The sequence below is a fragment of the Xyrauchen texanus genome, chromosome 6 (assembly GCF_025860055.1).
Source record: "Xyrauchen texanus isolate HMW12.3.18 chromosome 6, RBS_HiC_50CHRs, whole genome shotgun sequence".
Taxonomy (NCBI): Eukaryota; Metazoa; Chordata; class Actinopteri; order Cypriniformes; family Catostomidae; genus Xyrauchen; species Xyrauchen texanus.
Window position 1 is genome coordinate 5380510 of NC_068281.1, and position 60742 is coordinate 5441251.

Genomic DNA, 60742 nt, shown 5'->3' on the forward strand with positions numbered 1-60742 from the left:
ACTTTCACTGACAAATTGTTTTTAACAAATATCAGTCCTGATCATAACTTCCAAATATTCATTCATTTTCAGGATTTTAACCCTTTACTTGCCAGTTTGTTTACAAAATGCTACTGTTGTTTTTTCACACACACACACATTTCTCAATACATGCATACCAACACGCCCACACAATTATAGCTGCAACATGTATTCAATTGGCCTTCAGTGCTCTATAATACAGCAAACAGAAAATAGGAAAAAAGCATGTATTTGCTCCATAGGCTAAAAAAATGGCGCCATTTGGTGGAAAAATATATATTTTTTTAATTATGAAGCCAGGGCTCCAGAGTAAAGGATAATATGATAGAATGCATGATTTTATGCTTTAATGGCAATGGGATCAAATATTGCAGTTTTAATGGGTTTCAATGTGAACATTTTTGTCCTGAAGGTCCTGAGTGTAACTATTTTGTGTACAAAGTGTATTATTGATGTATTTTAGGAACTGAGGTTGAAATCCCCTAAAAATACACACCTTTGGCTAAATATATGCCGTTGGCATTAACACAGCCACAATGATCGAAAAACAAAATGCAAAAGACAAAAATGTCCCGATGGTCGCACAAAGGTTAAACGCAAGAACGCGTCTAATCTGAAGTCCACCTCTCCACACGGGATGTGCGTGAGAGCTCGCGTGACGCTGCGCGTTCAGTGATCCGCCATATGAAGCGCACGCGCCACCCAGAGCGGCTATAAAACATCAGCGCGCTCGTGATCTCGCGCTCATGCAATACGTTTATTCTTATTCACTTTCGGGATGTTTTAGGTATAAAAACTCTTCAAAGAGTCAATGTTAATCGGTTCAAGGAATCTGTTCTCGACACATAAAGGTTTGCAGACGCTGCATGTGGATTTGGGTGAGTTTTTGCCTCTTATATCTTCAGAGTTTGGTTTCAGGCTGACATTTGTCAATGGTTATTCTCTATGGAGTGATATTGTAAAATGTTTATTGTGTGTCCCTGTCTGTTTCCCCGCTCCTCAAAATTTTTTTTATGTGTTCCTCTGATGTTTCAAAGCTGAAAGTTTGCCTGCAACTAAAGAGGCCCTTTGGAGAGGTGAAAGATGATTCCACCTGGAGATAGTTTGTATGCTGGTCGAAAAAGAAAAAAACCGATTCAAAAACAGTTAAGTATTTCTTTTAATTTCTTTCTTTCTTTCTTTTTTATTTTCTTTATTAATGACATTTTAATATTATTGTAGGCTATATAATAATAATAATAGCAATATAAAATAACAACATTATTATTAGTATTATTATTTACATCAACAAAGCAAATATTTAACATATATATTAACAATACCGGCACTTTTTCTGTCATTGTTTTGCAGTTTTATTATTATAATTATTAAAACACAAAAATTTAAATATTTCCCTTTTTTTTTTTTTTTTTTAACACTGCTGGCAAAGTTTCGGTCTTATTTGTGTTTTTATTTATTTTTATTTTTTTTAGGTTTTATTATTATTATTATTATCATCATCATTATTAATGTTAATATGTGTAAAGTAAAAAAAACATGTGTGAAGATATTAGTGACAGAGAACTGGTAAACATCAAAACATTGATTGGAATTTATGTGGTTTTAATTTATGACACTGAATTAACCCTTTGTGTGATCAGGAAACCAGAGAAAGCAGGCTGGAAGTCGAACCCGTCCAAGCGACATCGTGACCGTTTGAATGCAGAACTGGACCGGCTGGCGAATCTGCTGCCCTTCAGTGCGGATGTCATATCCAAACTCGACAAACTGTCAGTGCTGAGACTCAGCGTCAGTTACCTTCGGGTGAAGAGTTTCTTTCAAGGTACAGTAAATGTTTTGTCTGCACATTCCCTTAAACAAAGGACCTTCCAAAATTACACACTTCAGTCGTGCCAAAAAGTATTTGGACACACAAGTCATGCTTCAAATTTAGGGAAGTCATTGCATTCAGTAATACAATATCAAACCAAATTGCATTTAATAAAAAAAATCTCAAACACACTTTTAAAAAAGTGAAATTTCAATACGATAGATTTGTCTATCTGTATAAAATTAGACAAAGAATTTGGACTTTTTGGTTGTTTAGCCTGCTTGATAGTCATGTGATGACTTTAATACTTTGAGTTAACATCATAGAACATATATTGGGTCCGGTCAGTGATTTTTAAGGCACCTGTGTGGTGTTTTGTTTGAGTTTTACTGAACCCCTACTACAATTGAAGATCCAGCATAGCGCCTCCAAAATGTGCCATTTTTACACCATTTGTGTATTGTTGTCATGGTTAGTCAAAATGTAATATTTTGTTGTTATTTGCAATTTGTTCTACAAATATTTAGTTTTTAATAGTATGTTTTTGTCATATTTACATTTTTATATAGTGAACATAGCAATTTAAATAGAAATGTGGGGTGATCAATCCCCCACTCGGTTTAGTTCCTTAATATTTGGAGGGTTTACATGCATGATTTATAAAACTTGGAATACAATTTTAGAAATAACAGATGCCACACTGAAAATGTGTAATTATTTAATTTTGTGGCAAAACTGACCAAACACGCTGGTAAATACAAATGCTGTCATCCCTTCAGGATAGTGTGTGTTCCGGAGGGGCTATATAAGGATATAGTATGTCCATCCATGTGTAGCATTGTAGGGATTGCCCTCTTGCTCTCGCATGCTGTTTGTTGTGACAGTGTTTTATGGTCAGAGTGTCAAAACGGATCAGTTCTGAGCTGTTTTTGTGGAGAGCTGGCAGTTGTTGAGCTGTGTGCTTGCAGGTGGGCATCTGGTGGGCATGTACAAAAGATATAATAGGCTCATTACAGAGAGTAATTTAAAATGCATGTGATCTGGATCAAGTTAAAACTGGAGAAAGATGTGTGCTTGGCATCATATATAGTATCTTGTATCATTTGTTGTTTCTCAATAAATGGGGTGTGCATTTGTTTAAGAGGGACACAAGGGAGAGATATGGCAGTTTTGTGTTTACGAGTCTCTTAGAGTCTTTCTTTGAGGGTGAATCTCATGAAAATTGAACAAGTGCAGGTCAATTTTCACCTCAAAATGAAAAGGGATTGGATTTGTGGCAGTAAGCCTCATTACTGTGTGTATATATATATATATATGTATATGTATATGGTGTTCACCCAGTAACTTACTGTCCTGTTATAACAGCCAGCACTGATTTTAGATAATGAAAGCCATAACTGCCAGATCTACCTTGAATGCAGTCATTTATAATGTGTGATCTGACCTTGACGAACTTGATGATATTAAACATTACATATTGCGCTTTGTGGTTTTTAATTTTGTAACATGCTATTTTATAACAGCCTATAATAATGAATAGACAATACACTGGAACAACAAGACGCAATGCAGCAGCCGTAGACGATTGTCAGACATGTTATTATATATGAAGTTATGAACATGTAATTGACCCCATGTGTTCTCGACGAGTACTCGAGTAATTAGTCTGAGTACTAGAGTAGACAAAATGACCAAAATGCCCATCCCTAACTGGAATGTCATTGAAGCAAATTGTTATATAATGTTCTAAAAGCTCAGTTCATAACTTAAAAAAAACAATATCAAATGGGCCTGGGTAGCTCAGCAAGAGTTGACGCTGACTACCACCCCTGGAGTCACGAGTTCGAATCTCATGGCGTGCTGAGTGACTCCAGCCAGGTCTCCTAAGCAAACAAATTGGCCCGGTTGCTAGAGAGGGTAGAGTCACATGGGGTAACCTCCTCGTGGTCGCTATAATGTGGTTCTCGCTCTCGGTGAGGCATGTGGTGAGTTGTGCGTTGATGCCGCAGAGAATAGCGTGAAGCCTCCACATGCGCTCCACTCAGACTCTGCGGTAATCCGCTCAACAAGCCATGTGATAAAATGCATGGATTGACGTCTCAGACGTGGAGGCAACTGAGATTCATCCTCCACTATCCAGATTGAGCCGAGTCACTACGCCACCACGAGGACTTAAAGTGGATTGGGAATTGGGCATTCCAAAAAAAAAGTAAAACTAATTTAAAACAGTACCAAAAATATGTCAAATAATTCCTTTGAGAGTTTAAGAACACTTTACAAAGTTAAAGCTGAAATGGTATATATATATATATATATATATATGATTTAATAATTTATCATTTAACTAACCAGAACCTTATATTTATTAGACTCATCCTTTATGTTGAGTTGTGGGGTTACCATTTAAATCGATGCTTGTAAGAAAGTGGAATCACAATCTCACAATCTCCTGTTTCTCAGATTTTGATACCAAAAAAAAAATCCCCAAATAATATCACATTTGTTGTTTAGGTTTGCCAAGATGTTAAAAGTTGCCACAAAAGGACAGAGATCTCGATATGAACCACAAACATTTCTCATAAAATCATTCCAAGACCAAATAATCTGAGCTATGCGGTCCACATTAATTTTAGAGCTCTACACTCTCTATGTCAGCAATCGTCTTTTTAGGCATTTTAAGAGAAAGATCTAAGACAAAGTTGAGACAAATGAAACCTGCCTCCATAAGAAAGAGCAACCTCTCAAGATTATTGCCAAGATCCACTAAATATCAGCTTCAGGTCATATCATCTGGTTCTCACAAACAAAATATCCTGACGTTGCACAAAAATCCTAGTGTACATCAGTGACAAAGTGTAGGCAACTATTCATCTCGACCGATTTTCCCTCTCACGAATACTTTCTTGTGAGGCCGTAAGTGACTGACCTCTAACCGTGTCTGGTCTAGACATGCTGTGTTTCATTCTCCACCACAAGGCTGAGAACACAGTGGGGAACCTTGTGAAAGCCTTTGTTGGCCCAACACCATTGTTAGAGACTTGTCCCATGTCATTATGTTAAAATTGTGATTATTGCACTGCCAGGTGAATTCCATCACTTTTCAGGGCCTCACGGGATCTGGAGTGTGTAAATGGCCCTCTCTCATTATTTTTTTATGAGATTAATGATATATTGCACATAGTCATAATGACATTTATTAGAGATAAAGATATTCTATCACATTTAAACACCTTTACTAGCTTTTTACAGGCCTATTTAGTATGTGCAAGTGTTGTCCGCATGCCTGTTCCATTTTGACGTCAAAAGCAGAGAAAAATCTGATGTTTACAAATGTCATGTAAATGCTGTTGTCTTGCATTGTTAGATTTTTGAATAAGATGATTTTTGGTTGTTATCAGCGTATTGGTGTGCATTTCAATGTGCTCAATGAGAGTGAATCTTAAAAGAAAGTGCTTTCAGTGCCAGCAACTTCTTGTTACTGGCAACACTTTGCTATGTGGCCGCTGTTATCTGCTCAGAACAGGCTTACAGAGGGTCCTAATAGGATTGGGACCTGCATACGGGAAGCTTAGTCATACCTAATGATCTAAAGTAATGAGACTAATGGTCGTCATGATGAGCTTGATGGGTCACTAGTTCAGCTTCATTCAAGCAAATTTACTGAAGTTTACTAATTGTTAGAATGTTTGCAATTCAAGGTCTATCTTACACCTATAATGTCATTAGTAATATTTGCATACTGATTTGTGATTGGTGTTCTTTCTTGCATTCAGTTACATACTGAGGTCAGTTGTTAGAAGATGCTTGATTTACTACTGATGGTTTCTTTAATAGTCGGTTTGAATGTCTTTTCTTTGGAATTGCTCAAGTCACTTACATCATTGAGGATCATAAGCAAGAAATATCAGTCTTACAATTCAACCTGGACCCATGTCCCTTAAAAACGTACTGTATAAAGTCCCTGGAAAATGTAGAAGGTTTGTATGCGTTTGATTTGAATAGGTCAAAGTCACATCAGCGCATAGGCGGAAATCGCGGGGGGGTCGAGGGGGTCAGGACACCCCCCCCCCCCATCTGAGGGTTTCCCCCCCCTAAAATATCATTAAAATATGTGTATTGTAAATATTATAATGATATATTCTTAAAATAATTGTTTAAGAAATAAAATTATACAAATGCAAACGGGGCAACAACAAAAAAAACCTTGGTGTCCCCTTCAAAAATTGCTCTTGAGAATTGGTATGTTTATTGTACCCCCAACATTTTGATGACATTTTCGCCCCTGCATCAGCGAGGGTCTGACTTGAGGGTCTGACTTGTGTCTTAAGGCCAAAGTATACTTCGATTGCCAGAGTTGCTGAATTTGCGTGACGCAAATTTTTCACATCAACACCATCTGTGTGGGCTGTCCACGTGAGGGCCAGATTTTCTCGACACTCAGACATTCCTTGTCTGCAGTACCGCCGCTCCCTATAAGCAGACTAGGCAATCTGCGTAGGGCACAAACTCCCCCCATCTTATCCTAGGAGGGCACCAGAAAGACCACCGGCTGCCCTTAATCACATATTATACGTTATTCAAGGACCCAAAAGCAGTTGCCGAACACAGATGACCTGGAACTTGGCCCTGCTTGTCTGTGCACATTGTCGACACATGCACCTGCCATTGACTGCACTTTTTTTTTTTCCATTACCAGACCAAATAATTACTTACATAAATTCCTATATCAGTATGCCCAATATTTTAGATACATTTCAGTCGGGTTTTAGATTAATGCACAGTACGGAAACTGCACTGTTGAAGGTCAGCAATTACCTATTCCAAGTTCTTGATACTGGTTTGTATGCGGTGCTTGTCTTGTTGGATTTAAAAGCGCTGCATTCGATACAATTGAACAAAGGATTCTGTTACACCGGTTGGAAAAGGTTGTGGGTATTCAGGGTGTTGCCCTGCAGTGATTGGCCTCTTACCTCAAAGATAGAACCATCTCAGAGAGCATTGGGAAGTTTTCTTCTTCATCAGTTCCCCTATTATGCGGTGTGCCCCAAGGGTCCATTTTAGGCCCTCTTCGCTTTTCACTTTATATGCTCCCCTTGGGTGCCATTTTTAAGAATTATAAGATCTCCTACTAATGCTATACTGATGATACACAATTTTATCTACCAGCCAAATCTGACAGTAGTTATCCTTTGGATGTGCTTTGCGACTGTTTTGAGGAGATCAAATGAAATTAAACGGAAAAAAGAAATTCAGATTTTAGGCCCCTCCAGATATCCATATGTTTTTAATTTAGGTTCTCTTTCTGCCATGGTTCAACCTCATGTGGAGTTACATTTGATTTATCACTATATTTTGAGAAACAAATCAGTACAGTGGTAAAGGGCAGTTTCTTTCATGTGCGATTGGTTGTGAAATTAAAACCTAATTTCTACCCCCGAAAGATTTGGTGACGTTAATCCACGCTCTCATAACATAACTCCCCAAAGAGCACTTAGGTCTAGTAATCAGCTTCTCTTAACTGTCCCACGTTGTCACTGTAAAACTAAGGGTGGTCGGGCCTTCTCTGCTGCAGCACCTAAACTTTGGAACAGTCTGCCCATAAATGTTTGCTCCTTCACGAGCCAGTTTTAAATCGGCTCTTAAATCTTATTTGTTCTCTCTGGCTTTTGATTAAGATTAGTTTAAGGGTTTTCTGATTGTATTTTATTTATTGTGTATATATTGTACGTTGCATGTTTTCCTTTAATGCTTTCTTTTTATATGCTCAACGTTTTATTGTACAGCACTTTGGTGCAACTCTGTTGCTTTTAAATGTGCTACAGAAATACATTTTGACTTGACTTGACATGTGTCATTTTGAGAGTGTAAAATTTGGTCCCTGGTTGTGAATCTTGAATCGAGGATTGAAGTTATGGTGTGTTCAGAAAAATCAGAACTATCCTTCTAGATTTTCTTTTTCTGTATTTAGAAGTATACACAATAACATAACAGTGCATGTTAATTATTGCCGTATATCACTTTGCCGAATACCGGCACGTCAAATTGCAAGAACCGGTGTTTCCTTAAGGAAATGCGAATAGTTTAACGATAAGGTGCAGTATTTGAACAATATCTTAGCGAGGCAGTGAGGCATCTAAACTTGGTTCCGAATATTTTCAATTAAATCTATGCCGAAACAAGGAAACTGCACATGAGGAAATAATTGAGATCCAGAGAGAGTGATGGGTGGATGTAGAGAGGAGGGGGCTAGGGGTAGTGAATATCACTGACACCTGGGGAGCTTTGCGTGCCTGCAGCCTGTCAAAGTCCCTGGCCTGCAGACTCTAAGTAAGCACTAGGAAGGGAAAACGGCAATCATCTTTGGTGCTTCTGTGTAGATGTTCCACAATCCACATTTAGTGGCCACATGTGACCATTTGCCAACCATTTAAATGAATGCTTTCCATTTTCAGTTTTCTGAGTGATAGATAATTATATTGTTCAAGGCAGAATAAAAAGGACTATTCCTGGTTTAAAACAAGGTAAGCTCCGTTGGCAGTAGTTGTGGCATTATCGGAAAAATTAATTGACTCTTCCCTCTTTAAAAATAGCAAATATTTGGGTTGCATTGAGGCAGTTACAATGGCAGTGAATCGGGGCCAATCCATAAATGTTCATATACTCACTGTTTCAACAAGTATAGTCTTAAGACGTAAACAATATTCATGCTAATATGATTTTAGTATGATAAAATAACTTTCTAACCGCTTCTGTGTAAATTTACATCCATTTTACAACAATGTTCCTATTACAATGTAAAAAAAAAAAAAAGGAGGGACGTGTCAAAATCCTTATTATTATTATTATTATTATTATTATTATTTTTGTGGAAATACTACAAATGCAGTTTAAGGTTCCTACTCAAAGACACCCACAATGAGCATTAATTATTTAATTAATATGGAAGTAATCTGACAATGTAATTGGAATAATGGCAGATTTATAATCACGGAAAAGCGTGATGCATTCTTAGCCTAAATTTAGAATTTTTTTTACCTTTTTTACAAACCACATTTTGTTCCGTTACATTTTGGAATGTTCATTTAAGACTGTTTTTTTTTTTTTTTTCACTTTTGGATGATTTTGAGGTTGCTGAGCTATCTTAAAAGACATCTTTTAAATCTCAATATCAGCACGTATACATACAATTTTTAAAGTTCTTTGTCTTGTTTTTTCTATTTAAAATGTAATTTAAACGTTTTAGTTCAGGGGTCGGCAACCTTTTTGACATGGAGGGCCATTTTTTATTTTCCTGGTCAATGGCTGTGCCGAATGGAACGTGCGCATTATGAAGTTTGAATAAATTTTCCGATTTTATTCATTTATTTTTCATTACAAATTATATTATCGGCATAACCGTTAGAGTGAAGTGCTTTAATGAAAGAAACCCTGTCCTTTTGTACAAAATGAGTTAACATAGTTAATATCACAAATTTGCTTATTTTTGTGTAGAATCTTAAATATTTCTTATATTATGTCATAAATTATTTTTTTAAATCTCACAGAGGGGTAATCATTAGTGTGCAAGCAACAGCGGGAGAGGCTATTTTATTTATATTAAGTTTTTCGCACCTGCATTCCAATCTACATCTTGATTTAATCCTTCCTCATGATCACGCAGCATGATTTCATCAGTTGATTGGGAAGCTAAACTCTATCAAAGTGTGACGAGACTCATGCTGTATGTGTAAGGCATTCACGCATCACAAGCCGATCAATTATTTAGCCTTTTTCGGTGAATCGCACCTGCAAAATCCTAAAACTTTATATTTTGAATAGACTGTAATATTGAGTGTGACCATGGTTTAAGGTGTACCTGTATGCTTGGTTAGAAATCTCAAGGATTAATAGTGGTGTTTTCCTTAATACTAACGTGTTGTTTTGAAAGTAAAAGAAACAAATGAAACACATAATGTAGTCTGTCATCCACGCAGCCTGACCGAAGCAAAGTGGGCACGTTTAACTCCCAAGATTAACTGAAAGTGAAGCGCTGCCAGGTCAGCCTCCAATTCAGCTGATGAAAATATGCTGTGTAATCATGAGGTAAGAGTACATCAAGATGTAGACTGTATGTATATACAGGTCCTTCTCAAAAAATTAGCATATTGTGATAAAGTTCATTATTTTCCATAATGTAATGATAAAAATTAAACTTTCATATATTTTAGATTCATTGCACACCAACTGAAATATTTCAGGTCTATTATTGTTTTAATACTGATGATTTTGGCATACAGCTCATGAAAACCCAAAATTCCTATCTCAAAAAATTAGCATATTATGAAAAGGGTCTCTAAACAAGCTATTAACCTAATCATCTGAATCAACTAATTAACTCTAAACACCTGCAAAAGATTCCTGAGGCTTTTAAAAACTCCCAGCCTGTTTCATTACTCAAAACCGCAATCATGGGTAAGACTGCCGACCTGACTGCTGTCCAGAAGGCCATCACTGACACCCTCAAGCAAGAGGGTAAGACACAGAAAGAAATTTCTGAATAAATAGGCTGTTCCCAGAGTGCTGTATCAAGGCACCTCAGTGGGAAGTCTGTGGGAAGGAAAAAGTGTGGCAAAAAATGCTGCACAACGAGAAGAGGTGACCGGACCCTGAGGAAGATTGTGGAGAAGGACCGATTCCAGACCTTGGGGACCTCGCGGAAGCAGTGGACTGAGTCTGGAGTAGAAACATCCAGAGCCACCGTGCACAGGCGTGTGCAGGAAATGGGCTACAGGTGCCGCATTCCCCAGGTCAAGCCACTTTTGAACCAGAAACAGCGGCAGAAGCGCCTGACCTGGGCTACAGAGAAGCAGCACTGGACTGTTGCTCAGTGGTCCAAAGTACTTTTTTCGGATGAAAGCAAATTTTGCATGTCATTCAGAAATCAAGGTGCCACAGTCTGGAGGAAGACTGGGGAGAAGGAATGATGGTCTGGGGTGCCATGTCAGCTGCTGGTGTTGGTCCACTGTGTTTTATCAAGGGCAAGGTCAATGCAGCTAGCTATCAGGAGATTTTGGAGCACTTCATGCCTCCATCTGCTGAAAAGCTTTATGGAGATGAAGATTTCATTTTTCAGCACGACCTGGCACCTGCTCACTGTGCCAAAACCACTGGTAAATGGTTTACTGACCATGGTATTACTGTGCTCAATTGGCCTGCCAACTCTCCTGACCTGAACCCCATAGAGAATCTGTGGGATATTGTGAAGAGAAAGTTGAGAGACGCAAGACCTAACACTCTGGATGAGCTTAAGGCCGCTATCGAAGCATCCTGGGCCTCCATAACACCTCAGCAGTGCCACAGGCTGATTGCCTCCATGCCACGCCGCATTGAAGCAGTCATTTCTGCAAAAGGATTCCCGACCAAGTATTGAGTGCATAACTGAACATAATTATTTGAAGGTTGACTTTTTTGTATTAAAAACACTTCTTTTATTGGTCGGATGAAATATGCTAATTTTTTGAGATAGGAATTTTGGGTTTTCATGAGCTGTATGCCAAAATCATCAGTATTAAAACAATAAAAGACCTGAAATATTTCAGTTGGTGTGCAATGAATCTAAAATATATGAAAGTTTAATTTTTATCATTACATTATGGAAAATAATGAACTTTATCACAATATGCTAATTCTTTGAGAAGGAACTGTACATATAATAGTCTACCCCTCTATTGCCGTTGCTGTCGTGTCAGTGATTACCCCTCCGCGTTGCCAATGCTGGCACGTGTGCCATATAGTTTGCCAGTACCCGCATCAGTTTGAATGAAGTTTTACCAGTCCGATTTATGCAAAGTCAGACTGACAGACCTAGATAATTTGATTGAAGCTTGGCTTCGTCCAGCATGCATACACATTAATTGGACCACATGTGGCCTTGAAATTGTGAGCATGCATTCTCTGAAAGACAGAAGTGATGCACGGCCATGTATTTAACACTTAAAATTAACTAATTATAAATTAACACGATGTCTTAACTTAATATAATTGATTACGCATTGTGTCATGTATACTGTAAACTCAAGTTTTTGGTGGCACTTTATTTTACAGAACAGTTCTACATTTATCTATATACTTATTACAACAACTACAGTAATTACTAGGTACTAACACTAAACCTGACTCCAACCCTAACCTTAACCCATATTAATTACATGTAGTTACCTAATATTACTCAGTACTTTCTCGGGTATGTACACTGTAAGTATTTAAGTAAGAATTGAGTACATATTGAGTTTTTAAATGTTTTGATTGCAGACTTCAGCATCTTGGCAAATGTGAGAGTTTGAGATATCTCTTTTGAAACTCTAGAGGAGACAAGTGAGATTACGAGAATCTTTACTTTGGAGATGAAATTGATAGTCTCTATTTGCTCCTCATTTAAAGTCATTGCAACCATTGAGAAATAGCAATTTCCTATGGCTATTTGTCATAAATGTTCACAGTTAATTAAAACAAAATCTATAGTTTAGGAAATGAAATGGGACAACGGCAGAAAGAAACCATAACAAGTATCACATTCAATTTTCTCCCAGAGAACACAGTTATGCAGGCGCTTGGCAGCCACTTGACCATCCTTGGCAAATTCTTCTTGCGTGCAGATTGAGAAAATTCCTTCTGTCCTTCAAGCTCTTCCGTTTGTTTTCATCCTGTGAGAAATTGTGCTAGAAGCTTATAGATGATCCAAGCATCCAACCTCATGTGTGTGTGAGTCTCTAACATCTGTCTTTGTAAGGGGCCGATGATTCCCCCCCACTTGCGTGAGAATTCCCTGATCTTAGTTATCCCTTGGACAAATCCATTTTTTATTTTAATTTACGTTGCATGGATATGATCCACTTAAAACACTGTTTTATTCCCCCATGAATAAAATAAAAAAAGTGCTTTTCTTATTTTAGATCATTCCTCGATCATATTTGGTTTCTCATTTGTGTCTGAACAGTATACTGTCACCTTTGCCATTCAGATAGCTCTATTGACACAAGTCAAAGCATAAATTATTTTCTGAAGAGCTGAAATACATATTGTCTACATCAAAACCCCTTCAGTTACAACATTTATAGGGTCCGTATTTGTTGGCAACCAATAACCACTCTCTCCGCACGCTATGTTGTGCGAACGACTAGCAAATGACCCAAATACGTCATATAGGAATTTGCTGTTAAGCTCCGTTCTGTTGCGTGACAACTGCAATAATGTCCGCCTGACATGGTGAGTCCTTTTGGCAAATCCTTTATTTCCTCCTTGCATGCTTTCAAGCCCCCTCTTTCCTTCAAACTGTGTTTCACACGTGTTACGCTGCTTAGAAACCAATGATTAGTCACTGTGGCATGAGACATCAATTTGAAAATGATATAGTAATGTAGTGTGTCATACATTGCCATATTCTAATTATTATTTTCTTTGTGTCATACATTGCCACAATTGGCAAAGATTTAGAATCATGCAATGCTCAGACATGTTTAAAAATGAATGTGTAACAACAGTCATAGAAAGCAAGACCATTCTGTGAACATTACTGCAAACAGAGCTGTGCGCCAACAGACAAATGCATGATCTCATGGCAGAGACAGTTTCCAAACTCAGCTTCTCTCACGCCGGAGCCGTTGGTTCATAAAAGGCACATGTTGACCCCTTCGACAACCCCCGTGTTTGATAAGGTGAACCCTGAGTGAAGTTAATTTGGAAAGCCATTGTAATCAAATCTGGTTATGTGGAATAATTTGCCATTGACAGAGTTGGGGAGAAACGGAATGCATATATTGTGTATTTTAAATACGTAATCCCATTACAAGTAACTGTATTCCACTACAGTTACAATTTAAATGAAAGCTGCAAGCTGCGATGAACAGGCCCTCGAACCCTGTTGCATGTTGGGTTTGCTGTGCCAGGGGAATGTCACTCCAATTTTTTTTTTCTCGCATTTTTACAACTTAAATGTTGTTAAGAGTGTATCACAGTGTAAAACATGTAATTTCCTGTTGCCAGTAGGTGGCGCAATGACTATAACTGAACATTGGCATATAGAAGTGTTCAGGCTGGGACTCTTATAAAACATAAACTAAAGTTTGGAGCAGATTGGACATTTTATGATTGCGTTATAACAACTTCCTGTGGTGTGGTGAAACATCAAACTTTGTCAGGCCACCATGGCATTCAAAGAAAACTCAAAAGCTTCGCAATTTACCATCGCCCAAGCCTTAAGATTAGACTGACCGAATATGATGTTGATCTGATTTAATCTCTAGGAGCAGTTCCTTAAAGTATATGAGGCCTGGAAATGGCAAAAATTTAGCAACAATTTGAGAGAAAAATCACAATGGCTGACTTCCTGTTGGGTTTAGGATATGGCTATAAGAGACTTTTTTGTATTTGTTTAACATGTTAAATATGCCTACAGATTTTCTTACATGTGGGTGAAATGTAGAGTAAATGGCAAATTGTTGAAAGTTTGTAAGTGGTGCTATCGAGCCATTTTGCCACACCTAATTCTGAAACCCATATTTACATTTATATTTATGCATTTGGCAGACGCTCCAAAGCGACTTACAATGCACCTATTACAGGGGCAATCCCCCCGGAGCAACCTGGATTAAGTTTCTTGCTCAAGGACACAATGGTGGTAGCTGTGGGGATCGAACCAGCGACCTTCTGATTACCAGTTATGTGCTTTAGTCCACTACGCCACCACCACTCCATATCAGATGAACATTTTCGCACTTCTAATTCGTGCGCAAAGTTACATGAATTTTAGAGTGTGTTTAGGCACTCAAAAATGCGATTCATTTGTGGAAAAAATTATAAATGCCTAGAAGAACAATAGGGTCCTCGCACCATTGGTGCTCGGGCCCTAATAATTGGTCATTTGAATACAGTTACATTCAAAAAATATTTTTATAACGGAAGAGATTACTTTGAATTTTATTGTCATTTGTTTCATTTAATATTTAGTCCTTTCAGATTGGAAACATTTATACATATACATGATGCGATCCAAAATGCATTTGAACAGCAGTTAAACACTTTATGATGTGTTACATTCATACGAGCAGACAGAGAAGTATGTTTGAAGTAAATTTGGAGCCGAAGAAATACAAATAAACTTTGTGTAAATTGTCAGCTATACGCTAAGCTAAAATGATATTTCTAGCCATTTTACATGCACATGTTACTAGACACGATCATGTTTTTTTTTTATCAAGAAAATTCAAGTTAGATCATAACTTCTTTTTTTCTAGTAAGACCTTTTGATATTAGGGCAAAAATTCTATTCTTGATAATCTTTTTTTTTTTTATTGTATTCCTGTAAAAATATCTAAAAATCATTAAAACATGATAAGTTTGATTGATCTTGTTTTAGAAACAACCCTGAATAAGATATTTAGGTTTTTCAGAGAATGTATTTTTATCATGTGTATTTTATCTTACTGTTCTTAGTTTGTAGTCAAAACAAGTACAAAATCTACCAGTGCTGAAGAAGTAATCCAAAGTATTTAGAATACGTTACTGACCTTGAGTAATCTAACAGAATATGTTACAAATTACATTTTACAGCATATATTCTGTAATCTGTAGTAGAATACATTTCAAAAGTAACCCTCCCAACCCTGGCCATTGAAGAGCATACTTCTGGAGGTGTAGTCTGGTATGTTTGTGTCACGTGACCAATAGACATGAATCTTTGACTGTTCGTGTATTGTGAATCAGGAGAAGGATGGATGGATGGATGGATGGTTTAATGGACAGACGGATGGATGAATGAATGGATAAAAACATAGATTGATGGATGAATGGTTGAATGGACAGAAGTGTGGAAAATTGAATGGATAAAAACAGATTTATACAGTAGATTGATGGAAAAAGACAGATTCATGGATGGACAGATTGATGAATGGATTGATAGAGGATCGACATGAAGATAAACAGATGAATAAATTAATGAATGAATTAATGAATAGGTAGATAGATGGTGGAGGGGTGTATAGACAGATAATGGATGGATGGATTGATAGACAGATAATGGATGGATGGATGGATAGACAGATGATAGAGGATGGATGGATGGATGGATGGATAGACAGACAGACAGCTGGATGAATGAATGAATGAATGAATTAATTAATTAATGGATGGATGGATGGATGGGTGAAGGGGTGGATAGACAGATGATGGTAGATGGATAGACTAGTGAATAGATAGACATATGGATGGAGAGACAAGCAGATAGATTGTTGGATGGATGGATAGATGGATATATAGATAGATGGGTAGATGGATGGATATATAAATGGATACATTCCTGTAAGCATGAACTTGATTTTTTTTCCTATTTTCTAACCAGCATTTTTGACAGTGTAGAACAGTCTGTTGTAGGTCAGATTTGAATGGTGCACTGGCCCTTTAAGAGACTGTAGTAAAGCTGGGTTTGCGTGACTGTAGCACATCAGGCTTTGACCTCAGAGGGATTCCAGTGAAAATGATCTGTCCATCAGAGCGCAGGAGACCAGCAATGCACAAATGAGCCTACTGTAAGCCATTCTCCTCCTCCTCTCCCCTTCTCTTCTCACACACACACACACACACACACACACACACACACACAGTCGTGTTTCCATGTTTTATGGGGACTTTCCATAGACATAATGGTTTTTATACTGTACAAACTTTATATTCTATCCCCTAAACCTAACCCTACCCCTAAACCTAACCCTCACAGAAAACTTTCTGCATTTTTACATTTTCAAAAAACATAATTTAGTATGATTTATAAGCTGTTTTCCTCATGGGGACCAACAAAATGTCCCCACAAGGTCAAAAATTTCAGGTTTTACTATCCTTATGGGGACATTTGGTCCCCACAAAGTGATAAATACACGCTCACACACACACACACACACACACACACACACACACACACACACACACACACACACACACACAAATACATGTAAATATATGTTATGTATCCGAGTCTATAAATGTGTTTTACCTATTTGAGAGGGGTAAAGTAATCTTAATAAATGAATTCTTTCTTAAATGTTCTCTGGGTACAAAGGATTCTAAAATAACTTTTTTATTATTTATTTATAGTAAATTAAATATTTTTTTAAGCTCAAGTGTTTTAAATTATCTTTTTTGTTCTGAGAAAAAAGCACAAATGGTATAAAATGTAACTTTTAATTTGAACTTTTAAGTGTTTCTATGAAGTCACTGAGAAATTGTACTTCTTGATAAGAGTTCACAATGTGCTTTTGAATCTCAAAAGTTAAGAATGGAAAAAAAAAAACATTAGGAAAGATGTTTCCAAAGATTTCAAGGACGGTTGTGGTGTTACTTTTCATAAAAGGACATTTCTTGGGCTCATAAAACATCCTAAGATACATTTTCTTTTAAGTTCAGTGGTGTAGTTTCATTGAGAATCTGATTGTTTTGGCAGTAATATTTTTCCCCCCAAAATAATTAGTATTGGATATATACTCTATGTTTGAAATGACGTACACTCACATGAAATAAAGACTTGTTCTTGAGCTAGACACTAAACCTCAGGTTTTTCCTTGGTGATTGTCCCTGTAATAAGTGTCCTGTAAGTCATTTTGGATACTACTTAATTGATTACAACTGGACATGGTCAGCTTGTAAAAGATGTTTGGCTATTCATCCAAGTGGCATCTTTTTGCGATGACCTGTATGAATGAAAACCTTGAAACTGTCAAAAAGAGAAGATGCCACCTTCTCAGAAATAATCATATTTCAGCTCCGTAATTAAACCTGCATGAATAAATCCCACTTAAATAATGATATACCTTCCCTGATGTTTAATTTGTTTGGCCGTTTGCGCTGTGCTTGCATTATACAAAGGTTTTGTATTCTTAAACACTGAATGAGGAACAATGTTAAAAGTTATAAGGAACTGGGGGGAAAAGAGCAAAACAGAGTCCATTCCTCACTATGGAATATATCCAGTGCATAAACACACATCTGCTCGTAAATTTAACCTCAATTGTCAAGAGCAGATCTGGTTTTTATTTCCATCCCCTCATCAAAACAAGCCAGCGGTGAAATGGGCTGCTTTTAAAAGGAGTTTTCTGCCATATGGGAAGATATTTTGTGAAGAGGAGCCCATCCACCTGCAGTGTTTCCCTTTGGATTTTGTGAGACTCTGGTGGGTGGACCTTGGACCCTCTGGGGCGGTCCGGGGGCATGCACACTAATAAGTACATTTTGTACATTTTAAAGTGAAATGCATCAATCTGGTGCACTTTGAGAGCAAAATTAAGAGGCTAGATCTATGAAGAACTTGTGCTCTTGTAAACTATTTTGTGCTCTAGTAGTAATGTAATCATAAACACATTGGTTGTGTAGATATGAATGGTGACGGCACAGCAAAAATGTCACACCCACAAAGCATAAACTTAGCATTTTTTTCACGCAGTTAAAAAATGGTCAAAGCACAAAATCGTCTAGAGCATACATTTGAGCCAGGGCTCGACATTATGCATTGTTATATGCTTGTCCGCTGAACAAGTAATTTGGTCATTTACTTAAAGTTAAAAAAAAAAGAGTAAAAAAGTTACTTATACTTGTTTTGTTTTAGTATAGTTTTCTAAAATTATGGCCGATGCCCAACCTAATAGTGTTCCTATGCAATCAACTCAATTCTCTGCGACAGAAATGTAACCTGCACTGTGTAGGGGAGAAGCCTGTTGTCATATGCTAATTATTTTATGTTACGTATGTGTGGTAGCGGGGGCGTGGTCAAGCGCCCGTCCGGGAGGGAAAGTGGTAAGGGCGCTTGCACCTGAGCTAAATTATGTCTAACACCTGTCTCTAATTTCAGTGCAAGACGCTCAAACAAAGGAAAATGTAACACAGCTGTTGATTCCACAGAGCCGCCGGGATATGGTATTCCAGGCGGCTCATTATAATCCCATGGCGGGTCACCTAGGAGAAAGGAAGACACTACTCCGTCTAATAGCCCATTTTTATTGGCCGGTCATTGGCGGTGACGTCCGCAGGTGGTGTGCGGCGTGCCGCGAATGTCAGCTGGTAAACCCACCGGCCACCCCAAAAGCGCCATTGCGCCCCCTTCCACTGATCGAGGTCCCCTTCGAAAGAATTGGGATGGACCTCGTCGGGCCAATAGAACGGACAGCACACGGACATCGCTTTGCATTAGTCCTAGTGGATTATGCAACGCGATATCCGGAAGCAGTGCCTCTGAGCAACATCTCAGCACGTAGTGTTGCAGGGGCACTCTTCAAGATAATCTCCCGGGTGGGGATTCTGAAAGAAATCCTCACTGATCAGGGCACAACTTTTATGTCACGTACACTTCGCGAGCTTTACGAACTGTTGGGCATTAAGTCGATTCGCACAAGCGTGTACCATCCGCAGACAGGTGTTAGACATAATTTAGCTCAGGTGCAAGCGCCCTTAGCTCAGGTGCAAGCTTTCCCTCCCGGACGGGCACTTGACCACGCCCCCGCTGCCACAGTATGGTAGTCAAATAAAGAGCCTCCATCACCACCATTAACAGCATGGATGCTCATAGTTCTATGGATTGTGATCTACTTTTTTATCATGTTATTGCAGCAAGATCTACCGTGTACAATTAAGGCAATACACAAACCAAAATTTCAGTAGTCTGTAGTGAAATTTGAGGATTCTCAATACCATCTTCACTTTTTTCTCTGCGGTTTACATTCACTTTAGACATCACTCTCAGTGTTTATATGAATACCTCCCCAAGACTGGCATTTTGGCATAATTTTGAAAAGTATTTGACCATTCAGGTGCACATTAGCATAAGCAATTTTGGAACACACGCGTATGTTCAGCACACACATATATGCCACCTGTCAATCAAACAGAGTGCAGCTGTTACTAGATCGCTGTTACTAGATCGCTTGCGAATTATACAATTACGTGCTCTTGATTACTTTCAACAGGAGAATAAGAATATGAACTAGGCTATCACAAATATAGCTGGTTACTTTTTTGTTATTGACATTTGAATCAGTCTGTTTGTCCGGTCGGGCATGTTAAATTCTCTTTCACTTGCCACTTCAAAAATCCACTTGTCCTGGACAAGCGGACAAGCGTTAATGACGAGCCCTGTGAGCCATCAAAGAAATGAAGCAAAAGTGGTTACCTGTGTTATACTTTCTCCTCATGCTGAAAAAAGTTTATGTTGGATAATTGGTTCCAGTGCTTATGTGTGTGTGTGTGTGTGTGTGTGTGAGCATGCGTGCACACAGCGCGGGGGGGTTGCTGAATGACTGGGAGTGAGAGATGCTTTGCCAAAGCAATGGCGCAATAAAACACAATGTTAGATACCTTTTATGTTATTATTAGAAGTGTAAAAATAGTTTCGGTTCATTATGAAACTGTGGCAGGACAAATTAGCGGGACGCCACTGTCTAGGTAATTAATGGGGAAACCCTGCACCTGTACATTTGGGCTTGTTTGGCAGAGGATGTAAAGTGAGTGAATGGAGGATGAGTCCTCAGAGAGAGATAATCGAGATTAAGCATAATGTTCCTCATGTTTTGAACTCTGAGCCAGTTTTTGTGTTTGAATTACAAAATATAGGTAACACTTTTGAAACACTTTAGCAGCCATTAATTAATATTGCATAACTACACTAGTTTACATGAACTAACAATGAACAGTGCTTTTTTTGGTTAATGGAAATTTCAACTAATACTGTGTCAACGACGTTTCAAAAGTACATATAAAATGTAATTCTCACAAAAAAATTACTTGAATACACTTATTTTAAAGTTCTTCATTTAAGTTCATTTTGATATTTTTTCTGGTTCTTAATGTCAAAACTATCATGTGGTGTAACCGTCCAGAGACATTACAAAAAAAAGTCTCATTAAATGCTGAAATTCTTGACAAGGAAATGTTGGCATCAGTAGTGCAAAATATTTTTGGTAAATATTTCTTTAAATTAAAAATAAGGAGTGAAACAACAGTTTTAAAATTATTGTTACTTAAAAACACCTTTGTCCACCAAATTCATGCGGTGTAACCAACATGCAGGAAGAAATTTTTCCTTTACCCTTTAGACCCTCCAGACTGAGTGTGAACTAAAAAAAATAAATACATGTGATATTTTAACTTTTTTATGAAAAAGCACGTTTTTGACTCAAATATTTGAGATATTCATAAAAAAAAACTTTACATTAAAAAAAAAATCTTATTTTTATCACCTCGGACAACCTTATTTGTCAATGACCCTAAATATATATATATATTATTTTTTTTTAATTAGAAGTTGTTTATTTTAACATTAGCTAACAATGTGCAATTAAAATATTGTTCATTCCTGGTTCATGATGCCTAATGCGTTTACTAATGTAAATAAATACAACCTTTTTGTACAGTGTTACCCATTTTTAAAACAAAATGTTTTATACATAAATATTATCAATAACAATGAGCAATTCAAATTTTACAATTCTAGAAAAATCATAAAATGATTGAAAATGCTGTTAAAAATATTGTGCTTTGTTAGTTCATAATACCTAATACATTTGCAAAAGTTTACACTTTACGATAAGGTTATTTTTATCACAATAGGTTTTATTGTATTTCTTGTGTACAATAGTGTGTATTAGGGGAATGTCATAAATAAATCAGTTTGACAGACTTTTAACATGACATGTTTAGGCATTGATAGACCAGTAGAGGAGTGACACACACACACACACACACACACACACACACACACACACACACACACACACACACACACACACACTCTGTTCCAAATCCCAGTGATCTGCCTAGTAGAGTTGTCACGTAATACCAACATTTGATTAGTCAATTCCAGCACCAGTAAAATGTCATGATTCTTAATATCAGTTTTGATATAATTGTAAAAATGCTACTCTATTGATTCTTAGTGTAATGAAAGGAAGTTCATGCTTCATTCACCCCACACGGTTCAGTACATGGGATTACATGCATTCTCACAAAGCACCCCCCCCTCCCCCCCTTCAGTGCACAACGCCTCCGGGTTGCATGATGATGGTTTAAGATGGAAAAGAGAGAGAGAGAGAAATGGTGTAACTCTAGGTAATTAGATGTGTGTTGCTATCAATAGAAAGAGAATGAACTCTTCTCCAGGAGAGCGTGCTTTAGAGAGCTACGCGGTGTACAGTTTATCATTTGCATGCTATTTTATGCAAATATCACTGAGTAGCTCTGCTCATTCTGTTTGTTGTGGTTGTCTTATTCACGTTATATCATCTAATTTTTTACTATAAGTTGCCCACAAAAATGCTTAACTTATTCTGCTTATGATTTTATCTTCCTATTTTGGATTAGCACAGCTAACAAAGGGCATTTGGGCTGCCACAATAATGACTTGCGCTTATTCATCCAGTTATTTTGCAGTCATTCTCAACTAATCATGAAACTGGAAGAACTCATCTGAAATGGACTGACTCAGAGCAGATGGGGAATGTAAAGTGATGATCTGCCTGATTGTCTCTTATTAAAGTGAAATGTAGCCTGACCAGCTGAGGACATACAGTGTTGTGTAGGTTCAAAGTGTCGTTTATTGGCCTGCTGGGCATGAACAGGGGCTGTCAATGAATGTTCGATGTGTGCACTGGTTCTCTTAATAGACCTTAATCATAGCAGCTGCATCTTTGGTTTTTGTCGGGAATGACAACGAGGCTGAGGAATAGACGTACAGTCTCACGAATGGGCTGTACTGTAATTTAAAGTGTTTTTGGATCGTTCTGCGGACAAAACATTGAAAAAATGTCTTTCCATGAACATCCAGTATACAAAGAACTCCAGACAACATGAGTTGTGAAAAAAACAGATGTGATCTAGGTGCTTTTATACAGCTTTGTTCCATGTGTGCCATTGAAGCAGCCTGTTCATATGGAAATTAAGTCACCATGGCAACATGTTAGTAATGTTCATTAGATGTTTTGCTGCAGTTTCTCAGTGAAATGTCCAGCGACAGGAGCCAAAAGCGAGTGAAATTAAGATTCAACTTTATTGTGCAGAGTACAGGTCCAATGAAATGCAGTTGTTTTCACATATCCCAACTAAGCTGGGGTCAGAGTGCAGGGTCAGCCATGAAACAGCACCCCTGGAGCAGATAGGGTCAAGGGCCCAACAGTGGTATCTTGGCAGGGCTGGGGCTTGAACCCCCAACCTTTCAGTCAGTAACCCAGAACCTTAACCGCTGTGCTACCACTGGAAATGGTGTCGTAATCAGACAAGGTTTTGAAGGTGAATGTTAGGTAAAACTTACTTCCCTAATTTAAAACTTTAACTAAACCTAACCAATAGTGTACAGAAAGCAAATGAGTGGTTTAACAAAACGTACAACCTTTCTCTAAACCAACACCTAGACCTAATTGATCGTGTCCAAAAAAGCAAATGCGATATGAAAAGCAAATTTTCGGAAGCAACCAAATCATTTCGTGGTCACTTTGGTCTCACGTGTCAGATTGTGTGCTTGGCTATACTCGAGCCTCTGTGTTCTGTGTCTAACAGGTACAACACACTATGAGGTGAGTTACTGCGCAAGCTAATCATGCTGGAATAAGTTTATATATGATGATTGATCTGTAATACAAGTATTAAAAAGTTAAATTTATTAAATGCTTTTAAGATGCATTAGAGTAAAAGTGTTTCAATATCACAACATAGTAAAAGTGACGTCACGACTGGTGACGGACTCCACCCTATTATCATAGATCCTCCCCTGAGTGATCTACACACAGTCCGCCATTTTTTTCCCATGCTGGAGCAGATACAGTGAGAAGAATAATGTCTCAGCTTCGTAAGCATCATAAGTGTTCTGTTGCTGGCTGTAAAAGTGAACATAAGAGTCTTCATGTACTCCCGGCATCAGAGCCAATGAAGATGCTGTGGACAAGTTTTGTTTTTGAAGGAAATGTGCCCCAAAACATACAAAAATCTGTATATGTTTATGCAAATAATTTTACACCTGAAAACACTTGCTGTCAGTTACCATTGTCTCTGATTGTATTCACGGAGACCAGATATACATATGTATATATTCATACATAGCCTATATGGCTGAACTCCGGTATTTACGCTGCAAGTCATTTTGGTTCTGATTTGTTGTTGCTGTAGTATCGGAAGCATGAGCTGTAAAGGCACAGCCCTCTTCCGGAAAGGGAGCGGGGAGCAGCAGCTCATTTGCATTTAAAGAGACACACACAAAATCAGCGTGTTTTTGATTCCACCCAAAAAGAGGCATTTATAACATGAAATAATAAATGATCCATGGGATATTTTGAGCTGAAACTTCACAAACACATTCTGGAGACACCTGAGACTTATATTACATCTTGTACAAAGGTGGATAATAGGTCTCCATACATATAAAACAATAATTCACTTAGACATTCTTGAACTCTGTGCACTCTGTGAAAGTTTGTTTTATAAGGGCAAATTAATGATGAATTTGTTGCACAGTTCCATTTCTAAAATATGATTTTATGAGCCATATTTAAAGCCATTGTAAAATCTCTGGTATATATGTGGACCTGTGCACCTCTGGATTCTGATGAATTCTGTTAATGTGGCAATTATTCATTCGGAATGGACTTTATGATTGCTAAGCAATGTAACAATCAAACAGCTAATGAACTATGTTATTTGCCAGATTTTTTTGTTGCTTTTATTTAATGAACATAGTGCCATTTATTTTATTGCTGTTGGCAATAAAAAATAAAAAGATTGAATGCATTGCCTCTCGTGGCTTATTGCTTTGGTAGCAGCTTCAAGTTTTCAAGAGGTTATGGCAATTAAATTAAGTTTTTATATATATATATATATGGTTGTGGTTTACATATTTTAGGATTAATATATGCAGTAATCCAGATTGTTTCAAAGAACTGCATTATCCTGCAGCACCATTTCATGTATAAATTTGGTTAATAAGTTCATGAAACCCCCTCTCTCTTTCTTTCTCTCATGTTTTCCCTTTCCACACAGCGGTCCAAGAGAAAGAGAATCACAGCAGTGATGCCTTAAATCCAGAACAGATTCTGCCCCGTGTCATGGAGAGTGACCTTGTGCTACAGGTGACTGAAGCGGGCTTGTCACTAGTTGTTGTAATTCAGTTCTAATCTGACATTCTCAAATTTACACAGTTGTGTAATTAAAAGTAGCGGTCTTATTATTATTATTATTATTATTATTATTATTATTTCACACTGTAGTGACCATGTTAAGATGATTCAATTTAGAGAAAATAATTTCAGTATTAAAAATGTTTTCATATTAATTTATAGTGACATGACATTCCATATTTCCACACTTCAGAGGAGATTTGTATGTGTCAAGTGGACCTGCAATAATTCATCTTTGTTTTTTATAGACTCTACATGGATTTGCTCTGGTCGTGGGCACAGATGGCATTATTTTCTACGCATCATCCACTATTGTCGACTGCTTGGGATATCATCAGGTAACCTTTAAACAAAATCAAAACACAGAAAAACTCAAATAATTTAAAATGCCATGTATCATTTTCGCAATACTCTACTTTTTTTTCTAATTCTACATATTCACTTTTTTAATGCAAAATATAATACTTAAATGTAACAGTTGTCACTCTCTTGAATATAGAACAGTGGAAGTAAAATAAAGTGACTGGTTTAAATTATGTCCATTTTTATTTAATGCTGACTTCAAAGACTTAGCATGGTAAAATGTTGTTTAGTTAAATGTTGTGTTAAACGTTTAGTTTAGTTAAAATCAGAGATAGTTTTTGTCCATCCTGCTGTGAAGATTCACTACCCTTAAATATTACTTTTTTATCAAACCAAGCACAGCTGTCTTTTCACTGTGAAGTAAATTACAATCCAATGCCAGCCTGATTGTCATATGTGTGTAATTGATTACAATATTGACTTAGAAAATATGTGTTGTGAATAACAAATATCTAGAAATCCCGATTTCTATTTTTGATGATTGCCTTGAAAGTCATTTCAAAATCATGTGTTGTTGTGCGAGAGTTGCCCAAGCTCACTGTGATTGAGTGTATTTAACACAGAAGATTGTCATGTTTTCAGCCTCTTCTACCAAGATGTGTAATTATAGTCCACTTGTTTCACCCCTCAGTTCATTTGAAGAGTTTTTCCACAGCCATTGAAGTTTCTATTGGGAACTTTAATGGGCTAATTTCATGAAAAAATGAGAGACACATTACAACTTACAATGAAAGATATTTTGAGTAATGAAAAAAGATTATTTTCATGGCAATTAAACATATTTTCTCCCCAAATTCTTATTACCATAATCTGTGTGGATGTTTTAGGAGTTTTTGTAATTCCCATAATTCTCAGCGGTGATCCTTATGACAGTAATACAGTCATTTTTACACAGACTGATCTGACAGTAAAATCAGTGCTAACTAAAATGTAAGTACTGTTTGTAGTGTACTGCGTGTGGGCTTGTGTGAGCTCCATTTTTGGGAGTGAAATGTCCACCTTGGGGGTGCCAAAATCAAGTTTTGAATCGAGTTGTTTTCAGCTGTATTGGCTGTAATATAGTGAAGAGGAATGCATATTTTAGAAACCCCCAGCCCAAACCCCAAACCTAAACCTAACCATCAGTAGAGTAAAAATGTAAGGTTAGAGCAAAAAATGCAACTTCTGAATAGTGCTAGTTACTGATTATGCTAACACGATTTCAATGAGGGATCCGAACCCGGTTCTTCCACGCCGTTGACGCAGCTTGCTTCCAGTTGCACCACAGAGGAAGGTAAACACACTGGCGCTGATGTAAACATGTCTGATTGGAGATGGTCAGTGAGTCGGCATAATGTGGCCGGTCCTAGGGTACCAGAAGAATCAGAAACGATATACGAACTCTGGCTGCATCAGAAAGCGTATTTAGTGCATTATAGAGCTCAGTTATGTAATTATTGTGTTTGCATTATGATATTGAGAATTTGGGACTAGGGTGTTTAATTCTCATGCAAATAATGTCATAATAGGCTCGTTCCCACCTACAGTTCTGGTTCTTTTCCCTCAGTAACTTTGTAGATGAGAACTCTTACGAGGAACAGAATACCCAAGGAGACTTTCCCTTGTTTCATTCACATTTACAAAAGTAACCACCATTGTGACGTCATCTAATATCGACCATTTTTATTCTGCCACTATTTGCACGTGCGTTTCAATAGCAACAACAACTGCATCAAAATCAACATCACCGACGGATGATGCCGGATTGGAGCTACACTATTGTTTGTTTTAAGGCTGTTTTATACAAACTGTGGCTGCATCAGAAAGCATAGGCAGCTGCCTTATCTGTTAATGGTTTAAACAGCAGTGTTTTGGGATGAATGGAGCTCTTTGAACAGTTTAAAAAGCACCTTATTTCATCCTACCTTCCATCCATCTTTATACAGCCTCCAAAGGCAGCATTTTTCAGTTTTCGGACGCAGCTTGTGTCTTCAGGTTACAGTTTAAACTTGGCTTGCGATTCGTGCGTGCGGTGCTCCGTGCTGCAGCCGGAGTGAGAGATGAGACGAGACAGTGAAAGTGCACTTTAACCTCGCAACACATGCTGAACTCAGCGGACAACATGTTGAAAATGCACTATAAACCTATTTATCAACATTAGCTTTTTAAATAAAGGCTTTTATGACTCAACATAAATTATTGTTCTGAAATACTCACTCATTGACTTAAAAATACTTCTTTATGCAAGTTAACCACACAGTAACAGGCATGCACACAATACTTCCTCATAAAGGCCGCTCACAGCCACGCACACCCCCCCCCCCTTTTCGTCACTGTGTCCAGTGTGCGCTTTGCGTACTTATGTGGACCACACGCAGAGCATTAAATGTTCTGAGCAGCTCTTTTGTCTGCTTTGGTGGACAGCGGAAAGGGAACGCTGTCTCCAAACAGAGGCTTTCCCACTGGGTCGTTGATGCCATAGCATCGGCCTATCACACCCAGGCCGCGCCCGCCCCCTTACAGGTTCGAGCATACTCAACAAAAAGTGTGGCATCCTCATGGGCACTGGCCAACGGCACCTCCCTAGCAGACATATGCAGAGCAGCGGGCTGGGAAACACCCAATACCTTTACGAGATTTTACAATCTCAGGGCTGAGTTGGTCTCGCCCTGTGTTTTCTCAGGTCCGAGCCGGTAGAACTCGGTAACGCGGAAACAACTGACCGGGTATACCACTTGCACCTAGCGATCACGTGCGCTTTTATCCCAGGAGATCCCACTAACTCGGCTCCCTGGATGACTCCTCCCTAGCCCTCTGGTCCACAAATTCAGTGGAGGAATTCCCCGACCAGACCCATTACGAGTACTCAAACTTCTCTGTACAGGAATAGGTGCTCCACAGGTCGGGCCCCCATGTGGACTTATCCCCCTGTGTGTATTTTCCGTGGTACGGTCTCCTTGCGAGCGGACCCGTGTCTCCCTTGGGCAGTCCCCGCTGCCCCCCAGTCGCCGTGTTTGTAGCAACTCCTCCCTCTCAATAGGTAGGATCTACCACTGCACCATTCTCCACATGTGGCCTGAAAACCCATGTGATGTATTTCACGACTCTCTACCTCCCCCAGCCTGGGCAGGTGTGGTCTCCGCGGGGTCTTTTCCCCCTGAAAGAATAGGAATTGGAAAAGAACGCCTTCCCCAATGGCGCACAGACACGGTTCAGTGCATGGCGTGATTAAAAATGGACCTCTAGTGTTGCTTCTTCAACACAACGTTGAAGTGAGCGACAGATGGGGAATGTCTAGGTTACTATTGTAACCTCCGTTCCCTGATGGAGGGATGGAGGTTACAATAGTAACCTAGATGTTTTGTCCTTGTGGTCTGCCATTTTAGGGTTTGTTTGGTTTTTCATCAGTTTATAGTCACGTCTGTCTGCATGCAAGCAGCCCTGGCATCACCCAACAAACAAAACTCCACTGTGAAGAGAGATTTGTGGGTTCAAGCACCTATTATACATGAGAACACAAACCAAAGGATGGAAGAATTTGAGTGCCAATTAAAGGGATAGTTCACCTAAAAATTAAGTAATCTTTCTTGGACATAATTGCCACTTGGTTTGGTGTTTTATCTAATGCAATGCAATATCAAACTAGCTTTGGCGCCACTGAATTCTTGAATGTACTTCAGTGAGGTTGGTCATTTTAGTATAGGGTCATGTAACTCTGTGGGTCTCTCACTTGAGAGGTCACTTCATACCTCGAGCATTAGGCCATTGTGTGCGGTTCATCCATCTGTGTACAGGTCAAGTGCAGAGGTCAACGCAGTGGCCAAACACAAAGGATACGCTGATGTGAGACCTAAAGCACTTCTGAAATAAACGCTTTCTTGTTTTGTGTGCGTGACCCTGCTTGGCAGACGGACGTGATGCACCAGAACATCTTTGATTATATCCATGTGGAGGAGCGACATGAATTCAGGAGACAGCTTCACTGGGCGATGAACCCCAGCCAGCAGGAGTCCCACGCTGCCCAGAGAGCTGGTGTGTATATAATTACCATTAACCCCATTTGACACTGCGGAGGGGGGGAGATGACAAAGAAATAGATTATTTACTGTTTACTGGTGGCGTAGTGGGCTAAAGCACATAACCTGCAATCAGAAGGTCACTGGTTCGATCCCCACAGCCACCACCATTGTGTCCTTGAGCAAGGCACTTTTTGTCCCTGTAATAAGTGCACTTTAAGTTGCTTTGGATAAAAGCGTCTACCAAATGCATACATGTAAATGTAAGTTACTTTAGAAAATATTTCTGCAGCACAATGTAACATACTACACATACATTTTAGCGATAGTTCACCCAAAAATGTTGAAGTATCACTTGAATCCCATACAAGTTGATTCCTTTTGTAACACAAAAGGTGTTATTTAGCAGAATGTTCAGGCTGCTCTTTTGCATAAAATTAATATACCTGTAGATGGTGACCATTGGCTGCTCAAAAAGGACATAAAAGTGCCACAAATGGTCTATATTTAGAGCCTTTTAAAGGCATACGATAACTTTGTGTGATGAACAGACTGACATTTAAATTAGCTATTTACTGAAAATCTTTTCTTTTGGCTATAGAAGACTTGAAATATAGCTCACAAGTCAAATGCACAACTTCTGAGGTACCTTCATAGTGCCTTTTTGTCCTTTTTGGAGATTGACAGCATGTGGTCACGATGCACTTTTGTTGGAAACATTGTGATGAATAACTCTTTGTGATTAATAAAACGTTTTGTTTTCCAGTGACACAAGGGTAAGTAAATGATAACAGAATTAACAGAATTATTTAACTCAAAAATGAAAATTCTCTCATCAGTTACTCACCCTCATGCCATCCCAGATGTGTATGACTTTCTAACTTCTGCAGAACACAAATGAAGATGTTTAAAAAAATATTTCAGCTCTGTAGATCAATACAATTGAAGGGCTACAAAAAGCACATATAGGCAGCATAATATATTCCATAAAACTCCAGTGCTTTAATCCATGTCCTCTGAATCGATCTATTTGATTCTGGGTGAGAACAGACACGATCATCATTTCAAGCTTGATTAAATTTCCTAGTGCTTGACACATGCACAGAGCACTAGTATTCAAGCTTGAAATCATGATCGCTAATGAGACGGTTGATGTCTGAATTGAAAGTAAAAAAGGAGTTATATTTTGGTCTGTCCTCATCCAAAGTTGATTGGATCATTTCAGAAGACAAGTTGTCTTATGGATTACTTTTAGGGTGCCTTTATGTGCTTTCTGGTGCTTCAATGTTCTGGTCACCATTCACTTGCATTGTATGGACCTACAGTGCTGAGATATTCTTCTAAACATCTTTGTGTTCTGCTGAAAAAATAAAGACATACACATCTGGGATGAAATGAGGTTGTGTAAATGATGAGAGAATTTTCCTTTTTGGGTGAACTGTCCATTAAAAGTAAATGGGAGAAACTGTCATAATCAAATTCTAGTCAGTTTTGTTTGTTTGTGTATGTGTTGCAGTTGATGAGGATGTTGTGATGGGCCATCTGTTCAGCGCTCAGGAGCCTGATGGAGTTCCTCCTGAATTGTCTCCATTCCTCACGCGGTGCTTCCTCACTCGAGTCCGCTGCCTGCTGGACACCACCTCTGGCTTCTTGGTCAGTTATGACATCACACACAAAATATTCTACAAATTTCAAGGGAGCATCAACTTTTTAACTTTTAAAACTTAAAGGAATTCTCTCATCATTTACTTACCCTCATGCCATTCCAGATGTTTATGACTTTCTTTCTTCTGCAAAACAGTAACGAAGATTTTTAAAAGAATATTTTAGCTCTGTTGGTCCTCACAATGCACATGAAGGGTGACCAGAACTTTGAAGGTCCAAAATGCAGTGTACAAGTAATCAATACGACTCCAGCGGTTAAATCTATATCTTCTGAAGTAATGTGAAAGGTGTGGGTGAGAAACAGATCAATATTTAATTCCTTTTTAAAATGTAAATCTACACTTTCACTGTCACTTCCACATTCAGCTACCTACTAGTTGGGGCTGGTCAAAGGTGGATATTGATTGTAAAAATGGACTTCATTATTGACCTTTTTCTCACCTATCATATTGTTCAGAAGATATGGATTTAATCAATGGAGTCTCTTTGGATTACTTGTATGCCCCCTTTTCATTTTTGGGTGAACTATCCCTTTAAGGTTCAAACCTTGACCTCCCAAACCCTACCAAAATTTCCACCCTGGCACTAATACTCACAACTGTGCATCAATACTTACAGAAAGCCATGTACTCATTCCTTAAATTTCCTTTTACTCTCTTTGATTTGCTCCTGTCCTGAAGAGCATACAGTTTCAGGGCCGTCTGAAGTTCCTGCTGGGTCAGAGGAGGAAGACGGACTCTGGAGCGCTCCTGCCGCCTCAGCTCGCTCTGTTCTGTGTGGCCGTTCCTCTGGTCCTGCCCTCCATCACTGAACTCAAGATGAAGAGCATGATGATAAAGAGTAAACACAAAACCTCTCTCTGCAGGTATCTATCTCTCTTCCTGCCTGCCTGCCTGCCTTTCTATCGATCTACTTTGTCTATTTAAGAGTTTGCTGAATTATGAGAGATTTAAAATAGAGCGTTATGTTTTCACTTCATTACACATCATGCAATGTGGAGCACTTTTTTTTGTAATATCAATTGCTATAAAAATAATGAAGTAATGCTAAAGTGAAATGCAGTAAAATGTATTTGAAGAAATTGCATGCCAGAACCCTTGCAAAAAGTACTGTGCTGGAACCATGATCATTAATTAGCTTTTGGAAATAGTATTTGATCACAAAATTCTGATCACAAATGGCATGTATTGCCAGTAAAAATACAGTGTCATAAAAGTAGTTATTTTTTTCTTGCTGCTAAAAATGAACAGTCTAATGGGAAAGCATGTGCAGAAATATGCATTTATGTCCAAAATAATGTGTGTTTTATTAAACTGGTCCCCTTTTGATGTGAAACAAATTAATAAAAAAAAAAGTGCATAATGCTTAATACAATATCAGGAACAAAATGAACGATTATCAATGCATGAATCAAACTCAGAATTTATATGAAACCACTACTTCAAAGAACACCATGGTATTACCATGTTTCTATATCCTAAAAACACGGTAATACCATTAAACTTTTTTGTAAGGGGCACAAAGATGCACACAAGACAATTTGTATTTGAAGGGTCTCAGATGAGGATGGATATCATTTAATCTGTTACATTTTTTCTTCTCGCAGTGAGAAGAGGCACCGTGTTTCTCATGTCTCATATAATAACGGAGACTTACTTTGCCATAACTGGTCCAGCACTTCCTGTCCTGATGGTCCCTGGTTAGCTCCGGCCCATAGGAGATACAGAGGAGAAAGCTGCAAAACCCAAGAGGATCCGCTCCGCTTCTGTGTTTCCTCTCTGGGTGGTTCTAGACTACAGGCCATGGATGTTCCCTCGGATGCCCGCTGTCCTGCTGTCTCACAGACAGGACCCGGTGAAAACTACCTGCCCAGCAGCTTCTACAAACACGGCCATTCCAGAAAGTTACGAATTGCCCCGGGTTATAGCGTAGACCTGCAGAAACTCTGTGGCAACAATGAGGTGGAGAGTTATTGCGTTGATGGGAAGGGAGAGAGAAGGTACACCATGCAGAATGAATGTCACAACATGATACTCCCAGAAACGGCTATTAAGACCGAACAAGATTCAGACTCTCAAAATGGGAGTGACGCTTATGGGATGCTCTGGCGCCACAATACGACGTTTTCTGAGTATCTACAGGTGAAAACAGAAGCTGAATACTATGACCACTACACCTCATGTCAAAGGGGCAATGCCACCATAAGTCCTCCCATAAATAGACAGCACAAGTATCTCTACGCAGGAGTGAGCAAACCTCAAACCAAAAAACAAAAGTGTGTCCTGAACAAAGACCCGAATCACTTTGACTCTGTAATTAGCAATCAGGATGGGTATGTGTTTACAAATGCCTCTGTTGATCATAAAAACTGCATGCAGCATGACATCAGGTTGACTTATGAGTTAAGAAGTCAAAATCTCTTGCACACGATCAAACGAGAGCCTATTGACTCTCTGCCTTGGTCTGACAGTTGTCATGGTGTTAGTCAAGGGTATGCGCAACTAAACCACACTGAGAACACTGTACTACACAAAGCAAACTCATTTGTTTACATGCAGTGAACTGAATAATTCCAGCTTATTAGAAAAGTCTTCTCAGACAAAACCTGCCTGTTAAATCAAGTACAAATGCTCAGGGTTTTTCGATTCTTTGAGACAAATGAGAAAAGTAGACATTGGCTTTTATAAGCTATAAACCTCTTTTATTTGGGTTTTATAAGGTGATGTGTTTTTTTAAAAGAGGTTTTGTATTTTGGCTCTTTTAGGTTTATAGATGTCAATTTTGATTTGTTGATTTACTTGTGATACTCATGTTGTCTCCTGGACTTTATAGGGAAAAGAATAAATAATAATGGCCACAATTTGAATGTATTTTTTTATTACAGGGATAAAATGTAAGCTCACAATGTAGGGATAACATTGTCAGTATTTAGTATAAAATTGTGTAAAGAGAAATATAGAATATCCCCATTGAAAAGCTTTGTGTATTTTAAATGTTTATAAAGTGTCCATTGTTTCATGTGCATAAACATGCATGCATTAAAAAAATTAATTGTCTATTTATTTTTAAGTTATCACATTTTAATTTCATAACAAAATTCCATCAGATCAAACTGCATAATCTTTAATTAAATTAAAATAATACAACTTTTTTTGATTGAATTTTATTATGACATTAAAATGCATAAATCTAAAATAATAAGGCTGACATATTTTATGGGGTGTATTAAAAAAATTATTTGTGTTTTTTAACTGGTCCCCATTTTATGTGGAACAAATTAGTTAAAATTATATTTTTTATTAGTATTTTTATTTTGGTAAATTTGGTTTATTTTGGTTTATTTTGATGTGGAGGGTGGTTGTTACTGAATTAATTTAAAATGCTTTAAATGTGTTAAATTGCAAACAATTTCAGTTTGTGTTAAACTTTCTTGTTTGCATTTACTGTACATGCACAAGTGACTTTGACTTGTGTACAGTCAGAGTTGTGTCATAATTTCACAGTATTTATTTGACATAATCATAATTATTAATGTGGGGATTAATATGTAAAAAAATCACACCATTTTATACTGAATTAGCCACTCCCTACAAATTAATTGATCTTAAAGGAAATTCACTTTGTTACTTTTTAAAACCAGTGTTGATCAAAGCAGCAGATCATCATTAAAATGAATGTTTTAGTAATGGCTAATATGTTATATTTTTGATTCATGGGTTATTTATCACCATTGTTAAATGGAAATTATGAATTTGTAGTTACATTAACGAGTTAAGCTGCTGAACAGCTGCCCCTGAAATATTTTTGTTTGTGAATGATTAAATTTAGAAAATACAAACAAAAGTGTACTAAAAAAAACCAACAAATGTGTGTTTATAAATAATATCTATAATCTCTGCAAGATTATCATGACATAAATCTTTTTGCATACTTAAAACAGACAAAGTCCTCATAATGACTCATTTATCTCAAGTTCATTTGTTTGCGTAAATTCTGCGCACAGTTGATGCTCTCGGAGCAGGTGTTTTACGTTCTCGTCATCTGACTATTGGCTGGGCGGCACCAGGAAGACGCAACTGAAAAGGCAGTGCATGAACGGAGTAAACTTATATGAGCATAAAACATCAATGAATCGCTTATAACTATCCATAACGCTTTAAACAAACACTGTGGCCGGGTGAGTAAATTCACATGACCTCGAGATTGAAAGAATTGCACATAAAGCGCATTTATCTGAATGCTAAAGCTGTTAGCCGGATAGCATCTGTCACTTTGGGCCTCAAAGACTTTCAATGAGATTTATTTGATGTCTGCTGTTAATAAAACATATTTAAGCGTGTGTAATCGACCCGTTGATTAGGTGTTTGAATAATAATCTTCATCTATGTGGTGTTAGCTTGGTTTCTGTGTGTGTAAGCAGCTGACATGCACAACAAATAGTGTCTAGAAATGCTCAACAGGCATGTAAATAAACATAAAGGGTACAAAAGCACAGCAAATATTGAAGAACCATGGTAATGCATTCAGATATGCAAATACACAGACAACATACCAGTAAATACATATATAATGTAAAATAATCAGATGCACAACAGATACAAATATTCAATGGAAAATTCCGGATTCAATACTAATTATGCTCAGTCGACAGCATTAGTGGCATATTTTTGATTAACACAAATAATAATAAAAATCAGTTATAGTAAAGCACTTCAAATGGATGTGAATGGGGCCAATGTTTGGATGGTTTAAAGGCAGAAATGTGAAGCTTATTTATTTATAAAGGCACTTTCATTAATTCTTCTATTAACGTGTGCAGTAAAGTTTTTAATTGTTTTTATGGTCATTTTAGGATTTTCATATCTAAATTAATGATTGTGGTATTCAACATTATGCCACAAATGCTGTTGATTGATCTTAACTTGTATTTCTGGAATTTCCTTTTACTGTTATTTGAAGAGTTTGTAGTACCTTTAACTGCTGTTTGAATCATTTCAGTGCACTTAACTGTTGTTTGGGTCATTTTCAGTACCTTTAACTGCTGTTTGAATCATTTCCGTTCATTAAACTGTTTGGGTCCTTTTCAGTACTTTAACTGCTGTTTGAATCATTTCAGTGCACTTAACCGTTGTTTGGGTCGTTTTCAGTACCTTTAACTGCTGTTTGAATCATTTCCATACATTAAACTGTTTGGGTCCTTTTCAGTACTTTAACTGCTGTTTGAATCATTTCAGTGCACTTAACCATTGTTTGGGTCGTTTTCAGTACCTTTAACTGCTGTTTGAATCATTTCAGTGCACTTAACTGTTGTTTGGGTCGTTTTCAGTACCTTTAACTGCTGTTTGAATCATTTCAGTTTGTTAAACTTTTTGGGTCGTTTTCAGTACTTTAACTGCTGTTTGAATCATTTCAGTGCACTTAACTGCTGTTCGAATCATTTCCATATGTTTAACTGTTGTTTGGGACGTTTTCAGTACCTTTAACTGCTGTTTGAATCATTTCAGTGCACTTAACTTTTGTTTGGGTCGTTTTCATTACCTTTAACTGCTGTTTGAATCATTTCAGTTTGTTAAACTTATTGGGTCGTTTTCAGTACCTTTAACTGCTGTTTGAATCATTTCCGTTCATTAAACTGTTTGGGTCGTTTTCAGTACTTTAACTGCTGTATGAATCATTTCAGTTTGTTAAACTTTTTGGGGTCGTTTTCAGTACTTTAACTGCTGTTCGAATCATTTCCATATGTTTAACTGTTGTTTGGGACGTTTTCAGTAGGCTACCTTTAACTGCTGTTTGAATTATTTCAGTACCTTTTAACTGCTGTTTGTTAAACTTTTTGGATCGTTTTCAGTACTTTAACTGCTGTTTGAATCATTTCAGTTTGTTAAACTTTTTGGGTCATTTTCAGTACTTTAACTGCTGTTTGAATCTTTTCAGTCCGTTTAACCATTGTTTGGGTCGTTTTCAGTACTTTAACTGCTGTTTGAATCATTTCAGTACCTTTAACTGCTGTTTGAATCATTTCAGTTTATTAAACTTTTTGGGGTCGTTTTCAGTACTTTGACTGCTGTTTGAATCATTTCAGTTTGTTAAACTTTTTGGGTTGTTTTCAGTACCTTTAACTGCTGTTTGAATCATTTCCGTTCATTAAACTGTTTGGGTCCTTTTCAGTACTTTAACTGCTGTTTGAATCATTTCAGTACCTTTAACTTCTGTATGAATCATTTCAGTTTGTTAAACTTTTTGGGGTCGTTTTCAGTACTTTAACTGCTGTTCGAATAATTTCCATATGTTTAACTGTTGTTTGGGACGTTTTCAGTACCTTTAACTTCTGTTTGAATTATTTCAGTACCTTTTAACTGCTGTTTGTTAAACTTTTTGGGTCGTTTTCAGTACTTTAACTGCTGTTTGAATCATTTCAATGCACTTAGCTAACTGTTGTTTGGATCGTTTTCACTACCTTTAACTGCTGTTTGAATCATTTCAGTGCACTTAACTGTTGTTTGGGTCGTTTTCAGTACCTTTAACTGCTGTTTGAATCATTTCAGTGCACTTAACTGTTGTTTGGGACGTTTTCAGTACCTTTAACTGCTGTTTGAATCATTTCCGTTCATTAAACTGTTTGGGTCCTTTTCAGTACTTTAACTGCTGTTTGAATCATTTCCGTTCATTAAACTGTTTGGGTCCTTTTCAGTACTTTAACTGCTGTTTGAATCTTTTCAGTGCGTTTAACCGTTGTTTGGGTTGTTTTCAGTACTTTAACTGCTGTTTGAATCATTTCAGTACCTTTAACTGCTGTATGAATCATTTCAGTTTGTTAAACATTTTGGGGTCGTTTTCATTACTTTGCTGTTTGAATCATTTCAGTACCTTTAACTGCTGTTTGGAATAATTTCAGTACCTTTTAACTGCTGTTTGGGACGTTTTCAGTACCTTTTAACTGCTGTTTGTTAAACTTTTTGGGTCGTTTTCAGTACTTTAACTGCTGTTTGAATCATTTCAATGCACTTAACTGTTGTTTGGGTTGTTTTCAGTACTTTAACTGCTGTTTGAATCATTTCAGTTTGTTAAACTTTTTTGGGGTCGTTTTCAGTACTTTGACTGCTGTTTGAATCATTTCAGTACCTATAACTGCTGTTCGAATCATTTCAGTACCTTTTAACTGCTGTTTGAATCATTTCAGTTCATTAAAACTTTTGGGTCATTTTCAGTACTTTAACTGCTTTTTGAATCTTTTCAGTGCGTTTAACTGCTGTTCGAATAATTTCCATATGTTTAACTGTTTTTTGAATCATTTCAGTTCGTTAAACTTTTTGTGTCGTTTTCAGTACTTTAACTGCTGTTTGAATCATTTCAGTACCTTTAACTGCTGTTAGAATCATTTCCATATGTTTAACTGTTGTTTGGGACGTTTTCAGTACCTTTAACTGCTGTTTGAACTATTTCAGTACCTTTTAACTGCTGTTTGAATCATTTCAGTACCTTTAACTGCTGTTAGAATCATTTCCATATGTTTAACTGTTGTTTGGGACGTTTTCAGTACCTTTAACTGCTGTTTGAACTATTTCAGTACCTTTTAACTGCTGTTTGAATCATTTCAGTACATTTAACTGTTGCTTGGTTAATTTTCAGTACCTTTTTAACCCTGGCATTTGGGGTCAGTTACTATGGAGGAAACAAACCGAGAGGCCGTCGCCACAGCAGTCCAGAGGGTTGCCGGGATGCTGCAGCGCTCTGACCAGCTAGACAAAGTGGAGCAGTACAGACGAAGAGAGGCACGCAAGAAAGCATCCGTGGAGGCCAGGTTAAAGGTGAAATATTTTCCTGTTTAAGACACTTTCTATATAACCAACTGTTCATATATGTAATGCTTTTACCAATTCAATTACATCAATCCCTCCTCACTTTTCAGGCTGCCATTCAGTCCCAGTTGGATGGGGTACGAACAGGCCTCACACAGCTCCATAATGCTCTGTGTGATGTTAAAGACATCCAGAACTCTCTGGCAGACGTGAGTAAAGACTGGAGACAGAGCATTAACACTATAGAGAATCTAAAGGATGTGAAAGACGCTGTGGTACAGCACAGTCAGCTGGCGTCAGCCGTGGAGAACCTAAAAAACATTTTCTCAGGTGAGGGCAAATGCTTCTGGCAGTAAAACAAACAAAATGTTGCACCCATGCATATTGGTCAGGAGGTTAGCATTTAGTAGAAATAAACAACTAAAAATGTGACTGTTTTTTCAGTTGATTTTACATTTACAGTCCCCCCTAAATAATATTTTTTCTTGTTTATTTTATTTATTTGTATTTGTGGTAGTAAGATGGTACAGTTGGTGCTTTTTTTCTGTTGATAATGCATGCAGATTTTTAATATTAATCAGAATCAGAATGAGCTTTATTGCCAAGTATGTGTACACATACAAGGAATTTATCATGGTGACAGAAGCTTCCAGTGCAAAGAGAATGCAACCATATATATACATACATACAAACATATACATTTAAACATACATATAGTATCATAACAATAAGATATAACTGATGAAAAAAGATAAACAATAGAGCAATAATGTTGATTGAATATTTTATATACAGTTATGTGGAGGTGATGTAATGTATTGAAGAAGAGTTATAGGTTAAAGAATATAAATGAAATATGGATATTAGTAGGAATGGATGGATTGAATATTGCACATGGTTGTATTTACAAAAGGAAGGTATTTGGGGGCAGTTTTAAGTCAGTAAAATGTTAGGTGCTATTTTTCAGTTGATTTACATTTAAAAAAAAAAATTGTACCCCAACAATATTATTCAGGGCTCCAGACCAAAAATAACTGATAATATTATTAGTCATTTTTAACATTTTTATTAATTGTTATTTATTGTATTTATTTATTTTGTGGTAGTATGGTGGTGGGTGCTATTTGATGTTGATTACACGTGCACAGTGTTGCATCCAAAAAAAAATCACTATTTATAAATTGTTTTTTTAATATATATATATATATATGCTGTTGGATTTGCTATGAATGGGTTGAGGAAGAACAGATGATGGTGCGCATTGACCAATCAGTGGAAACAGGAGTGTCCGGCCCGCCCACATGTGCAAAACAAAAATTCAAACCAAATGAAAAATTTGTTTTCTTATTTTTGGCTATTTCTTTTTAAATTGAAAAACAACAGAAGCAACATACATTGATGTGATGCGATAAAGACAGATAACGGAAATGTGAGAATAGAACAGTTTATTGGTTTGCTTAGGAGACCTTGCTCATGACTCCAGAGGTGGTAGTCAGTGTCAATACTCGCTAGGCTACCCGGGCCCCTTAGTTGGTGTTTTTATCCCGACAATATTACAAAATTATTTGTCATTTTCTTTTCATTATTTATTAATTATTTTTGTTTATTTATTTATTTTGTGGCAGTAAGATGGTACAGTAAGTGATTTTATTCAGTTCATTACGGATTCACAGTTTACCCCAACAATATTATTATTATTATTTTTGTCATTTTTCACTATTTATTATTGTTATCTTCTATTTTATTATTCATTTAAATTAATACATTTTTATTGTGGCAAAAATATTGTTGGTGTATTTTTCAGTTGATTGCACTTTTTTGTTTTTATGATTGTAGGCGTTATATTGATGTTCATGCCGCACCCAAATTTTGCCCTCTCCCCTTACAGTACCTGAGATTGTACGAGAGACCCAAGATCTGATCGAACAGGGTGAGATGCTTCAAGCTCATCGTAAGCTAATGGATCTTGAGTGCTCACGCGACGACCTCATGTATGAGCAGTACCGCATGGACAGCAAGAATGTAATCGACATGAACCTCATTCGTGGCTACTTTGGCCAGGTGCAGGGCCTGTCTGAAGAGCTCTCCAAACAACTGTGGATGGTCCTTCAGCGCGCCATGGTCACCGTCCGCAGCGACCCTACCATGCTAGTGTCCGTAATTCGAATCATTGAGCGTGAGGAGAAGATCGACCGCAAGATGCTGGACCGCAAAAAGCAGACTGGATTCATCCCGCCTGGAAGACCCAAATCCTGGAAGAACCGAATGAACGAAGTCCTGGAGGGAACGGTGAGCGGCCGCATCGAAAGCACGCAGTCAGAGACACGGGAATCCGATAAAATGTGGCTGGTGAGGTTGCTGGAGATCACCAGGAAGTATGTGCTGGATGATCTAGTTGTGGTGAAGAACCTAATGGTCCAGTGCTTTCCTCCACACTACAACACCTTTCAGGTGTTCTTTGACCTCTATCGCAAATCGGTGTCGGCACGAGTACAAGAGCTGGCAGCCGAAGATCTCGAAGCCAATGAGATCGTATCTCTTCTCACCTGGGTCCTCAACACATATAAAAGGTAAGAAGCTAGCAGTGCTTTTGACTGCAATATAGTCATTAAGTCAAGTTAGTAGTATTATAATAGTATTGCTTCAGGAAACGTGGATTAAACCACTGGAGTTGTATGAATTTCATTTTTGCTACCTTTATGTCTTTTTTTGAGCTCGGAAGTGTTGGACCCCTTTGACTTGTATGGATATATTCATATCATATCTCCATCTACAGTAAATATCTTCATTTGTATTATGCAGAAGAATGTCATAAGAGTTTGAGGTGGATAAGAAATGATGAAAGAATTACCATTTGTAGGTGTACTATCCCTTTAAGACGGAGCTCAGAATGCAGAATAAAAAATGAAAATTTTGTCTTCATTTACTCGCACTCATGTTGTTCCAAACCAGGGCAAAACTGCTCCTGAAAGGGATAAAAATGCCCCCTGATGTATTCTATTTCATATTTGTATTTTTATTATCTCCTATATTTCTTGATATTTTATTCTAGCACAAAAAAACCCTGTAGTTGTAATAATTATTGCATTATATTATTTTCGTTTAAACGTAAAAAATTTTAGCGGATTAAATTTTTTTTTTTTATGTGATTTGATTTGTCATTAAACTATAAGGTTATATTTTCATTTATATTTTGTATGGTTTGATAAAAATATGCAATATATGTAAAAACGGTTGGTATGACTGCATACCACTACCCCTGGGGTCGTTTCGATGTGGTGCTGTATGAGATTCGTACCCCCATGAAGAGGCGAGAACACATCAGATAATTCTTCTTGCAACCAGGCAACCTCTGTGATTTGGGGTGGTGAGAGGTGGTCTCCACAGGGAACTGGGGTGACTCGATCAGTGATTTTTATATTCACCTCCGGACCTTTACAAATCATGTTTTCCACGGTTTAATTTAACTGTTCGACCAAGCCATCCATTTGTGGGTGGTACATGCTTGTCCAAATTTAATTCCAAATAATTTGTACATCTCGCGTAGTGTATGTGACATGAAAGTAGTACCATGATCAGTGAGGATTTCCTTCTGAATCCCCACTCGGGAGATGATTCAGAAAAGTGTCCCCACAACACTTCGTGCTGAAATGTTGCATAGGCGCTGCTTCCGGATATTGCGTTGTGTAGTCCAGAACCAACACAAAGCAATGTCCGCTCTAATTGCCCGACAAGTTCCATACCATTTCTTTCGAAGGGGACCTTAATGGTGGAAGTGGGTGGCTCTTGGGGTGGCCGGCGGATTCAGCTGCCAGCGAATCGCAAACCACACACCGAGACACTTTGGTGCAGGACCAATCCATTCATAATCTCCCCAATAACAACTGGATTGCCAGCCAATTCATATCCAAAATCAGTGGATAGGGGAGATGAGGACTAACTGTCGGCACTAAGGGATATTCGTGAATGTCCCCATGCACACACCTCACCTTCACCCTACGTGCTGTACCCAAAGCCTCCTGTTGAACCAAGCATTGGTGGATCGAGGTTTGATTACATCCCAAATCCAACAAGGCTCGGTATGTACCAACTTGAATACTCCCAGGTATATAGTACTTCCCTGATTGGTCGGGAGTGGTATGTGGCGTGTCAGGAGCTGGACAGACATGCCCACATCCATTGCCGAACATTGGTCCTGGAAGTGTCCTGGCTCCTCACCTATGGCTATAGATATACCAACCTGGCAGGAAAGGGAAGAAGACACAGAAGGTGGGGTAGAGGTGCTCGAAACCCCTCAGGCCCGAGGAGCAGGATTTGGGGGAATAAACCCCTGACACTGGGGAGCAGGGATGGGAACAGCGTGAGGAAGGGAAGGGAAAGAGACTGTAGCAGATGAGAGTGAGAGAGAGAGAGAGAGAGAGAGAGAGAGAGAGAAAGCTTGGCTGTCTTCCAGATACGCAAATAAAGTGGTCATCAGTCAGGCAGACTGCATCCTCCAGTGATATCGGGTGGTGGCACTGGACCCACTCCATGTCACGGTCCTCCCAACAACCTCTGGCAGGCATCCCGGAGCTGCTGGGTAAAAGCAAATGGGCGGCCAAGTAAGTCAGAGCCCGAAAATTCCTCTCTCTCTACTGCCGCTGTCTCTTCTCCTTAAAAGCCCCAATCACTCCTCACTGCAACACAAGACAGGTGTTAAGCACGGGTGGAAATCATTCACCACTCATCTCACCTGCTTCACTCTCCACAGCCAGGTGCTCGGCCACACCTCCATAACAGCATTCATCCAGATTTGTTCCCTCACTTTAATGCATATTTTGTTATTTTGATTAGATAATCAAGTGCTTTGAATTTAAGCGAGGGTATGCAAACAAAAATGTGACTAAATGAAACATCCCCCATCAGCACATACACTGCATTCAGAAAGAATTCAGAACCCTTCAATTTTTCACATTTTGTTATGTTGCAGCCTTGCAATTAAATGCTTTTAAACAATTTTTTTTTTCACATCAATCTACACTCCATACCCCATAATGACAAAGCAAAAAACATATTTTTGATAACTTCAATTTTAAAGTTTACATTTATTAAGAAGAAACAACTGAAATATCACATGTACATAAGTATTCAGTCCCTTTGCTATGACACTTGAAATTTAACTCCAGTGCATCCCATTTCTCTGGATCATCTTTGAGATGTTTCTACACTTTGATTGGTGTCTACCTGTGACAAATTACATTTATTGGACTTAATTTGGAAAGTTACACACCTGTCTATATAAGGTCTCACAGCTGAAAATGCATATCATAGCAAAAACCAAGCCACGAAGTCAAAGGAACTGCCTGCAGAGTTCAGACACAGGATTGTGTCGAGGTATAGATATGGGAAAGGGTACAAAGAATTTTGGCTGCATTGAAGGTTCCCAAGAGCTCAGTGGCCTCCATAATTCTTAAATGGAAGAAGTTTGGAACAACCAGGACTCTTCCTAAAGCTGGCCGCCCGGACAAACTGAGCCATCGAGGGAGAAGGGCCTTGGTAAGAGAGGTGACCAAGAACCAGATGGTAACTCTGGTTGAGCTCCAGAGATCATGTGTGGAGATGGGAAAAACTTACTGAAGGGCAACTATCACTGCAACACGTCACTGATCTGGGCTTTATGGCAGAGTGGCCAGACGGAAGCCTCTCCTCAGTGCAAGACACTAGAAAACGCACTTGGAATTCTGCAAAAAAAGCACCTAATGGACTCTCAGACTGAGAAACAAGATTTAACTGTTTGGCCTCAATTCCAAGCATCCTGTCTGGATGAAATCAGGCACCGCTCATCACCTGCGCGATACCATCCCAACAGTGAAGCATGGTGGTGGTAGCATCATGCTGTGGGGGTGTTTTTCAGTGGCAGGAACTTGGAGACTGGTCAGGGTAGATGGAAAGCTGAACACCGCAAAATACAGAGATATCCTAAATGAAAACCTGGTCCAGAGCGCTCGGAACCTCAGACTGGGCCGAAGGTTCACCTACCAACAGGGTAGTAACCCTGCGCACACAACCAAGACAACGTAAGAGTAGCTTAGGGACAACTCTCTGAATGTCCCTGAGTGGCCCAGCCAGAGCCCGGACTTGAATCCTATCAAACATCTCTAAAGAGACCTGAAAATTGCTGTCCACTGACGATCCCCATCCAAAGGTGCTTCAACTAAGTACTGAGTTAAGGGTCTGAATACTTATGTCAATGAGATATTTCAACTTTTTCTTTTTAATCAATTTTCAAAGTTATAAAAAATCTGTTAATTGCTTTGTCATTATGGGAGTATGAAGTGTAGATTGAAGTAATTTTTACCAATTTTTTTATTTAAAAGCATTTTAGCATAAGGCTGCAACATAACAAAATGTGGGGGATTATAATGACCACGAGGAGGTTACCCCATGTGACTCTACCCTCCCTAGCAACTGGGCCAATTTGGTTGCTTAGGAGACCTGGCTGGAGTCACTCAGCACGCCCTGGATGTGAACTTGCGACTCCATGGGTGGTAGTCTGCGTCAATACTCGCTGAGCTACGCAGGCCCTCTTAGGGAGCCTATATTAATTTACGAATACATTCTAACTTTGGTTCTATTTGGGTCTATCAATTAAAAAAATAAATTATTCTTGAATCATTCCAACACTAAATTGGGTTTCTCTAACATTAATTTATTACCATGTGCAGAGACATGTGGACTTCTCTGTGTGTGGACACACATCAGTGAGTGAGTGTGATGTTTGGTTCTTTCCCTGACAGTGTGGATATGATGGGTCATCCCGATCTTCAGCCGGAGTGTGATGTGAAGCAGATGGAGCCTCTGTTACCTGAAAAAGTGGTGGATGATTTGCTGGGCAAATACCTCAAAACATTTACTGTGAGTCCCTAAAGCAACACTGAATGAAATAAAACCCTGATCATTTTCTAAATTGAAGCAATGTTTGTTCTTGTCCTCTGCAACCAATATATATTTTGCAGCCCTCAGTGTTTAGTGCGAAAACTGCATCTATGTGCATCTATCTTATATCAAATCTCTCCAGTCAAACATCACAGGCTGGCTCCGCAAAGCTCTGGAAACAGACAAGAAAGACTGGCAGAAGGAAACAGAGCCTGATGCCGACCAGGACGGCTACTACCAGACCAGCTTACCTGCCATTGTCTTCCAGGTACAGCCGTTTTCTAGGGCAAACGCTTCAGCGCTCTGAAGTTTTCCTTTGAAGGAATATTCTAGGTTAAATGCACCATAACGAATAGTTCAACCAAAAATCTAAATTCTCTAATTATTTACTTACCCTCATGCCATCCCAGATTCATATGCCTTTATTTCTTCTGCAGAACACAAATTAAGATTTTTATAAGAATATTTCAGATCTGTAGGATCATACAATGCAAGTGAGCTCAAAAAAAACAAAGGCAGCACGAAAGTAATCCATAGAATACCAGTGGTTTAATCCGTGTCTTCAGAAGTGCAAAAATTGGTTTTGGATGAGAACAGACCAAAAATAAATCCCTTTTCACTATAAATCTTGACACTGGCTTTGGCCATTTGGTGATCATGATTTCAAGCTTGTTTACATTTCTTAGTGCCATCTAGCGCTCTGCGCATGCAGCCAAGCACTAGGAAGTGTAATTGAGCTTGAAATCATGATCATGCCTTGAGACTGCAATGGCAAGGTGTAGTGATGTACACCGATTGGATCACTTCAGAAGACATGGATTAAACCACTGGAGTACTTTTATGCTGCCTTTATTTGCTTTTTAGAGCTTCAAAACTTTAGTCACCATTCTCTTGCATTGTGTGGACCTACAGTTCTGAGATATTCTTTTAAAAATTGTATTTGTGTTCTGCATAAGAAAGTAAGTCCTACATATCTGGGAAGACATGAGGGTGAGTAAATGAGTGCTTTGGAAAACAATTCTGCTTTTAAACGATTGCCCCATAGACTTCCATTGTAAGTGCGCAACTCTAATTGTGTTTTTTTTTTTTTTCTGTATTTACAAACTGAGGGTTGAGTCAAAAATGTTTTCTGTGGTATCAACTGCATGCTTTCAGATATGCTGTCCATAGAGCTTATGTTGTGTCTAACACAGAACTCTCCTTTTTTATGCCCCCACACATCTGAGGTTTAATCTAAATCTTCCTATCATACTTGCTTTATATAATAGAAATGTCTCTCTTCATCCTCAGATGTTTGAGCAAAATCTTCAGGTGGCAGCTCAGATCAACGAGACCTTTAAAGAGCAGGTGCTGAAGGTCTGTCTAAAGCAGATGAACTCATTCTTAGTAAGGTACTGTGATCTTGTAACGGCCATTTCATCCTTTTATTCCACAGATTATTATTAAAGATGTTAGTTTCAATAACATCTTTCTCTGTCTCCCTTAATACTCGTCGGTGTATGCAGGTACAGAGAGGAGGCGATCGCTTATAAGGAGGAACACCTGAAAGTTCGTCAGCTCCCACAGTGCTACGTTCAGTACATGATCGCCATCATCAACAACTGTCAAACGTTTAAGTGAGTGTCTCTTAAAGCGATTGTGCAACCAAAATGGGTAATTCTGATGATTTAATAGAATCATCTTTTAGGCTGTCTATTGACAAAACATTTTTAATGGAGTTGATTACATAAAATGCCATTTCATGAATTGCAATTAGAGAAAGGCCCTCAAATAACAACATGAAATTTGGGTCTGAGGGTTCTAGGGGTTTGTTGATAGCTCAGAAGTTCTGACAGATAAGAAGGGGCCACACCATTTAAAGCTTTAAAAACAAAAAAAACAAGATTTTAAAATGGATCCTCTATTGCACCGGTAACCAGTGGAGAGATGCTAAAACCGGTGAAATATTTTCCCTCTTCCTAGCACCAGTAAGCAACCTAGCAGCTGCATCTTGAACCAACTGCAGGCGATACAAAGAGGAGTGGTTCAGACCCATATACAGTGCATTGGAATAGTTAAGTCTAGATGAGATGAAGGCATGGATAAATATCTTCATATCCTTAAAGGGCACGTCAATGTACACGTGTGTCAGACTGATGCTTTTAAAGCGTCTCACTTGTTGCGTCGTGTCATAAACACAGCGTTTTTGTTCGCTGTGTCAAGTTAAAGTAATATAAAACTTGAAAAACACGTCTCGAGATCCCTGTATTCAGGGGGTGTGCTCCGTTCAGATGTGTTTGAACACAAGAACATGTTCTCGTCGTGTGAAGCAGGCCTGAGTGTGGTTTCTTGTCTGTACAACTGGAGTTTCACTTACTGCCCCCTGCTGAAATCAATTGGTACTTTTAGCTTGAATTGCTCCGATGGGAGGAGTATTACATTACAGTCTGGAGACACGATTAATTGCTTAATGAACGTGTTAAATTGACAGCCCTAAGTAATACATCCAATTTTCATAATATAAATAAGAAATGGAAGATGAGGCGGGTTTACTGGAATCTGTTTGAAAACAGTGATTATTTTTGCGATTTCTGTTTTTAGTTTTGCAGAAATGGCGCACTTCAACAGCTTAATAAAATGAGCTGTTATTTTCAGTGAATAGAGACTTAAATGTGATGGTTTACATTGCTTTGTATTCGTTTTCAGGGAGTCTATAAACAGCCTGAAAAGGAAGTACTCTCAGTCGACCGAACCCACTCAAAACGATGCTGCCATAGACAAGCTTCTGAATGAGGTGGCTAAAGAGGGCTGTCAGTTCCTGCTGGATGAGGTCTTCTTGGACCTGGAGGTAAACTCGCTTATCTCTCCTTCGGCGTATTTTTAGTTCAGTGGTTCCTGTTCAGTGCACTGGGAGAAGTGTGTTGAATTTTGACTGATGTCTTGATCTCTCCACAGCATCATCTTAATGAGCTGATGACCCGGAAGTGGCTTACAGGCTCTCATGCTGTAGACACCATCTGTGTCACCGTGGAGGACTACTTTAATGACTTTTCCAAAATTAAGAAGCCCTATAATCAGGTAAGTAGCATACTACAAACCTCTCATGTATAGGTGAGTTTTATCTGCTATAATGCCGTCTTGGGACAAGTCACTTTTTTAAGACCATATGGCTGTGGCGAATTGCGATACAATCATAAATCAATCAGTCAGGTTTCTTTTTCGAACAGTATAACATCAATATTTTACACCCTTGTAAATCTATTTTATTTCTGTGTGCATTTATACACTTAAAGAATAATGAAGAAGCAGTTTGTCTAAATAAGCAGAAACTCTGAAACATCACTCAATGTGATCAGTCACGCCTTTAAGGCGCCATACTGATCAAATCGAGAGAGATCGAACCTGATCTACTCTCTTTCGTGCGCACACTGGGTCTCTGTCGCGTGTTTTTCACACTTAAAATCGTGATCCAGGGCCTTCGTTGCCGAGGATTTGTCGGACCACAAAACACGAGTCCACTGTTTTCCTTTCCATCTCAGATGAGGCCGAGCCAAGGGAAGTTACTTGCACTTATGGACAGTGTTGATGTACGGCTTCTGCTTTACATAGTAAGACTTAACTTGATGGATGCAGTGGCAAATGGTGTTGACTAACAAAGGTTTACCGAAGTATTCCTGAGCCCATGTCATGAAAACAGACTTGCATCTGTAAGACCGTAGATCATAGATCATGCGCACTCAGTAATGGTTTCCAGCAGGACATCTTCAAACCACATACTGCCCGGATTAAAAGTGCATGGCTGTGTAAAAGTGTGATTTTGTGTGTATACCAGGAAATGACATGTGAAGCTCTTCGGCGTGTCGTGGTGGAGTATCTGAAGGCCGTCATGCAGAAACGCATCTCCTTTAAAAATGCAGACGAGAGGAAAGAGGGAGCAGACAGAATGATAAAAGAGACCGAGCAGTTCAAATTCCTCTTCAAGAAACTCTCTGCTGTGAGTCTCACCAAACCTGAAACGGGGGCGGCCCACTAGATGATTTTCATTCACAAGCTTTTTAATGAGCTCTTTTGAAAGTGTGTTTGCTTGTGCTCAGGGAGAAGACACAGACCGGCTGTGTGATTCCATCAGTTCCATCGCTGAAGTCTTCAAACTGACTGACCCTGGACTGCTGTACCTGGAGGTGTCCACCCTGGTGTCCAAGTATCCTGACATCAGGTCAGACTTGAGAAAAAGCATTACATTGGACATTTTTTGTAATACAGTTTAACTACAGTGGCCCCACTTAAAGGAATAATTCACTCAAAAATGTCAATTCTGTCAACTCATGTTGTTGCAAATCCATATGATTTTCTTTCCTCTGTGGAACACAAAAGATGATGTTAGGCTCATTGACTTGTGAAGCATTAATCACCATTCACTTTCATTGGATGTGGAGAAGGATGCAATGAAAGTGGACTGAGGCTAACATTCTGCCAGATTTAATTTTTGGGTGAATATCCCTTTAAGTCACATTTTCAATGCATGTAATTGCATCAATCAAACCAAGTGGCTTTTTAATTTTTTTGAAAGATGGCTCAAGCACATTTTTCAAGCAAAACGGTTCACAAAAAGAGTGCTTGTGGTGAATTGACTTCATCCACTAAAAATTACATTGAGAACAGGTGGTTAAAATGAACTGCCTCAAAAAAAGTAGTTCTTAGAAAAAGCTCTTGCATCATTTGTTTGCAGATGCCACTTATTTAACGCAATGATAGTGTGTCTTAATTTCCAAATATGCGTCCAAAAAATTGGGAGGCCGCTGTAAAATCTAATTTACATTCATCATTTACTCACCCTCATGCCATCACATATGTGTATGACTTTCTTTCTTCTGCAGAACACAAAGATTTTTAGAAGAATACTTCAGCTCTGTAGGTCCATATAATGCAAATGAATGGTGGACAGAACTTTGAAGCTCCATAAAGTACATAAAAGCAGCATGCAAGTAATACTATATGAATTCAGTGATTACATTTATATGTTCTGAAGCTATATAATAGATGTGGGTGAGAAACAGGTCAACATTTACGTTTTTTCACTATAAATCTCCACCTTTGACCAGTCCCTACCAGCATGTGGCGATAAGCTCAAATAATGTCAATTGTCAAAAAAAAACAAAAGAAGGACTTAAATATTGATCTGTTTCTTACCCACACCTATCTGATCTCTTCTGAAGACATGAAGTAAACCACTGAAATCGAATGTGTTACTTTTATGCTGCCTTTATGTGCTTTTTGGAGCTTCAAAGTTCTGGTCACCATTAACTTGCAGTGTTTGGACCTTCAGAGCAGAGATATTCTTCTAAAAATTCTGCTGGACAAAAAAACTTGTACACATCTGGGATGGCCTGAGGGTGTGTGAATTATGTGAAGATTTTAATTTTTGGGTGAACTTTTTCTTAGTTATATATTTTTATTTATTAGTGTGTGTTACTGTTTTGCATTGAGCCTTTTTCATAAAGCCATCCTTATCTATCTTTTGCTAGAGAGGAACACATTGTGGCCTTGCTCGCTGTCCGTGGTGATGCCAGTCGAGAAATGAGACAGATGATCATAGAGACACTAAACCAGAACAAGCCGGCTTCTTCCTCCGTCACTCAGCCTGTCTTCCGAGACATCACCGTGCCAACCATCACCATGACAGCCATGACAGCCATGACTGTACCTAAACTGCTGAAATAATATGACCTTTGACCCCTTTATTAAGCCACTAACAGGCCACAGAGGGGAGGGTTGACTCCCATAATGCAGAAAATTTGCTGCCATCTTAATGGAAATATCTCAGTGACGTTTGAACAGCTGCAGCTCCTGTTGAGATGTATGTTACCACATACAGCTTCATTGATTTATGACTTGATGTACTGTAATGTTTGTGGTAATGTTTTTTTTTCTTCTAACGGGCAATTCTGGATGTAATTGAAATGGTCATAAAATCAATAGACCAAGAATTAAGGGGATAGTTCTCCCTCACCCTCATGTCGTTTCAAATGCAAATTACATTCTTGTATTCGTGAAACACAAAATGAGATGTTTTGAAGAACATCCAAGCTTCTATTTTCCAATCAGTGACCAGGGGCGTTAAAGCACCAAAATGGACAAAACGTCCCATAAAAGTAGTCTATATGATTTGTGCAATATTCCTAGTCTTCTGAAGTCATACTATAGTTTTGTGAGGGGTTTTACAAAGCCACTTGGTGGACAGGGAAGACATTTTTTTACCATGGCTTTACAATAGTTATATTATAGTTACCAATACTGTAGTAACCATGTTTATTTTTGTTTTGTTTTTTCAGAATCCATGGTTTGGATACAATTAGCCAAGGTTTTATGACAGTAATGCTATTGTATTCATATTGCAACCATTGTTTTACTGTAACAATATTGAAGAGTAATACCATGACTGTAGCAACCATGGTTAATTTTGTGGTAATTGTAGTTTTATTAAAAATGCCATAGTTTAACTATGGTTAATGTATTATTTTCAGAAGGGTTAACCATGGTTTTAGTTCTTGAACTATAGTACTTTTAGTGAAACCATAACCCCAAAAACTGGCCATGGTTGTACTACAGTCACCATATTTTAAACATGACATTCGTGTTAAAAATGTAGTTATAATACAGGAAAACTAAAACTATGGTAATACAAATTACAATCATGTGCCAAAAACAACAACTAACAACGTTTTTATTTATTTTTTATTTACTAAACTAACACCATAGTTCATTTGTGATGCATGTTACAGGTGGACCGAATTGGATTTTGCCGATACCGATAACCTAGTTGGTCGGAAAGGCAGATAACCTGTTAATCGGATAATAGTTTTTCAAATCGATTTATAGAATGTCAATCATTGTTATTATTCTTTCCTTACTATGATGGGCACAGACAAAGGGACCTGAATGAATATAATCCCAGATGCAGTTTATTGTTTAATCATAATCCCAAAATTCAGATTGGGTGCTTAATACAGGACTTTTAAGTATAAACATGCCCGAAACACACACTTATTTTGAAATTTTGAAATTCTGAAAAAATAAACCAATATCAGCAACAATCAGCAAAGATTTTTGCAGGTAACGACTACTGGCACAGATTAATTGGTAAAACTGATATATCTCTAGTATATGTACCACACTCCAAAAATATTTCTGCCTATATTTTATAATTTCCTAACAAAATTCCATCAAATTGAATTGTGAAATTTGTACAAAATTAACTTTAATAGTTAATAATTAATCAATTCAAATTTTTGAAATTGTGTTATGAAATTGAAATGTGTAAATCTTAAAAATATTGTATTTTTTTTTTATGCATGTTCTTAAAAAAAAAAACGTTACTGCAGGTTTACTATTGTGGAACTATGGTTTTACTTAACTCAGATTAACCATTGTGTTGCTTGTAAAACTATAGCAACTTTTGTCAGATTTTTACTTCCATAGTTTTGGTTTTCCCTTAATTATTACACTGGTTTTGCTATGAATATCACAGTTAAAATGTAGGAAAGCCATGGTCAATCTTTTGTTCATGGTTTTACAGCAAATATGGTTACTGCAGTAAAACTATGGTTAAGTTATTATGTTTTAACTACAAAAACATTTGTTCAGCTATGGTAACTGTAGTAAAATCATAGTAAATGTTTTGAGATGGAATGCAAAACTGTCCGAAAATAAATTCCCTCCCTGTCCTCTAAGGGGCAAGAGATGTCACTTGGATTCTGCCACTTTTGTGTAGTTCATTCACATGAATAATGTACAATCACCGTTTGATTTCTCTACTGCTAGAGTGTGTCCTGATGGTTGCTATCATGAATTCCAATGAACCACAGAATTCATTAATTCTAGCATGTCAGTTTTCATTTCAATAAAAGTCTGTCTTCAGGAACACTGATTGATGCACACAAAATTATTTATGATATTGTATAACCCAAAGGTCATGTCTGTTTGCACCCACATGCCCCCCTGATCCTGCAGTGTCTGCCAGCTTTTGTGGCCATTCATAATTTTAAAAACGTATCTCTCCTCATTTGCTGGGCTCTGTGTGCGTGCCAGTGGAGCTTGTATCTGAGCGTTGGGCTGCTGTATGTACAGGGGGAGGAGAGGGGGTGGATCACCTGCAGGACTGCAGCTGATTCCAGCACGCAAGCTCACGACATCGGCTCTGATCACAGGAGTACATGCACACTCTGGGGCAGGGTGCTCAGAAATCGATTTGTAACCTTCACATCATTTATGTAATTTCATTAATTAGACTGTGTTAATCCCAAATGTTTGGAATGGAATTGAATACTATAGTACTTGCTGACCAGTGAGCAGTATGTACTGTAAACTGCCTACTATTAAAAAAAAGTGAGTGAGTGGTGGTGTTATCACAGAAATACGGTTCATTTGCATTCATTATTTAGTTTTTGCTGTTTGATCAAAGGAGTTGAGAAAAAGGTTAATTGTGGTTGATATTGTTGTGGTTCATTCTTCACACTGGAAATGGTGTCAGGTATTAAACTAAAGGTAAAGTTCAGTGAATTGTATTGTACGTATTCCACGTAATCCAGTGTGCTCTGATTGCATAATTGACATATTGGCAAGTGTAGTAGGTCACATGGGTTATAAATAAATACAGAAAAATTGCTTACTGTGTAATTAAGAAATAGTAAGTGAAGTATGCCATTCTGAACACAGCCAGTTAGGGTTTGGCATCTATATATGGTGGTGGCGTAGTGGGCTAAAGCACATAACTGGTAATCAGAAGGTTGCTGGTTCAATCCCTGCGGCCATCCCCATTGTGTCCTTGAGCAAGGCACTTAACTCCAGGTTGCTCCGGGGGGATTGTCCCTGTAATAAGGGCCCTGTAAGTCACTTTGGATAAAAGCGTCTGCCAAATGCATAAATGTAAATGTAAATATATCCTTTTTCCTTACACTCCTTTTATAAAATTCCAACTAACAAATAGAATTGTGTTATATTTAACTAAATTAATAAAACTTTAAATATTACGTTTATTATGTCAAAGTAAAAGATTACTTAATTACATTTTAAAGAATATTTGTTTTAAAATTAAAATGTGTAAATCCTAAAATTATCATTTACTCCCCCTCATGCCGTCCCAGATGTGTATGACTTTCCTTTTTTTGCTGAACACAAATGAAGATTTTTAGGAGAATATTTCAGCTTTGTAGGTCCATACAATGCAAGTGAATGGTGACCAAAATTTGTAGCTCTATAAAGCACTTAAAGGCAGCTTAAAAGTAATCCATAAGAATCCAGTGGTTTAATCCATGTCTTCTGAAGTGATCCAATCAGATTTGGATGAGAACAGGTCAAAATATGCCTCCTGTTTCACTGTACATCTTGCCATTGCAGTCTCTAGGCCCAATCATGTTTGTCTCTTAACAAAGCATTTAAGTTCTACTTATAATGAGCAATCTAAGTTCTGTTTTGGGAGACAGCGGCGAGCGTTAATTAACATGATCATAAAGGTTTAAGTTGCAACTTGTTATCAGGAAACTCTATATAATTTTTTTGTTGTAATACACATTCATTTATTCCCACTTATCCTATGTGAGGTTGTGAAGGTACTGGAGCCATCTACGCAATAAACTTTCATTGATTTAAGTCTCTTTTTATACCTGTTGTTATTTACAGTCAGATTAATTCAAACACACAAGCACAGATGTGGTAAAGAATCCACTCAGCTGAAACAGGTTTGCTGACCTGCCACTGTTCTTAAAGAGACAGTACCATTTTAACGCATAATGTTAACTCAATGTAAATACTATAAATTTTGCATACAAATTGCATATATTTAAAGGGGCCATAATAAATTATGAAATATTTTAACTTCATCAAACACTTTAAATATTGATGAATTTAACAAAAAACAGTAGGCTCCCACAGTGTCTATGCAAGGGTTTGGTGAAATTCGGCAAAGAGTTCAGGCTTATCTGAACTCATGAATGATGGGGTGTGTTCCAATCAGAAGTGATATATTCTTCAAAGACTTTACCCTCCATTGTGAGAGCTACGAAGGGCTGAAAGGTGTGGGGCTCAAAAATAGTGGTCATTATTTGGGAAATTCTGTTTGGAACGTCCCTACAGCTTGGCTGCCATTATTATTCTTCAATTGAAAAGCCCTGCTAGGAATCATTTAAGCCTTATCAAAGTGTCCAAAAATCTCCTAGACTACATAACATTGACAGAATATTTAAATGAGCTAAGAGTCTATTTTGGAATGTTCGTAATTTCAAACTTCCGCTGCAAAACATGCAGTTGTAGCAATGAGTAGTATATTAAAAGTTTTTTTACGACAGCCCTTTTATACAAAGAATAAAGCTTAACCATATAAAGCCTAATGAAATAATAGTCAGAACATTATATTTTAAATATAATATATATATAACAGTGGCGGCTGCTGGTCTTTCAAAGAGGGGAAGCTCATTTTCGGCCTACATTATAAACTTATTTACCCTATTTTTTGCACTAAATCAATCTTAGGTGTTGATCTGCCCTGCTGTTTAATTCTAATTTTTTCCTCGTAAGGAAGACTTTCAAATGGCTTCGCCAAAATCAGGTCGACAATATTAGCACCGTTTGCCATCGTGCGCAGTTTCACCCGTACGACGCTAGCCTAGCCTACTGTATGAATGAATGAACGAACGAACGAGCAATCGAACGAACGGCTCTAAAACAAAATATATTAAACTTGGTAAAACTGAAACAAGGAATGTGGTGTATAATTGTGTGAAATGTATTATGCAAATTGACTAGCAATTTCGCCAAACAAATATAAAGAAATAGGTTGCAGTAGTTTGTCTTTCGACTACACTTGAGAAATCCGCGATGGGACTGAGCGCGAAATAGCTTCAGTGACTTCTTATAGTACAGATTCACTGTCAATCAAAAGGAGATGCAGTCTTTCGACAGATCCTCCAATCATCACGCGGAAGCCCGGAGTCCGGGCCAGCCCACTCCTCATTCACCCCCAGAGACGCTGAGGGTCCGTGGGCGGGACATAATCGCAGCATTTATCCAATGACCGTCTATTTTCGGAGCACTGAAAAAAACTGTTCAGAGCAGCCCCATTGAAGTCAATGGACGCTCGGCTTCAACAGGGAAATGCACTGACGCTACGGGAATGTATGAGAAGTAAATCGAGTCAGCCGACCTGCTGTATGTAATGTAGCTGATTCTGAACGAACTCGTCTTCGAGATGAACGTGTTCTAACGCATTTTTAGTCAATAAATTGTTTACACAATAGTACATATTTGACCATTATTTTTTTGACATTATAGGGGAAGCTGAGCTTCCCTTGCAGTCTTAAAGAAATCCCCACTGATATATAATATATATATATATACAGTATATATATAAAATTGCATCAAAATATGAAGGTAGCTATTTTGGAAATTATTTTACAAGGTCTTCTACTTCCAGAAGAGCATGGAAACTTTTACCAGGTGACATTATAAGATTAAAGAGTGGCTCAAAATATTTAGTTACAAACAGGAAGGCAAAAGGTTCCTATTTGAGAGCTTGGGGTCCTCATAGTCACAGGGCCATGTTGAGGGGCCTTGTATAAGCTGTGGGGCCCACATATACAAACATTTGTTTTCAAAGTTGATGGGCTTTGAGACCTTCCAGCCCAGTTTCCGAATAGTTCTTCCACAGAGGTGCTCATTGTTGCAGCCTGGTAACTTCTAAACAACACTTTGTTATCTGATAAAATGATAAAAACATGTGTACCTCATAACAGCTGCCAGCCAATCAGAATGGATTTTCTGACAGCTCTTGTAATTTATGCTGCAGTTTACATCATGCTTGCTGTGAATGGTTTGTGGCTATTTCATGCTGTTTATGATATCCATACCATGTATTGAAATAATAATGACATACTTGTATTACTATTAATATTCATGTTCAGATTAATTCTAGCCATTTCTGAAACTCCAGCACACCAAAGAATATGCCTTTTCCTATTTCCTGCATTGTAGTAAACACTCCAAGAATAAATACAACCATTTTAATAATATATTATTAACATTCATTATATTCATTATAATGTTATTATATATATTTTTCATTATTCATTAACTACTATGAATAGTATAACTATTACTATTAACAGAACTACTATTAGAGAAACACATGGCATGGCCTTTCTACAAGAAACATGTTGATTTCAGTGTTGCTGTGTCAAAGTTCAACATCTTTAAGCTTGTTCTCTTCAAGTCGAGCATCTAGATAAAGGACTCACCTGCATGACAAATAATATTTTGTATTTATTTGATCACCTCTTGTTTTTGCATACAGCTCATTCAATTTTGGATTACGTCTCTTGAGCATGGCTGCGCGATCATTACCTCCACCCAGACAGACGTGTCCGAGATTTCGCGATAGTAAAGTAGACAGACGCATTTTGCAAGTTTTTTGCAATGCTGTCAATGTGCTACATTTGTGGATTTTCCAAGATAGAAAAAAAAGATTAATCGCTCACATGTGACTGGGTTCAACTTCTAATCGCACGTTTTTAATTGCAGATGTGAGCGCACTGTGTAGCTCTGGGCCTTGTTTCACAAAAGCATCATAAGCCTAGATCGTAGAATGCATCTTACAATTCATCTTAGTTTTGCCTCCCATTTCCCAAAGCCATCGTAACTTAAGTAGTACTTGAAAATGCTCGTAGATTTACGAGTGCTCTGCAATAATCGTACAGCGCTAAGAGCATCTTAATAGACATGGGCTGGGTTTCCCGATAACATTGCAACTTAAGCTTTAACGATCATCTTAACTGACGTCCCTCGTTATTTTACGAAGGTGTAACGCCCGTTTCCCAAACCATCACGTAGATCGCTCGTTATAAAGTTTATTTTAAGTACTTAATTACGGGAGCTGTTCAGTCCAAAGGTGCTAAAGGTGGAAATACTGACAAATATGCAACCTTGTCGATGCGTCAAAATGTATTACCTAACTATTACAGAATTGAATTAAAGAAATAATAATGACTTTAGTAAGAAAGTTTCAGATGTATTGATGCTCAATCACAGAGATTAATGAAAGTGACACAATAAATGCATGTAATGTGAATGTATGTGATGTGAATCATAAGGCGCTCTCACATAATTTTTTGGCTAGAAACTGAACACCTGCACACAGAACAGGATTAACATGTCAGGCATCAGTGTTGAACTGGTCATAAACCGGTCTAAATATTAACATATCATCTGGTTAGAGTTCAAGGTACTGTGCACTTGCAGCCTTACTGCCATTGTGCATCATGCAGTTTGTTACTGCCTTGTAAAAAGACTATAGGCGTGCTGATTTGAAACATCCACTGGAGGAAGAAGGAAGAGGAGGAGGAAGATAGAGAGGGAATCTCTCATTGCACACTCTCGATCTAATCTCCTCTGTTAATTACATTTTAATGATTTATTAAGGCATATTTAAGTTTTAAACTGTGTGGTCACATTACTCACATATGTCTTCTTAAATAATCTGTATAATAAGAACATATCGTCTTTCTATTGCCACTAAAATTATGCATATCAAAGAAGGCTAATATAATGTTATACTGTATTACGTGTCTTTTCATTGCGATCACGTCACATGCAGATTTGCAGAGTGCGCCTATTGATTTCATACCGATTTTTTCAACACTTTTTTTATCCAATGAAATAGTTTACAATGGCTTTCCAATGATAAAAATATATATATTAATACACTTTATTAAATGTCCCATTGTCTTTGATAAACTGTGAAAGATGCCAGAAAGATATGTTTATGTTGCACTTAATGGACTTTAGAGCGGTTCAAAGCTCTCGCTAATTTATGTTTTTCCGAACTACTTTGATAACAATGCTTTTTATCTTTTTTTGTTTATCTCATGTAATATGATTCAACTGACTTCTATTATTTAACTGACTATCTGCTGATTTTATTTAACTGCACTTCTCCTTGAGGTAAGGTAAAACAGATCCAACACATTGAAATCAGTAGGCAGTATATAAACAATTATTTAGTAGCATTACCCAAGTCTACAGAACACTTGTTTTCCAGGAAGGCTGAAAAGTTTCTAATAATGATGTTTATTGTATCTCATCTCTTATATTAATTTATTTTATGACCTATTAAGGTAAATTACTAATATTAAACATACTAAGTGTTTAAAAACAACTAAGTGTTGTTATTGTATCAGTATAGGCATCTAAAAAGCTATGTAAATTAGCAAATAGGAGAGCAAAGGTGTACGCTTCATTATCTTCATGATGAAATTAGGCTCCGAATAGAGGTCCACCAAGCATCATAAGTCTAAGTAGATCGTAGAATCCATCTTATGATTCATCTTAGTTTTGCGGCCCGCTTCCCAAAAGCATCATAACTGAAGTAGTACTTGAAAATGCTCGTAGATTTAAGAGTGCTCTTGAGTAATCGTACAGCGCTAAGAGCATCGCAAGCACATAGACTTCTGCAGACACCTGCAGGACAACTGTGAAATTACAGCTGATACAATTTAAATATCTATCGCTACACTTTATGCTCATTTAATATCAGTATGTTAATCCTGGAAGCTTAAATCTCGACCCACAGGGGAAATTTTAAAAACGAAATATTAAAATGCTCATCTGATGAATGAAGCAGTGATTGTGTTAAAGAAATGTAACATTTTGCACAAAACGATCGCAAAACAAAATGCAATTATGTGGTGAAGCTGTACATTTTAGAAAATATTTTCTGCTAGCTAAATTACAGACGTTAAAGTTACAATGGCGATCAGCACTATGCGGTCACATTTCAGAACTTCACGTTTATGGACAGAGTCTCTCTTAAGTAGCACTTAAAGCAAGTCCTCGCACATTCATGTAAGTACAGTTTTGGGAAACGCACATAAAAAAATATATGGAACGTTCATATATTGCTAGTAGAAAAGGCGGTGAGGTGATGTGGTGGCGTAGTGGGCTAAAGCACTAAACTGTTAAGCAGGAGGTTGTCGGTTC

At 37.9% G+C, this 60742-nt stretch overlaps 2 protein-coding genes across 2 annotated transcripts; both read left to right on the top strand.

The window, feature by feature from the left end:
* Positions 1-768: 768 nt before the first annotated feature.
* LOC127645062 (uncharacterized) lies at positions 769-33999 on the top strand. The gene is made up of 9 exons (XM_052128584.1): positions 769-899; positions 1059-1166; positions 1662-1843; positions 24866-24954; positions 25251-25340; positions 29253-29376; positions 30877-31013; positions 31706-31890; positions 32632-33999. Exons 2-9 carry the CDS (start codon positions 1105-1107, stop codon positions 33584-33586), a joined length of 1824 nt encoding a protein of 607 aa, XP_051984544.1. The 5' UTR covers positions 769-899; positions 1059-1104; the 3' UTR covers positions 33587-33999.
* A 1068-nt stretch (positions 34000-35067) lies between these two features.
* Positions 35068-55340, top strand: LOC127645490 (exocyst complex component 3-like). The gene is made up of 13 exons (XM_052129130.1): positions 35068-35202; positions 38655-38833; positions 38935-39154; positions 40713-41394; positions 45601-45718; positions 45882-46007; positions 47030-47130; positions 47245-47355; positions 48425-48566; positions 48674-48796; positions 49551-49712; positions 49813-49934; positions 51244-55340. Exons 2-13 carry the CDS (start codon positions 38690-38692, stop codon positions 51437-51439), a joined length of 2247 nt encoding a protein of 748 aa, XP_051985090.1. The 5' UTR covers positions 35068-35202; positions 38655-38689; the 3' UTR covers positions 51440-55340.
* Positions 55341-60742: the final 5402 nt, after the last annotated feature.

Bases quoted from the DNA above. Each gene is read 5' to 3' on its own strand.
- LOC127645062 (XM_052128584.1), top strand. From the start codon at position 1,105: ATGATTCCACCTGGAGATAGTTTGTATGCTGGTCGAAAAAGAAAAAAA. The intron at 24,955-25,250 runs GTGACTGAAGCG...TGTTTTTTATAG, and splicing joins AGAGTGACCTTGTGCTACAG to ACTCTACATGGATTTGCTCT. The intron at 29,377-30,876 runs GTGTGTATATAA...TATGTGTTGCAG, and splicing joins CCACGCTGCCCAGAGAGCTG to TTGATGAGGATGTTGTGATG.
- LOC127645490 (XM_052129130.1), top strand. From the start codon at position 38,690: ATGGAGGAAACAAACCGAGAGGCCGTCGCCACAGCAGTCCAGAGGGTT. The intron at 41,395-45,600 runs GTAAGAAGCTAG...TTTCCCTGACAG, and splicing joins GTCCTCAACACATATAAAAG to TGTGGATATGATGGGTCATC. The intron at 48,567-48,673 runs GTAAACTCGCTT...ATCTCTCCACAG, and splicing joins AGGTCTTCTTGGACCTGGAG to CATCATCTTAATGAGCTGAT.